The sequence below is a fragment of the Bombina bombina genome, chromosome 10 (assembly GCF_027579735.1).
Source record: "Bombina bombina isolate aBomBom1 chromosome 10, aBomBom1.pri, whole genome shotgun sequence".
Classification (NCBI taxonomy): domain Eukaryota; kingdom Metazoa; phylum Chordata; class Amphibia; order Anura; family Bombinatoridae; genus Bombina; species Bombina bombina.
In genome coordinates, this window is record NC_069508.1 from 45,557,436 (window position 1) to 45,629,524 (window position 72,089).

Sequence of the window (72,089 nt, forward strand, 5' to 3'; positions counted from 1 at the left end):
TCCTAATGGAACAGGATGAATCACTCCCATTTTTAACAGGTCTTCTACACAATGTAAGAATGCCTGTCTTTTTATGTGGTCTGAAGACAATTGAGACCTGTGGAACCTCCCCCTTGGGGGTAGCTCCTTGAATTCCAGAAGATAACCTTGGGAGACTATTTCTAGCGCCCAAGGATCCAGAACATCTCTTGCCCAAGCCTGAGCGAAGAGAGAAAGTCTGCCCCCCACCAGATCCGGTCCCGGATCGGGGGCCAACATCTCATGCTGTCTTGGTAGCAGTGGCAGGTTTCTTGGCCTGCTTACCTTTGTTCCAGCCTTGCATTGGCCTCCAGGCTGGCTTGGTTTGAGAAGTATTACCCTCTTGCTTAGAGGATGTAGAACTTGGGGCTGGTCCGTTTCTGCGAAAGGGACGAAAATTTGGTTTATTTTTAGCCTTAAAAGACCTATCCTGAGGAAGGGCGTAGCCCTTACCCCCAGTGATATCTGAAATAATCTCTTTCAAGTCAGGGCCAAACAGCGTTTTCCCCTTGAAAGGTATGTTAAGCAATTTGTTCTTGGAAGACGCATCCGCTGACCAAGATTTTAGCCAAAGCGCTCTGCGCGCCACAATAGCAAACCCTGAATTTTTCGCCGCTAATCTAGCCAATTGCAAAGTGGCGTCTAAAGTAAAAGAGTTAGCCAATTTAAGAGCGTGAACTCTGTCCATAATCTCCTCATAAGAAGAATCTTTATCGAGCGACTTTTCTAGTTCATCGAACCAGAAACACGCTGCTGTAGTGACAGGAACAATGCATGAAATTGGTTGTAGAAGGTAACCTTGCTGAACAAACATCTTTTTAAGCAAACCCTCTAATTTTTTATCCATAGGATCTTTGAAAGCACAACTATCTTCTATAGGGATAGTAGTGCGTTTGTTTAGAGTAGAAACCGCCCCCTCGACCTTGGGGACTGTCTGCCATAAGTCCTTTCTGGGGTCAACCATAGGAAACAATTTCTTAAATATAGGGGGAGGGACAAAAGGTATGCCGGGCCTTTCCCATTCTTGGTTTACAATGTCCGCCACCCGCTTGGGTATAGGAAAAGCTTCGGGGGGCCCCGGGACCTCTAGGAACTTGTCCATCTTACATAATTTCTCTGGAATGACCAAATTGTCACAATCATCCAGAGTAGATAACACCTCCTTAAGCAGAACGCGGAGATGTTCCAATTTAAATTTGAATGTAATCACATCAGGTTCAGCTTGTTGAGAAATTTTCCCTGAATCTGAAATTTCTCCCTCAGACAAAACCTCCCTGGCCCCCTCAGACTGGTGTAGGGGCATGTCAGAACCATTATCATCAGCGTCCTCATGCTCTTCAGTATTTTCTAAAACAGAGCAGTCACGCTTTCGCTGATAAGTGGGCATTTTGGCTAAAATGTTTTTGATAGAATTATCCATTACAGCCGTTAATTGTTGCATAGTAAGGAGTATTGGCGCACTAGATGTACTAGGGGCCTCCTGTGTGGGCAAGACTGGCGTAGACGAAGGAGGGGATGATGCAGTACCATGCTTACTCCCCTCACTTGAGGAATCATCTTGGGCATCATTTTCTCTAAATTGTTTGTCACATACATCACATCTATTTAAATGAGAAGGAACCTTGGCTTCCTCACATACAGAACATAGTCTATCTGATAGTTCAGACATGTTAAACAGGCATAAACTTGATAACAAAGTACAAAAAACGTTTTAAAATAAAACCGTTACTGTCACTTTAAATTTTAAACTGAACACACTTTATTACTGAATATGTGAAAAAGTATGAAGGAATTGTTCAAAATTCACCAAAATTTCACCACAGTGTCTTAAAGCCTTAAAAGTATTGCACACCAAATTTGAAAGCTTTAACTCTTAAAATAACGGAACCGGAGCCGTTTTTATATTTAACCCCTATACAGTCCCTGGTATCTGCTTTGCTGAGACCCAACCAAGCCCAGAGGGGAATACGATACCAAATGACGCCTTCAGTAAGCTTTTTCTATGTATCTGAGCTCCTCACACATGCATCTGCATGCCTTGCTTCCCAAAAACAACTGCGCATTAGTGGCGCGAAAATGAGGCTCTGCCTATGATTAGAGAAGGCCCCCAGTGAAAAAGGTGTCCAATACAGTGCCTGCCGTTTCTTTAACATAATTCCCAAGAATAAAATAACTCCTCAAAGCTATAAACTATTAAAAATGCTTATAAATCAATCGTTTTAGCCCAGAAAAATGTCTACCAGTCTTTAAAGCCCTTGTGAAGCCCTTTATTCTTATTTAATAAAAATGGCTTACCGGATCCCATAGGGAAAATGACAGCTTCCAGCATTACCAAGTCTTGTTAGAAATGTGTCATACCTCAAGCAGCAAAAGTCTGCTCACTGTTTCCCCCAACTGAAGTTAATTCCTCTCAACAGTCCTGTGTGGAAACAGCCATCGATTTTAGTAACGGTTGCTAAAATCATTTTCCTCTTACAAACAGAAATCTTCATCTCTTTTCTGTTTCAGAGTAAATAGTACATACCAGCACTATTTTAAAATAACAAACTCTTGATTGAAGAATAAAAACTACATTTAAACACCAAAAAACTCTAAGCCATCTCCGTGGAGATGTTGCCTGTGCAACGGCAAAGAGAATGACTGGGGAAGGCGGAGCCTAGGAGGGATCATGTGACCAGCTTTGCTGGGCTCTTTGCCATTTCCTGTTGGGGAAGAGAATATCCCACAAGTAAGGATGACGCCGTGGACCGGACACACCTATGTTGGAGAAATTAGACTTATTCTTGGCTTTGAAAGGCCTATCTTGTGGGAGGGCGTGGCCCTTACCCCCAGTGATGTCTGAGATAATCTCTTTCAATTCTGGCCCAAAAAGAGTTTTACCCTTGAAGGGGATATTAAGCAATTTTGTCTTGGAAGATACATCCACTGACCAAGACTTTAGCCAGAGCGCTCTGCGCGCCACAATTGCAAACCCAGAATTTTTCGCAGCTAATCTAGCTAACTGCAAAGCGGCATCTAAAATAAAGGAATTAACTAACTTAAGTGCGTGAACTCTGTCCATAACCTGCTCATACGGAGTCTCTCTACTGAGCGACTTTTCTAGTTCCTCGAACCAGAACCACGCTGCTGTAGTGACAGGAATAATGCACGAAATAGGTTGCAGGAGGTAACCTTGCTGTACAAAAATCTTTTTAAGCAAACCCTCCAATTTTTTATCCATAGGATCTTTGAAAGCACAATTATCCTCGATAGGAATAGTAGTGCGCTTGGCTAGTGTAGAAACTGCCCCCTCGACCTTAGGGACTGTCTGCCATAAGTCCTTTCTAGGGTCGACCATAGGAAATAATTTCTTAAATATAGGAGGGGGAACAAAAGGTATGCCGGGTTTCTCCCACTCCTTATTCACTATGTCCGCCACCCGCTTGGGTATAGGAAAAGCGTCGGGGTGCACCGGAACCTCTAGGTACTTGTCCATCTTGCACATTTTTTCTGGAATGACCAGGTTGTCACAATCATCCAGAGTAGGTAACACCTCCTTAAGCAGTGCGCGGAGATGCTCTAATTTAAATTTAAATGTCACAACATCAGGTTCTGCCTGTTGAGAAATTCTACCTGAATCTGAAATTTCCCCATCTGACAAAACCTCCCTCATGGCCCCTTCAGATTGGTGTGAGGGTATGACAGAGCAATTATCAGCGCCCTCCTGCTCTACAGTGTTTAAAACAGAGCAATCGCGCTCTCTGATATGCAGGCATTTTGGATAAAATATTTGCTATGGAGTTATCCATTACTGCAGTCAATTGTTGCATAGTAATAAGCATTGGCGCACTAGAAGTACTAGGGGTCTCCTGCGTGGGCAAAACTGGTGTAGACACAGAAGGAGATGTAGAACTATGTCTACACCCTTCATCTGATGAATCATCTTGGGCAACTTTACTATCTGTGGCAGTACTGTCCTTACTTTGGACGCTATGGCACAATTATCACACAATTTTGAAGGGGGAGACACATTGGCTTCCATACATACAGAACATAGTTTATCTGAAGGCACAGACATGTTAAACAGGCTTAAACTTGTAAATACAGTACAAAAAAACGTTTTTAAACAAAAACGTTACTGTCTCTTTAAATTTTAAACAGTGCACACTTTATTACTGAATATGAAAAACTATGAAGGAATTGTTCAAATTTAACCAAATTTTCACCACAGTGTCTTAAAGCATTCAAAGTATTGCACCCCAAATTTGAGACCTTTAACCCTTAAAATGAAGAAACCGGAGCCGGTTACAGTTTTAACCCCTCTACAGTCCCAGCTACAGCCTTTGCTGCGACTTTACCAAACCCAGGGGGGTATAAAAAACCAAATGAAGCCTTCTAGGAACCTTTTCAACAACTTTCAGACCCACACACATGCAGCTGCATGTCCTGCTCTCAAAAGTAACTGCGCAGTAATGGCACGACAATGAGGCTCAGCCTACTACAGGGAGGCCCTTCCTGACTGAAAAGGTGTCTAAACTAGTGCCTGACGTTAAAAAAACGTTCCCCAAAGTTTATAAGTGTGAATATCAATATCAAGCTTCATAAAATGCCCAAATAAAGCAATCGATCTTGCCCATAAAAGTGTCTACCAGTTTTATAGCCCATATTAAGCCCTTTATTCTGTTTGAGACTAAGAAAATGGCTTACCGGTCCCCATGAGGGGAAATGACAGCCTTCCAGCATTACACAGTCATGTTAGAAAAATGGCTAGTCATACCTTAAGCAGAAAAGTCTGCTAACTGTTTTCCCCAACTGAAGTTATTTCATCTCAACAGTCCTATGTGGAAACAGCAAACAATTTTAGTTACTGCTGCTAAAATCATATTCCTCTCAGAAACAGAACTCTTCATCTTTTTCTGTTTCAGAGTAAATAGTACATACCAGCACTATTTTAAAATAACAAACTCTTGATAGTAGAATAAAAAACTACAACTAAACACCACATACTCTTCACTATCTCCGTGGAGATGTTGCCTGTGGAACGGCAAAGAATGACTGGGGTAGGCGGAGCCTAGGAGGGACTATATGGACAGCTTTTGCTGTACTCTTTGCCATTTCCTGTTGGGGAAGAGATATTCCCACAAGTTATGGATGACGCCGTGGACCGGACACACCAATGTTGGAGAAATAGCAGGTCTAAGAAGATTACCTGAACATAAATAAGCTCTCCTTAGAAAGGATTCAAGTTTCCTATCTAAAGGATCCTTAAATGAAGTACTATCTGCCGTAGGAATAGTAGTACGTTTAGAAAGAGTAGAGATGGCCCCATCAACCTTAGATTAGAGTTTTGGGACAAAATCCCTATCAGATGGCACAGGGTACAGTTTCTTAAACCTTTGAGAAGGAGTAAATGAAGTACCCAGATTATTCCATTCCCTAGAAATTACTTCAGAAATAGCATCAGGGACAGGAAAAACTTCTGGAATAACTATATGAGGTTTGAAAACCGAATTTAAACGCTTAGTAGATTTAGTATCAAGAGGACTAGAATCCTCCATAGCTAATGCGATTAACACTTCTTTAAGTAAAGAACGAATAACTTCCATCTTAAATAAATATGAAATTTATCAGTGTCAATATCTGAGATAGATCCTCATCAGAAACAGACAAGTCAGAATGATGGCGGTCACTTAAAAATTCATCTGAAATATGAGAAGTTTTAAAAGACCTTTTACATTTACTGGGAGGAATAACAGACAGAGCCTTCCTAATAGATTTAGAAACAAATTCTTTTACATTAACAGGAACATCCTGAGCATTAGATGTTGAAGGAACAATAACAGGTAATGATTACTACTAATGGAAATACTCTCTGCATTAGCAAGCTTATCATGACATTCATCACAAACTACAGCCGGAGGAACAGTTACCACAAGTTTACAACAAATGCACTTAACTTTGGTAGAACCAGCATCAGGCAGCATCTTTCCAGAAGTAGATTCTGATCCAGGGTCCAGTTGAGACATCTTGCAATATGTAATAGAAAAAACAAAGCAAAATTATCAAATTCCTTAAATGACAGTTTCAAGAATGGGAAAAAATGCCAATGAGCAAGCCGCTAGCAACCAGAAGCAATGAAAAATGACTGAAATAATGTGAAAAAAGGTGGAGACAAGAATGACGCCCACATTTTTTGGCGCCAAAAATGACGCCCACATTATTGGCGCCAAGTACAACGCCCATAATTTTTTGGCGCCAAGTATGACGCCACATCCGGTGACGCCGACAAAAATGACTCCCACATTTTTGGCGCAAAAAAACGTCAAAAAAATGACGCAACCATGAACTTCCGGCGTCAAATAGGACGCCAGAAATTACAATTTTTGCGCCAAAAAAGTCCACGCCAAAAATGACGCAATAAATTGAAGCATTTTCAGCCCCCACGAGCCTAACAGCCCACAGGAAAAAAGTCAATTGAAAAAAAAATTTAAGGTAAGAAAAAATAATCCTTCATATGCATTATCCCAATAATGAATCAAGACAAATATAAGTTTAAACATATATTTAGAACTTTACATATAAAGTGCCCAACCATAGCTTAGAGTGTCATAAATAAAATAAGACTTACTTACCCTAAGACACTCATCTACATATAGTAGATAGCCAAACCAGTACTGAAACGAGAATCAGTAGAGGTAATGGTATATAAGTATATTATCGATCTGAAAAGGGAGGTAGGAGAAGAAATCTCTACGACCGATAACAGAGAACCTATGAAATAAATCCCCTAGAGGAAGACCATTGTATTCAAATACTCTCTTCACATCCCTGACATTCACTGCACTCAAGAGGAAAACCGGGCTCCAGCCTGCTGCTAAGCGCATAACGAAGAATCTAGCACAAACTTACTTCACCACCTCCACGGGAGGCAAAGTTTGTAAAACTGAATTGTGGGTGTGGTGAGGGGTGTATTTATAGGCATTTTGAGGTTTGGGAAACTTTGCCCCTCCTGGTAGGAATGTATATCCCATGTCACTAGCGCATGGACTCTTGCTAATTACATGAAAGAATAAAGTCCCAACATAAAGGTTTTTGCCATTAACCCCTTATGCTCCAGAGTGCTCTTTTTAAATATACCGAGTCTCCTTAGGTCCCAGAAAGGTAGAACTTACCTTAAAGGGACAGTATACACTCATTTTCATATAACTGCATGTAATACACTACTATAAAAAATAAGATGCAGATACCGATATAAAAATCCAGTATAAAACTATTTAAAAACTCTTAGAAGCGGTCAGTTTGGCTCTGTTGAAAAGGTAGATGGAAAGCCCACTGCAAGTGGCAAATAAGACACTCCCCCCCCCTCCCCCTTTTGCATATGAAAAGACCCTTTATACAAACAGTAGCAAGCTGGAGAAGGTAGCTGACCGTAGTCACATAAAACTGGGGCTTGGTTAGGAGTCTGAAAATCAGAGCAATGTTATTTAAAAATAAGAAAAACTATACATTTATTTTTAAAAATAAAAACTTTATGGGCTATATAAATAGATCTACAAAACATTTATGCAAAGAAAAAATGTGTATAATGTCCCTTTAAACACTGGCAGCAAGGCAGTTTGCAAAATTGAGAGGTCCTCTCCCTCACATTGGCCTGAGAAAGAAACAAATGCTCAGACTGAAGGATATAGGGTAGCACAAATATGGGAGGCGCGGTGAGAATTATGTCCCACAAGTTCCCATTCCTCTAAAGCCACCAGAGCTCTACTGTAGAGACTGATATAGACCAAGGCTACACCACCCTAGGACAAAGTAGCACATTCTGGCACTACTTTAAAAATAATAAACTCTTGATTGAAGAATCTAACACCTCACTACTAAAACTCTTCCTATCACTAACGTAGGCAAAGAGAATGACTAATGGGAGGGAAGGGAGGAGCTATTTAACAGCTCTGCTGCGGTGCTCTTTGCCTCCTGCTGACAAAGAGAATGACTAATGGGAGGGAAGGGAGGAGCTATTTAACAGCTCTGCTGCGGTGCTCTTTGCCTCCTGCTGACAAGGTGAATAACCCATTAGTAATTAAGATGATCAGTGGACTCATTGTGTCTTAAAAAATAGGTACCACTGCTCTACTGAAGAGACTAATGTTGACTATGGCTAAACCCCGAGGAAGACGGAGCAAACCTGCACTGCTTCAAAATAACTCTTGAAGAAAACATTCAGCCACCTAAACTTTACCACCTCCTTGCAATGCAGGTAATGAGAATGACTGGGGGTTGTGGGAAGGGAGTGATACTTTACAGCTTCGTTGTAGTGCTGTTTGCCTACTCCGGCTGGCCAGGAGTGATATTCCTAATAGTAATTCCTGATGATCCGTGGACTCACCATGTCATTAGAAAGTTCCTCATTGCAGTAGGCGATACAGGAATTTAAGGGTAAGAGAAGCATCTCTTTCCACCTTTGCTTTTTAGTGATCTTTACGTTAAACCAGAACTACAACCCACAGTACATATCTCCAGTAACAAATAGGACAAAAATATGAGAGATATTTACATTCACAAAAAGATCTTTATTTTTAATCAGACCAGCATTGTCTAAACGACAAGTGGAAACAAAAACATATCACAGCTTTTGTCAGAGTATGATAGAAATTAAAATGTACAAACACAGAAGCTTCAATTCAGGCAGAGGGTTCTGTATTTTCAGGTGTATTCTAGAAAACTTCACTGGAGCAACGGAACAAAAAAAAATTCAAATACCAAATTAAAAAAAATTATGATATTTTATGTACAGCAGAAAGACGTTAAATTGAATATATGCATTATAAACTGCGGGGGGGTACTATAAACTTAAAAATGGGATTAACATTGTTTTGATAACATTTTAATCATATTAGATGGTCACTGATGACCATAGGAAATATTTATGACTCCAATGGTTCAGCTGCTGCTTCTGCATCTACATCTTCAGTGTCTACACGCACATCATGCACATCCCCCTCTGCGCCAGTGTCCATATCAGCAGTCACATCATTTTCCTGACCCTCAAAGGGATTTTCACCCTAAGGGAGTAAAACAAAGGGTTAATGTACTTCTCAATATAGTGGTGTAAAGATACTCTAAGACTTGAAAATAAAAAAAAAAGGTAGATTAGACCATTAATACATTAGAATTTAACAAACAAATAAAAATGCAATAGCTTAATTTTAAAATGTGAGATATCTACTGCTTGTTTAAAAATCAACTTGCTGCCCTCACCTGTATTATGTGACAGCCATTAGCCAGTTAGACATGTAGTAGCTGGAACCTCAGGAAGTGTGCATGTAATGAGATTATACATCAAAATGTGTACAAATTTGAGTCTTAAAAAAGCGCGCTCTACATAATGTCAGTTTAACCCCTTATTAGCACAATGTACCATGTACATCGCTGCCTGTTGAGGGTTTTGTTTAAGGGGTTATTTTGAGCTTTAGTGTCCCTATGAAAGGCAGGTAAAACATGAATGTACAAACTGTTTCCTAAACCCAGTCTTCAGGAGCCTTACTCAAGCCAGATATTCATTATCTTAACTAGAGCACAGGTGAAACTATCAACTCACTCATCAGCTAATGTCACTTGCGCTCTAGTTAAGATAAATGAATATCTGGGCTGAGTAAGGCTCCTGAGGACTGGGTTTGGGTAGAAATGGTTTAATGGTCACACCAACCAGCTAATTTTAGCCAATATTAAATGGACACAAAACAAATTTTTTTGTGATTCAGAGAGCATGCAATTTTAAGCAACTTTCTAATTTACTATTCATTTTTCATTTCTTTATTTGAAAGGCATCTAAGCTAAGGAGCCAGACAATTTTTTGGTTTAGACCCTGGGCAGCGCTGGTTTATTGGTGGGTGAATTTATCCACCAATCAGCAAGAACCACCCAGGCTCTTCACCAAAAATGGGCCAGCATCTAAAAAACTTAAGATTCTTGCTTTTCAAATAGATAAAGAAAAAAAAAAAAAAAAAAAAAAAGTGTAAATTAGCAAATTGCATGCTCCCTGAAAAACAAGAGAAAATTTGGGTTCAGTGCCCCCCCCCTTTAAGCTAAAATGAGCTATTATTTTTTAATATATATATATATAAATAAAATCATTTTACTTTTAAATTATGCATTTTAAGCTTTGGATAGCATAAAATAGGAAGTATTATACTGTTCCAACCTGGCTAGTTTATGCCATCCGACTGGCACCATTCTGTGGAGAACACTAAAATTTACTTACTCTAGGAATACTTGGTGAAAAGAGGTTTAGGTTATGCAAGCATTTAATGAAATCTATAGTCTCACTCAATTTGTGCTGACATGGCAATATTAAACCTGAAAGCAAGATCTCCTTACCTTCAAGAACATTTCATATCGTGCCTTCACAACTGGATTTCTCAAGATACTAGTAGCCGTCGAAATGCTTGATTGCTTTATTTGTTCCCTGTATGTCTGTAAAAGAAAGTTTACATTTAGTTGTGTAGGTGCTTCATAGAAATGATTAAATTGCTATGATTAAAAAAAATGTAATCTTTATCAGGATGATAAATTTAACATTTTTCACATTTGCTAGAATTCAATTTAAAAATACAAGTTTAAAATGTGCTTCTAATATCAAATTATCTTAGTGTGCGCGTATCTGCAACAATGTTATACATTAGCAAGAGCACTAGAGATGGCAGCACTATTTCCTGTCATGTACTAATTTAGACATGTGCACACTACCTATCTAGGTATCTCTTCAACAAAATAAGCAAATTTGACAAAAGTAAACTGGAAATTTTGGGTTTCAGGTCCCTTTAATCAAATTCAAAGCTAAGCACTGCTGTGATGGATATTAAAGTTCAGTTTACCTACAGGTTAGGAACAGTTATATGGTCTTACCGCTTTGTTCTTTAAATGTTGAGAAGATTTCAGATGCAACTGTACAGAAATACGTAAACCAGGAACATAAATATTGCAGGCTTTGCAATGCGCCATCTCAACTCTGAGCATGTGATCCTCATTCGTAATACCTAAAAAGTAAAGAATGGGGACCATGAGTTTAACCAAGGAACTTTGATGCATGTGCCAAATATGGTATATTTTTACACTAAAGATTACCCTGTGCTAAATATTAAAGTTTGTTCTTGCATATCAATACAAGTGAGGGACTTGCCCGCGCAGTAGCCAGAGCAGCATGAAATACTGCAGTATAAATTGTGCATACACATCCATTTCAGACTCTTGCTTGCCAAAGGTTAATGTTAAACTGCTGCTTTAATACACTAACTTTCTCCCATGTCCTTTCAAAACAGTATATGGTTAGTATGCGACTCGTGCCAGTACCAGGTTTACATACCTTCTAACGCATCTTTTTCCACTTGGTTTGCAGAGCCACTCTGAGAAGCAGCTTTGATAGCTGCTATTTTCTTGTACTTATGTACAATATTTTCCTTTAAATAAAAAACGATAGTATGTACTATGTTAGTCAGTTGCCTGTTAAACCATCTGATACACACCAAAGTTCGGGTTAAATATTGCTATGGATTGTTTGGCCATAACAGCACACTGAAATAAAATCCTACTTACATGAAGAAAGTCAACAGCAGTCTGGTCAAACTTGGTTTGCTTCTGAATATGATTTAGCATTTCCTTGTGGTAATCACTATTTAAATGTTCTTCAATGCCTTTCTCATCAAAAGATCGAAATTTGCAAAACGAACATGTGAATGCCAACCTAAAGAGATTTTGAATTACAAACAAGGTCTTGCACAAAGACAACATATCAATATGCCAGAAGTTCCTTTGGACTACTTTGGTATCTTATTGATCAGGTCATCACCAGAGCCTCTGCTTTGTTTTAGTGATCCTAGGACAATTTAGGAATTTCCTTTACAAATCAAAGTATTAGTTAGAAATTCCAACAGTAAAATAAAGATATCTGTACAACAGATGAGCAATATATTTTACTACTTGGAGAAAGTCTCACTAACCGATTAGTCCCAATTGAGGTCAAACAAAGTATTGCACTACAATGTTCTCAACAGAACATCTTGCCAGCTGGTGGCATTAAGTAGAAGGGTGAAAACAGTGCAATACATTGAGTTCGGTTATTTAAGAAAAGCTATCCAAAGCAGCTTACATTTTTGGGCAACATTTGTTGAACAAAATTATTAAATCAACTTGTTTAATCGCGTTAGTGGATTATAGCTTAATATTGGCTTAAAGTGATGGTAAATCCTAGATATTCCAAAATCTAGGATTTACCATCACTAAAAATAAAGGCCACCTTCATCAGTTTAAAAATCTGGGCCCGGATTTCTTCTTGTGAAAGTGAAACACTAAGATCTGGATTTGCACACCAAAGAGTGTTGCAATTTCACAAATAACCAAATGCTGCTGGCTGCCACCATATTCAGCATAAGTTTGCTTCTGGATACTGAATTCACATGACTAATAAACCTATGAGTACCAATAAGTAACAAATCAGTTGGCAATTTGACCCACTTTATTTCAATTTTATAAACATAATATAGTTCAATGTTAATATTCAAATACACTGCAAGCAACTAGCAAAAAAAAAAACCCAAAAAAAAAACAATCCTTTTAAGTCATAAGTATAAGGCATTTTTACCAGTATCCATCTCCATATTTCTCAATTAACTTCTCCCTCCTCCGTCTGTGCTGCTCTTTCCGTGCTTCATTGCGGCGTTCTTCCTCGGCATCATCTTTCACTAGATCATAAAAATAAGTATTGATATACTGAAGTAAAGCTCTCATTTGAAAATAAACCGGCTCGGCAAACCCAGGGAGCCACTGGCTCCTAGAATTTTACCCCTGCCTCCTAACTTATCCTCCATACATCTATATACAAATTCCACTGTCTCCTAAAAGTATGTCTGGCCCCTACATTTTAAACAGATTTGTCGACCACTATGTTGAAAGGACAGTTATCTATTTGAAGAATCCAATTCGGACTTGACAAAGCTAGCAACTCATTAGCAAAACATTGTTTTGCAATTAGACAATGTGCTGTGGTCCTATTTGGAAGTACAAAAAGCAGTCTTCACAAGCCTAATTTGTAAACCCACAATTTTCAGACACAGAATGAGTACATTGCAGAGGTTTTGTATAAAAAATGAAAGCAAATTTAGGTTTTCAAGCAGCTGTAGGATACTTTTTCGTTAGAGGGCCTAAAGTATGACAGGTATTCGGTGCCTTTGCTTGATTCGTCTTAGACCAATGGTTTCAAACCTGTCCTCATGCCTCCCTAACAGACCAGATTTTCCGGATTGCCTTCGGTGATAAGGTTAAAAAAAAAAAAAAAAAACTTTAGATAACCTCAAAATCAGGCCTTAGGAATGGTTTGAAAACCAGGGTCCTTGATTAGGCACTATTTGTTAGGATTCAAACTTACAGTAACAGTCTGATATTCACCCGTTTCATTCGTCAATAGTACCAGTCAAGTTGCATGTATAAATAATTGCAAAATGCAAGTGTTGGCTTTTAGAGATTACTTCTGGGTATTGATGACCTAATTTGCAGGATTTTCAGTGCTAAACAAAATTTGTTTACCTGAAATTTTGACAGTGAGTCCACAGATCATCATCAATTACTGTTGGGATTATCACTGCTAGCCAGCAGGAGGCGGCAAAGAGCACCACAGCAAAGCTGTTAAGTATCACTTCCTGTCCCACAAACCCCAGGTGATTTGACAGACGAAAAAAAAAAAAAAGAGAAAAGGAAATAAGACAAGGTGCAGAGAATTAGATATAAAAAAAAATGTTTTAAGAAATAAGTTGGGCAAACTTATTTTCTTTAAGACAGTGAGTCCATGGATCAATTACAGTTGGGAATACCCAAGCTAGAGGACACATAAGGGAGGGACAAGACAGGTAACCTAAACAGAAGGCACCACCGCTTTAAGAACCTTTCTCCCAAAAGTAGTCTCAGCCGAATCCATCTGCCACTATAACTCCACCCTTAGATCGGTCCTTGATAACCTGGTCCCACCTACCATAGTTCATAGTGGCTATGCAGACGTTCCCGTACTGCTGAGCGACACTGGAGGAAATATCGGAGTGCTGACTTTCTTCACTGTAAATTCATCTTGAACTCTTACTATTCTGCCCTTAATCTATATAAGCAACATTACTTCTCTATTTTCTTCAAACCCAAAAGTCTGTTCTCCTCATTCAATACTCTTCTCCGCCCAAGATTTTGCCAGCTACTTCAACAAAATAGACTCCAGAACTGAAATCAGCCCAACATACTACCGGTCTCCCAGCCCATCGAAATCTTTTTGCCCCTGTTAGAGGATTAAGTAACTGCCCTTATACTATCCTCACCTCACTACCTGTCCCCTTGACCCCATCCCCTCACTACTTACCTCCCTCACTCCATGAGTATCCCTTGGATTCGCACCAAGATATTTACGCCATATCTTATGGTAAATCTTTCTAGTAACCAGCTTACGTGCCTGAATCAAGGTATCAATGACCGAATCAGAGAACCCTCGCTTAGATAAAATCAAGGGTTCAATCTCCAAGCAGTCAGTTGTAGAGAAATTTGATTCGGATGATGGAAGGGTCCCCTGAATGAGAAGGTCCTGCCTCAATGGAAGCTTCCACGGTGGCAGAGACATGTCCACCAGATCGGCATACCAAGTCCTGCGAGGCCACAGGAGCGATGAGAATCACTGAAGCCCTCTCCTGTTTGATCCAAGCAGTCACCCGGGGAAGGAGAGCAAACGGTGGAAACCCATAAGCTAGGTTGAAACGACCAAGGCACTGCCAAGGCATCAGTTCGGCCTGAGGATCCCTGGACCCGTATCTCAGGAGCTTGGCGTTCTGACGAGATGCCATAAGATCCAGCTCCGGTCTGCCCCATCTGAGAATCAGAGTGGCAAAGACCTACGGATGAGTTCCCATTCTCCCAGATGAAACGACTGTCTGCTCAAAAAATCCACTTCCCAATTGTCCACTCCTGGGATGTAGATTGCTGACAGATAAGCGTGAGCCTCTGCCCACCAAATTATCTTGGATACTTCTGTCATTGCCAAGTAACTCCTTGTTCCTCCCTTATTGATGTAAGCAACAGTTGTGATGTCCAACTGAAAACGGATGAATTTGGCCGAAGCCAACCGAGGCCAAGCCTAAAACTCATTGAATATTGCTCTCAATTCCAGAATAGGGATTGGAAGTAGAGACTCCGGTCAAGTCCACACAACCAAAGCCTTCAGGGAATTCCAGACTGCACCCCAACCTAGTAGACTGGCATCCGTTGTCACTATCACCCATGAGGGTCTGCGGAAGCACGTCCCTTAGGACAGATGAACCGGTGACAACCACCAAAGAAGAGTCTCGTCTCCTGATCCAGATAAGGAGACCAATTTGCATAATCTCCATTCCACTACCCGAGCATGCTCAGTTGTAGCAGCCTGAGATGAAAACGAGCAAACTCAATGACCATTGCTGCCACCATCAATCCAATTACCTCCATGCACTGAGGCACTGATGGCCGAGGATTGGACTGAAGGGCTCGGCATGTATTCAGAATCTAACTAAAAAATTTTATGGATATAGAATCTATTAAGAGTTCCCAGGAAAGGAACCCTTGTCTGTGGAACTAGTGAACTCTTTTCTAGATTAACCTTCCACCCCGTGAGTCCTTATACAGACATGGTTCTGTCCTTTCTGAGATTGTCAGTTGATGGACGCCTGGATCAGAATATCGTCCAGATAAGGCCCCACTGCAAGACCCTAGAACCTTTGTGAAGATCCTGGGAGCTGTGGCCAGCCCAAAAGGAAGAGCCACAAACTGAAAATGTTTGTCCAGGAAGGCAAACCATAGAAACTGGTGATGAACTTTGTGGATAGGAATGTGAAGATATGCATCCTTTAAGTCCACGTTAGTCATATATTGACCCTCCTGGATCAATGGAAGAATTGCCTTAATAGTCTCCATCTTGAAGGATGGAACTCTGAGAAACTTGTTTAGACTCTTGAGATCTAAAATGGGACAGAATGTTCCCTCCTTTTTGGGAACCACGAAAAGATTTGAGTAAAACCCCTGCATTGGAACGGGACGAATTACTCCCATAGTGGAGAAGTCTTTTACACAACGTAAGAACGCCTCTCTATCTGGTCTACAGAATTGTGAAAGAAACTTCCCCCTTGGGAGGGAACTTTTTAACTCCAGTTGATACCCTTGGGACACAATTTCCAGTGTCCAGGGATCCTGAACGTCTCTTATCCAAGCCTGGATAAAGAAAGAAAATCTGCCCCCTACTAAATCTGGTCCCGGATCAGGGGCCGCCCCCTTCATTTCCAGTGTCCAGGGATCCTGAACGTCTTATCCAAGCCTGGATAAAGAAAGAAAATCTGCCCCCTACTAAATCTGGTCCCGGATCAGGGGCCGCCCTCTTCATGCTGTTTTGGGAGCAGCAGTGGGCTTCTTGGGTTGTTTACCCTTGTTACAAGCCTGGTTAGGGCTCCAGGTGGACTTTGCTTGTGCAAAATTACCTTCCCGTTTAGCGGAAGAGGGGACCCTCTTGAAATTTCAAAAGGAACAAAAATTATTCTGTTTACCCCTTTGTTTAGCTGCTTTATCCTGAGGTAAGAGATAACCCTTACCTCCCGTAATGTCAGAAATTATTTCTATCAAGTCAGGCCCGAACGGGGTCTTTCCTTTGAAAGGAATAGCCAAAAGCTTTGATTTAGAGGACACATCTGCAGACCAAGATTTTAACTATAAAGCTCTATGCGCTAAAATGGCAAATGTTGCATTCTTAGCCGCCATCTTGGCGAACTGAAAGGCAGCATCCGTAATAAATTAGCCAGCTTAAGGGCCAAGCATTGCATTAATTGATAAAAATCAAGTTTCATTTATCGTTTTTAATAAATGTGGGTTTCAATCACGTTATAACCTTTATAAAGGCAATTTCTAAACCTCATACTCAACCCGTTATATATATTTTTCTACCTTTCGATCACGTTTGACAAAAAATTTTTTTGAAATTTAGGCTGTTGGGCGGCCGTCACTCTGCGTCATCCGCCCCTTCAAGCAACTGCGCCATTTCATTTCTCATTGTAAATGGCGTGCGTGTGTAACGCATGCGTGCTAATTACAGGTAGGAATCATCGGCATCTTGTAAAAGATAGACAAGCGCTTCACTTTTGATACTGGCCATTATAAGTAAGTATCGCATTATAAGTAATTGTTAAACTTATATTATTTCCACGCATGCGCAAAAACATTTCTCGGGAGCGAGCGGATAGCCGACATAGGAGCGGGTGGGACCACTCTAGTGTAAGTAGATATCGGAGCAGGAAGTGTCGATGCGAGGAGTGGTAAGGGAAAAAGTTTTAAACATTGCGATTTATTATTAACTATAATTTTCAAGCTTTGAAAACTTAGCCACTAAGCTTACAAAGTGACAAACTAGTTTGTGTACCTAAACTGATAAAATTTACCATCACTTAAATAGGTAAATATGGGAATGTCACATAATGCAAGTTATAAATATAATTAGTAAAATTATTTTAGTTCTAAAATGTTATACTATAAAGTGCAAGGAAGTCATTACCTTGTGGAGAATTTTTTTTGGTTGTTTGCGTCGGTCCAGATTTTACCACCTTTTGTTTCTTTACAGGATTTCCAGCAGGCTTGGAAGGCTGCACATTCTTCCTCTTTGCACCTCTTGCCACTCCAGATTTCATAGCATATCCTCCCCTTTGCTGTAATTAGAGCAAAATATGTTATAAAGGTGATATGGCTTTCTTTTATCTAATCCCTAAATAAACCAATATTTGGGAAAAGAAAAAATGTCAATATGACAACACTTCAAACGTTGCTGAACTTGTGTGAAATACTATTAAAGTGAAAGTCAATAGTAGCGCTTTACCATTTTTGGCTAAGAGGTGACATTTTCACCTCTTAGCCAATAGCCATGCGGTAAACAGCTCCCATGGGCACCAAGACAGATTTACTGCATGGCTATTGGCTAAGACGTGAAAAACTCACCTTTTCAGTCAAAATTTTTTTAGCCGTGGGCTGCAGTAGGAGCCAAGAGCGGCGATTGATTCAAACAAAGTAGCTTTCTACATGAAGTATCTAATACTTCATAAATGAAAGTCCCCTTTGTTTCAATAGTAAATCCTAGTGTTTATAAATTGCTAGGATTTACTTTCACTTTAAGAAATGAGATTTTAGCTTGATACCAATATGGACCAGCAATAAAAGCACTTTGCCTTCTACAGGGACTCTAGCCTCATGCTACAGTTAAATGTACCAGGGCACCGTCACATTGGTAGATTCTAAATTACACTCACCTGTCAAGATAATGACCCTCTATTCCATCAATACAGAATTAAAGCTTACAGGAGAATTTACTCTTACCTCTTAAAGGATCATAAAGTGACAATACAAAAGCAAATTTCAAATGATTACTTTTCCTGACAAATTTCAGTTAGTTAAATTGTCCTTCGCCTAAGTCATGTAGCAGAAATCAGCCAACCACAAAATACATAGACCAAATCACATGATTAGGAGCTGGTGAATCAGAAAGTATGCATATAAAAAGTGAACATTTTGATAATTGGAGAATTGGAAAGTAATTTTTAACTGCATGCTCTACCTAAAGTTTAATTTTGAATAGAGTGTTCATTTAAGTGGGGACAATGAAAATTGTTTCTACTTAGCAAACACAAAGTTAATAAAAAAATGGAAATTTATGCTTTCCCGATAAATTTATTTCTTTTACGATATGACTGGTCCACAGATTTCATCCTTATGGGATTACGCCTCATGGTCAGCAGGAAGTGGCAAAGAACACCACAGCAGAGCTAGATTTATATATTTATATAAATAAATAAAATAAAAGAAATAAATCAGGTAAGCATAAATTTCCTTTTCTTTTACAAGATATGACGAGTCCACGGATTTCATCCTTACTTAGAGCAATAGGACACTGATGAAAGGGAGGGACAAGACAGGAACCTAAACGGAAGGCACACTGCTTGAAGAACCTCTCCCAAAAACAGCCTCAGACGAGGCAAAAGTACCAAATTTGGAAAATTTGGAAATAGTGTGAAGAGATGACTAAGTTGCAGCCTTGCAAATCTGTTCCTCATGGGCATTTAAAAATGCTTATGTTGAAGCCAGAACCCTAGTAGAATGAGCCGTAATTCTTTCAGGAGACTGCTGTCCAGCAGTCTTATATGCAAAACGAATGATACTCTACAGCCAAAAAAATGGAGGTAGCCGTAGCTTTCTGGCCCCTACGTTTTCCGGAAAAAACAAATGATTGACGAAATTCTTTAGTCGCCTGCAAGTAAAACTTAAGGGAACGGACCATGCCCAAGTTATGTAAAAGACGCTCCTTAAGATTAGGACAATGAAGGAACAATAATTTCCTGATTAATATTTTTGTTAGAAACAACCTTAGGAAGAGTAAAGGTAAGGAGAATCACATTGTAAAGCCGAAAGCTCAAACTCTGCGAGCAGAAGAAATAGCAACTAAAAACAAAACTTTCCAAGATAACTTAATATCTATGGAATGCATAGGTTCTATCGGAAACCCTTGAAGAACTAAATTCAAACTCAGGAGCAATAGGTCTAAACACAGGCCTGATCCTAGTCAGCCTGACAAAAGTATTGCACATCCGGAATATCTGCCAGACTTGTGTAACAAAATAAAGCAGAAATCTGTCCCTTTAAGGAACTTGCCGATAACCCCTTCTCCAATCCTCCTTGGAGAGAGGACAAAATCCTAATCTTACTCCATGAGTAACCCTTGGATTCGCAACAATAAAAATATTTACGCCATATCTTATGGTAAATCTTTCTAGTAACCAGCTTACGTTCCTGAATCAAGATATCAATGACCGAATCAGAGAACCTTCGCTTAGATAAAATCAAGTGTTCAATCTCCAAGCAGTCAGTTGAACAGAAACTAGAGAAACAAGAGCAATGAGAATCACTGAAGCCCTCTCCTGTTTGATCTGAGCAATCACCAAGGGAAGGAGAGCAAACTGTGGAAACACAAGCTAGGTTGAACGACCATGGCACTGTCGATGCATTTATCAGTCTGGCCTGAGGATCCCTGGACCCGGATCCGTTTCTCGGGAGCTTGGCATTCTGACGAGACGCAATAAGATCCAGCTCCGGCCTGCCCCATCTGAGAATCAGGGTGGCACAGACCTCCGGATGGAAATCCCATTCCCCTGGATGAAACGTCTGACCGCTCAAAAAAATGCTTTCCAGTTGTCCTGGGATGTAGACTGCTGACAGATAACTTGTTCCTCCCTGATTGATGTAAGCCAGTCGTGATTGTCCGACTGAAATCTGATGAATTTGGCCAAAGCCAACTGAGGCCAAGCCTGAAGCGCATTAATTGCCATCAATTCCAGAATATTGATTGGAAGTAGAGACTTCGACCGAGTCCACACACCCTGAGACTTCAGGGAATTCCAGACTGCACCCCATCCTAGTAGACTGGCATCCGTTGTCACCATCACCCATGAGGGTCTGCGGAAGCACGTCCTTTGGACAGATGATCCTGCGACAATCACCAAAGAAGTCTCTTGTCTCCTGATCAAGATCTATCAGAGGAGACAAATTTGCATAATCTCCATTCCACTGTGAGCATGCTCAGCTGTAGAGGTCTGAGATGAACAAGCAAACTGAATGATGTCCATTGCCGCCACCATCAATCCAATTACCTCCATGCACTGAGCCACTGATGGCCGAGGATTGGACTGAAGGGATCGGCATGCATTCAGAATCTAACTTTCAGCTGATATGATGCCTGGATCAGATAAGGTGCCACTGCAATGCCCCGCGGCCTGAGAACCGCCAGCAGAGACCCTAGAACTTTTGTGAAGATCCTGAGTGCTGAGGCAAGCCCGAAAGGAAAGACCACGAACTGAAAATATTTGTCCAGAAAGGCAAACCTCAGGAACTGGTGATCTGTGGATAGGAATATGAAGATATGCATCCTTTAAGTCCACAGTAGTTAGGGCTGCAACAACTAATCGGTAAGTTTTGATCATAAAAATAGTTGTCAACAAATCTCATTATCAATTAGGCGGTCAGCGATTAGTTGGTCAGTTGCACAGCACCAGCTGCTTTAATCTGACGATCTACTGCAACTAAGATTGTGCAAAAAAATTTTAATTTATTTATTTTTTTTAATCTTTTTTCTATCCGATTAATCTGACAATAATTATCAGATTAATCGGATAGAAAAAAATAAATAAAAATGTTTGCACAATACCATGTGCAGGAGTTCATCGGATTGAAGCAGCTGGTGCTGTGCAATAACCAACTAATCGCTGACCACCTAATTGATAATGACATTCTTTGACAACTATTTTTATGATCAATCTTACCGATTAGTTGTTGCAGCCCTAGTAGTCATATTGACCCTCATGGATCAATGGAAGAATTGTCTGAATAGTCAATACCTCCCCGTAATGTCCGAAATTATTTCTTTCAAGTCAAGCCCGAATATTGTCTTTCCCTTGAAATTAATTGTCAAAAGCTTGGATTTAGATACATCCGTAGACCAAGATTTCAACCATAGGGCTCTCCGTGCTTAGATGGAGAACCCCGAACTCTTAGCCGTTAATTTGGTGACCTGAAAGGCAGCATCCATAATAAAAGAATTAGCCAGCTTAAGGGCCTTAATTCTATCTAGTATTTCCTCCAAGGAAGTCTCAGTCCTAAGACTCTTCTAGAGCTTCAAACCAAAAAGCAGCCGCAGTTGTGACTGTTACAATGCAGGCCACTGGTTGCAATAAAAACCCTTAAGACCCTCCAACTTCTTATCCATGGGGTCCTTTAAAGCGCAACTGTCCTTGATAGGAATAGTCGTACGCTTTGCAAGGATAGAACTAGCTCCCTCCACCTTAGGGACCGTCTGCCAAGAGTCCCGGACGGTGTCAGCTATAGGGTACATTTTCTTAATAGGGGAAGGAGAGAACGGGATACCCGGTCTTCCCATTCCCTTGCAAGAATTTCCAAAATTCTCTTTGGAACGTCGGAATAAGGGACCTCTAATTATATGTCCATCTTACACAATTTCTCTGGTGTGACCACAATAGAGTCAGTCATCAAAACCTCTCGCAGTAACAGACTGAGGTGTTCAAGTTTAAATCTGAAAGACATGACATCCGAATCTGGGGCATCGCACTTCCTGAGTCAGAAAGTTCCCCCTCAGACAGGGTCTCCCTACCCCCCCAATTCAGAGCCCTGGGAGGGTACATCGGAGATAGCTTCAGAAGTCGCAGGGACCACATGGGCCTCTGACCTGATGCGTTTGCGTTGTAACACTGGCAACTTAAATAAAACTTCTGTAAGAGTGGATGACATAACTGCAGCCATATACTGCAGAGTGAATGAAGTGGACGCAGTTGAGGAACACAGCGTCGCTTGGGTGGGCGTTAAAGGTTGTGGCATATCTCGATTCTCATCCTTAGCCATACTTGCATTAAAGAAAATTTGTTCTTTACATTGTAAAGCCCTCTCAGTATATGAGGGACAAGTAGTAATAGGGGGTTCCACATTGGCATCTAAACACATACTACAGGTACTTTCCTGAAGTTCAGCCATGATAAACTAATATTGGTCGGTTTCTCTAAAATCCCAAATTTAAAAAACGCAAATACTTTGGATAAAGTTGCTGAAAAAAAAAAAACGGGTGTACTGTCTCTTTAAATATTTGTCGCCTATGCGTTTGTTGTTACTGTAAGTATTAACGATTAAAACAATTTAGGTCTAAATTAGCCACTTGCACCTCGCCACAGATATGTGGCGCCTACCTGTCCAAAAACGAAACAATGAATAGTTGGACAGCGCTCCTAAACTCGCTTGTGAAGTATGCAAACAGGCGACTTAGGCCACACTGGAGCCTAGATACATGCTGCTCCAAGACAAGATCCAGATAGAAAATTTGCATCTGAGCGTGCGAAATTCAAGCTCCGCCCCTCGTGGGAGCAACTAAAGTTCCCGGTTACAGCAAGTACCGCATGGTAAATGAACATGTGGGTTCTATAACAGTACCTCGAATCACCAATGTGCCCCTTCACAAACACACTAGTCTAGTAATGTCAAAAATTACCAATACTTTGCTGCTCATGTCACATTAAAATGCTCATATAAAGCACTGCGCACTGTACTTATGCACATAATCCTGTAATGCAAAATGATAACCCTTTTCCCTGTACAGGGAATAAGTGCCAGTCTGTTGATACTTCAGTCTCCCCAGAAATAAATGACTGTACATACATCAACAGTATGAAGCTGTCCCACACAATGTTCCCTTTCCTCACCTCCAGCACGTCTGTGGGGACAAATAGGGTCTTAGGTAATATCTACTAAGACCATCAGCAGGGCAGCAATGAATATGGGAGCGTGTTTTGCAGAGTGAGAATCTCCCCGGTCCATTGCTTAAAAGCCAGAAACTCTAGCCCTGAGGAGAAAAAAAAAAATAGTAAACACTGGCACCATTTAAAAATAATAAACTGTTGATTGAAGAATCTAAACACCTCACTTTACCTCTTCCTATCACTAACACAGGCAAAGAGAAAGACTGGGGTGGGAGGGAAGGGAGGAGCTATATATGCAGCTCTGCTTTGGTGCTCTTTTCCTCCTGCTGACCAGGAGGAGATATCCCATAAGGATGAAATCCGTGAACTTGTCATATCTTGTAAAAGAAAAAAAAAAAAAAGATCTATACAGGTGAAACTTTATATCCAAACTGCTTTGAACTGGAAAAGTTTTGATATCGGGAATATCTGAATCTGTAAAATGGGACAGAACCAAATGTGAAGGTCTTCATTTATCCAATATTTACGTCAATACAGTTTATCCAAGCAACCTAAAGGCAGAGTAACATTAATACTTTTGTATAAATAGTACCATTAGAAAGCTAGTACAGTAATGTAATCAGAAAGGTAATAGTTTTTAAATAAGCCTATTTGCATTTAACACAGAAGACAAGACAGGCAGAGAAGATTGCGACTTCCAAGCAAGGAAAATAATTTTAACATTTAATTATAAAAAAAATAAGTGTATTGCAGAATTTGGGGGATTTGTATCTCTTAACTATCTTGTGGGGGCATTCATTACTCATACGGAGCAGTTTTTCACTACTTAATATGTCTATTGCATTTTAAGGCTAAACTTATGATTATAATCTCATGTTTGAGTTTATTTTTGACCTGTCTGTACCTTAAGTCTTTCCATTTTAACTGACAACTTTCCAATACACTTCCTTTATCTAAATTTAAACAATCTTTATTTACAGTTTGACACCAACTCCTACTGAGCATGTGAGAGACACATGATATACATAAGCATGTTGTGATTGGCTGACGACTGTCACATGATGAATTAGGAACGAAAACAATTTACATCTGAGAAAAAAAAAATGTAATACTCATTTGAAACAAACTAAATTGTTTTTGCATTGTTTTGGGCATTAACTGATGGCTTTTTGATCGTGTTTAGTGGTCCTTTATATTATAGGTTTAAGCTGAAGTTAAGATATTTTGTTAGGACTGTAGCCACCAATAAATTATAGTATGAAGTTTAGATGAAAGATTAACACTGAAAAAGTAAAAAATTTGAGCTGATCAAGTCTGAAAGGCAAATCAGAGGTAGTTTTGTAAAAAATGACTGAACTGTTTAGCTACCAAATGGGAATTGGAGCATGAGGAAACTGCCACTGCTGAGGTGTCAAGTAATCAAAGCTAGAATCAGTTAAATATTTTATAGATGTCTAGACTTGACAGATGTTAAGTTTAGCATAGTTTAAACTTAGGACTATGATAAACATTTTCTAAAAAGGAAACTTGTTCAGAATAAAAAAGGAATGTAAAATAAACCCAATAAAGGTGCAATGAATTAAAATAAATCATAGTAGACCAAGTGTTAGAAACTACCAAGTTCAATTTCATACAATTGACAATTTCCAAACCTTTAAAAATTAGTCATCTCACACTTGCAAGTACGTGATTGTGAAGGAAAATTATATATCCTTTAGCGCAGTGTCGCCCTTCTTTCATAAAAGAAAGAATTTCCATTACGCAAACAAGTTTTTAGCTATTTAAACCAAGGGTAAACTATGGTTTACAAAAATGTTTAAAATGGCATATACTGTCCCTGCTGTAGTAGAAACTACTAAAGTACTGGTCTTTTAATGGACAAAGTGACTTATCAAAAGAAATCGGAAAGATTCTGTACTTACTCCTCTGCCACGACCTCTGCCTCGTGATGGTCCTCCAAAAGCAGCAAAGCTGCTGCCAAATGCACTGCCAGAAAAACCAGGCATTCCTCTCCCCAGAGAGCCTACAGCTGCAAGGCTATTCCGGTAGTTTTCATAGCGATCACCAAAACTATCTCCGAAGCTGTTGCGTTTGAGATCACTATTACCATAGCCAGATCTGTACAGATCTTGCCCAACCAGAGAAGACCTCAAGTCATAAGACTCATAAGGTTCAAACCTGGAAAATTTGCTGTGAGGAGAAAAATAATGTGTATGAGCATAATGCAAAGGCATAGTATAAGCATTAGTTGACATTTATCAACTTCAAAGATTTGGCATTTTGTAAGATATTTTTCTTGACTGCTTACATAAGCAAACAAAATAGTTGAAGGCATAACCTAACCAGTCTGAAATAATATTGTGCTTCAAGTATGCAAACACTTCTGTCAGCCACTAAGGCACTGAACAAGTTAATTAGGAGGCAAAGATCTACTGGGTTACCAAGATTCACTTCTAGTATCTTAATGATACGTTTTAGAATTCCCAACAGCTTTATCTGGATCAATCCAATTATAAAACTAACATACCACATGAATTGAAGATTGTGATATGCAATTAAAAAAAAAGGGACATTAAAGATTTGAAGCTGTATAAAAATAGCATCACAAACCAGAAACATTTTGCAACATACTGTGCAGCTTTTCTTTTCTAAAAAAGGTATTTATGCTTTTGAGTGCCATTTTTCCCATAGCTTCAACACCCTTTTCTGACCAACCAAGGATACAAATGGACACCGTATTTGTAGTCTTGACCAAGTACAGTAAATTAGTGCATAACGGAGCACTCATAAGCTTGTGTTCATACAGAACGCAATTTCTTCACTAAGGTTTACATTGATTCTGCATTTATAAAAGTCAATAAAAAAAATTACCTTTCGTTTAATAACCAGTTTAATGTCCCTTTAAAGAAAACAAAAAAATTACATGTCTGGGAGACCTGTATGCACATTTTGTACTTTGTGAACTTTAGCATTAAAAGCCACTTATCAAGTGCATTTGTGGACAACAGGAAAATTCAGTTTCATGCTGATGGTTCAAAATCATCAAGCAGTTTATGTAGCTAATAGATGTCCTAATTTAATCAGATTTAGGATTATGAAAAGGTTAGTTATTAGAGTTAACATGACGGATAAAGCAAAAAAGGAAATTTATGCTTACATGATAAATGTATTTTTACAATATGACGAGTCGAGTCCACGGATTTCATCCTTACACCTCCTGGTCAGCAGGAGGAGGCAAAGAGCACCACAGCAGAGCTCTATATATAGCTCCTCCCTTCCCTCCCACTCCAGTCATTCGACCAAAGTTAGGAAGAGAAAGGAAAAGCCAAGGTGCAGAGGTGACTGAAGTTTAAAATAAAAGACCTATCTTAGAAAATTGACAGGGTGGGCTGTGGACTCGTCATATCGTAAAAGAAATTTCAGGCAAGCATAAATTGTCCTTTTCTTTTACAAGATATGACTAGTCCACGGATTTCATCCTTACTTATGGGATACAATACCAAAGCAATAGGACACGGATGAAAGGGAGGGACAAGACATGAACCTAAACGGAAGGTACCACTGCTTGAAGAACCTTTCTCCCAAAAACAGCCTCAGACAAGGCAAAAGTATAAAATTTGGAAAAAGTATGTAGAGAAGACCAAGTTGCAGCCTTGCAAATCTGTTCAACAGAAGCATCATTTTTAAATGCCCATGAGGAAGCCACAGCCCTAGTAGAATGAGCCGTAATTCTTTCAGGATGCTGCTGTCCAGAAGTCTCATTTGCCAAACTGATAATACTCTTTAGCCAAAAAGAAAGGTAGCTGTAGCTGTCTGGCCCCTACGTTTTCCAGAAAAAACAAATACTGATTAATATTCTTATTAGAAACAACCATAGGAAGAAAACCAGGTTTGGTACGCAAGACCACCTTATCAGAATGGAAAATAAGATAAGGAGAATCACATTGTAAAGCTGAAAGCTCAAAATCTTCGAGCGGAAGAAATAGCAACCAAAAATAACAACTTTCCAAGATAATAACTTATTATCTATGGAATGCATAGGTTCAAACAGAACCCCTTGAAGAACATTAACTAAATTCTATATATCTATATATCCAGACTTACTGCAAGGAGGAGCTAGATGGAGCACTCGACAGCAGTGTGCTACCTGAAGGAGCTCCCCTGAGATCTTAACGGTCGCAGTCCGTTGTTGGGGTATCGATTTCCCACTCCCTAGGACCAAGCCCTGTTGCTATCAGAGACACCCCCCCCCCCCGACACAGACACCCCACCCCCAGAGAGACACCCCCCCCCCCAGAGAGACACACACACACCACTAAGTGCAAATAATCCGCCCCATCTTGTGCGCTGCTTTTCTTTTACTTTGCGCAACAAGTATACAGCCCCCCCAACAGGGGAAGAAAAAGGCGCGCCATTGTTAACCGCCCATCGTGGGCGTGATCAATATCATTAAAAATATTACGCAATAGTTACTCGTAACAGTGCGATATGAGGCCTTAAAACAATATGCCCTTTGAACGGACAGAATATAAAACTGGTCGGCTCGAGTATAAAACGCTGCAGGGAGAACATGCCCCATGTTTGATTAAAAACAAGGTCATAACATAAGTCACACATTTAGGACAAGCATTCACTGTGCAACAGGCACAATACAGCAAACTCCCGGTCGGCTTTGTCTTAGTATAAATAACCGCCGGGAGAACATGTCCCATGTTGAAATAAAATGACACCAAACCTTAACAGTCGCTGCAATCAGACAAAATATAGCAAACTCCCGGTAGTTTTGTTTACAGTTGTTGCTGTATAAATAACCGCTGGGAGAACATGTCCCATATTTGCTTACAACACAAATTAGTTGCCATGCAAGAGGGTTGTCAAATATATATATGCTGTCTGTATACTCTAAGCTAAACAAGAGGCTGCATACCTGCAAAGAGCCCATATAATATGCAAAGATCTGCTCAATCATAACATGATGCCAAATCCTTCTGAGGCCTTTTGTTTTCTAATCCCAGAAACAAAAATGGCACTTACCTCACAAGCTGCTGACAGCAAAGGCATCACTCAGGCATGTGAAATCAAACTGCTCACATGGACCTGAAGAATAGAAGAAAAATACTGAGCAAAAGACTAAGATTTTTTTCCTCGAAAAGGGCAGCAACAGTATATGGGAGGCACAGTGAGAATTATGTCCCACAAGTTCCCATTGCTTTGAAGCCACCAAATGCTTCTCTTTTTGCACTGAAGAGACTGATTTGGTCTAGGCTAAACCCCAGAACAAAGCACACTTTGGCACCACTTTAAAAAATAATAAACACTTGATTGAAGAATCTATAACTAACACCTCACTGCCTCTTTCTATCACTAACACAGGCAAAGAGAATGACTGGAGTGGGAGGTAAGGGAGGAGCTAAATATACAGCTCTGCTGCAGTGCTCTTTGCCTCCTCCTGCTGACCAGGAGGCATAATCACAAAAGGATGAAATCCACAGACTCGTCATATTTTGTAAAAGAAAAAAAAAAAAAAGTGTTTAAAAGGTTGTATGCATACAAGTTTATGGGGCAAATGTTATTTTGAAGTGGCCCATAAAAAAATGCAATACATATATGAAAGGGACAAAGGGGGAGAGCCGTGATTGGAGGATGACCTATCCATTTCTGACATCAGAAATGGCTTGCGTTGACTAGAAGCTGGAGCTGCTGTCAAGTTTAAAAGGTAAGTATTTTTACACAACACGAGTAAAGTGTAAATTTTGATAAATGTAAGCGTTTTTTTTAAAAACCAGGTACTTTAGCATCAAAATTTACATTCTGTTTAAGAACCAGCCATTCAATTTGTTAAAGGGACACTCAATCAAAATTAAACTTTAATTATTCAGATAGAGCATGCAATTTTAAACAAATTTCCAATTTACTTCCATTAACAAAATGTGCAGTCTTTATATTTAAATTTTGAGTCACCAGCTCCTATTGAGCATGTGCAAGAATAAGTGTGTATGCATTTGTGAATGGCTGATTGCTGTCACATGGTACATGTATGCATTTGTGATTGGCTGATGGCTGTCACATGGTACAGGGGGAGTGGAAAGACAACTTAAAATTGTCAGAAAAAAAATCTACTACTCATTTGAGGTTCAGACTAAGTGCTATTGCATTAACTTGTTATCTTGCATTTGTTGATATGCATATCTACAGTGTTGACTGGTCCTTTAAGACACTGGGTTATGCTTGCTTATTGGTTTGCTAAATGTAGCCACCAATAAGGACTATCCAGGGTGCTGAACATAAAATGGACTGGCTTCAAAGCTTTAAATTCCAGCTTTTTAAATGAAGATAGAAAGTGGAAAAAAATTGATAGGAGTAAATTTAAAAGTTGCTGCTCTATCTGAATCATGAAAAAAAAATGGCCCTTTAAATGGACAGTCTAGTATTAATTAACTTTCATTATTCAGATAGGACTTTTTACTTCCAATTTACTTTATCAAATTTGCTTTATTCTCTTGGTATTCTTAGTTTAAACTAAACATAGGTAGGCTCATATGCTAATTTCTAAGCCTTTGAGGGCTGCCTCTTATCACAGGCTTTTTAAATCTCTTTTCAACACAGAGACAGAAAGTACACGCGAGTCATATAGATAACACTGTTCCGGCACAGGGGGATATTTAAAGGACCAGTCAACACTGTAGATTTGCATAATCAACAAAGGCAAGATAACAAGACAATGCAATAGCACTTAGTCTGAACTACAAATGAGTAGTAGATTTTTTTTATGACAATTTTAAAAGTTATGTTTTTTTCCACTGCCCCCGGTACCATGTGACAGCCATCAGCCATTCACAAATGCATACATGTACCATGTGACAGCCATCAGCCATTCACAAATGCATACACTTATTCTTGCACATGCTCAGTAGGAGCTGGTGACGCAAAAAGTTTAAATATTAAAAGACTGCACATTTTGTTAATGGAAGTAAATTAGAAAGTGGTTTAAAATTGCATGCTCTATCTGAATAATGAAAGTTTAATTTTGATTGAGTGTCCATTTAAGATCTGTTAAATTTAAGACAATAGATAAACAGTCAGTCATGTGATCAGGGGGCTGGAAGAAGGTTCCTAGATACAAGGTAATCAGAGGTAAAAAGTATAATATAACTTTATGCAAAACTGAGGAATGGGTAATAAAGGGATTATCTATCTTTTTAAAAAAAATAACAATTCTAATGTAGACTGTCCCTTTAAGTAAACAGGACCTGTTTTAATGTTCATTTTTCTTTGTGCATGGTTTCTTATTAGCTATACAGTGCTTGAAATTTAGACAAGCTGTGGACATGAATCACATCTACTTATGAGAAATAAATGTGATACAAATTAAACCTTTGCTGTACATGTTAAAGTAAACAGAAGACATGCTCTTATGTTAAAACGTCATACAAAAGATAAAGGAACACTGAACCCAAATTTTCTTTCGCAATTCAAATAGAGAAAGTAAAACTTAATTATGAAGGTAAACTTTGGTGAATTAAAGCCTTTTTTTAAAAAAATTATAAACAGGGGCACTTTCATTCAAAGCTTACAAAGCAGTCATTTTGTTAACCCCTTAATGACCACAGCACTTTTCCATTTTCTGTCCGTTTGGGACCAAGGCTATTTTTACATTTTTGAGGTGTTTGTGTTTAGCATTAATTTTCCTCTTACTCATTTACTGTACCCACACATATTATATACCGTTTTTCTCGCCATTAAATGGACTTTCTAAAGATACCATTATTTTCATCATATCTTATCATTTACTATAAAAAAAATTATAAAATGAGGAAAAAACGGAAAAAAACACACTTTCTAACTTTGACCCCCAAAATCTGTTACACATCTACAACCACCAAAAAACACCCATGCTAAATAGTTTCTAAATTTTGTCCTGATTTTAGAAATGCCCAATGTTTACATGTTCTTTGCTTTTTTGTAAACTATAGGGCCATAAATACAAGTAGAACTTTGCTATTTCCAAACCATTTCTTTTCAAAATTAGTGACAGTTACATTAGAACACGGATATCTTTCAGGAATCTGAATATCCATTGACAAGTATATATTTTTTTTTAGTAGACAACCCAAAGTATTGATCTAGGCCCATTTTGGTATATTTCATGCCACCATTTCATCGCCAAATGCAATCAAATACAAAAAATCGTTCACTTTTCACAAATGTTTTCACAAACTTTTGGTTTCTAACTTAAATTATTTACAAACAGCTTGTGCAATTATGGCATAAATGGTTGTAAATTCTTCTCTGGGATCCCCTTTGTTCAGAAATAGCAGACATATATGGCTTTGGTGTTGCTTTTTGGTAATTATAAGGCAGTTAAATGCCACTGTGCATCACACATGTATTATGCCCAGTAGTGAAGGGGTTAATTAGGGAGCATGTAGGGAGCTTTTTGGGGTAGTTTTAGCTTTAGTGTAGTAGACAACACCAAGTATTGATCTAGGCCAATTTTGGTATATTTCATGCCACCATTTCACCGCCAAATGCGATCAAATAAAAAAAAAACACGTTCATTTTTCTCAATTTTAGGTTTCTCACTGAAATTTACAAACAGTTTGTGCAATTATGGCACAAATGGTTGTAAATGCTTCTCTGGGATCCCCTTTGTTCAGAAATAGACATATATGGCTTTGGCATTGCTTTTTGGTAATTAGAAGGCCTCTAAATGATGCTGCGCATCACACGTGTATTATGGCTAGCAGTGAAGGGGTTAATTATGTAGCTTGTGGGGAGCTTGCAGGGTTAATTTTAGCTTTAGTGTAGAGCTCAGCCTCCCACCTGAAACATCAGACCCCCTGATCCCTCCCAAACAGCTCTCTTCGCTCCCCCACCCCACAATTGTCCCCGCCATCTTAAGTACTGGCAGAAACTCTGCCAGTACTAAAATAAAAGGTATTTGGCCCTTTAAAAAAAAAAAAAAGCATATTTACATATGCTGATGTGTAGGATCCCCCCCTTAGACCCCAACCTCACTGATCCCCCACCAAACAGCTCTCTAACCCTTCCCTCTGCCTTAATGGGCGCCATCTTGGGTACTGGCAGCAATGACTAATACGGCTGCCTCCAATCAAAGCTTTCTCCCCAGGGTAGTCATTACCTAAAGCCATGCTGTGATTGGAGGAAGCCGGATTAGTCATTGCGGACATGTGAATAGAGAATCTCTAGGTGGGGGAAGCTGCTGTAGTAGTTAAGAGGGAAAAAAAAGGGTAATTGTTTACCAAAACGGCTGCTTTGTAAACTTTGATGAATGAAAGTGCCCCTGTTTTTAATAGTATTTTAAAAACGGGCTTGCATTCACCAAAGTTTACCATCACTTAAAAGCTGCCATGTACTGTGGAGCAAATATGCTATTACAACATGCAAAAAGCTTATGTCCCTTTAACTTCAAAAGCACACTGCCCCTAAAGGTATGACAAGCAGAAAGAATAAACTATGTTCAATGATAATGTTTGAAAGATTAGGTACGGTCTCAATGATAACTATGCCAAAAACGTCAGCATTTTAGTTTACCTATTTTCTGCAAAAAAGCAGATATGGAAAGTGAGATTGAGAAGGTTGAAATACAATTTAATAATGAGGAAAATCGTGTGGCAGCAAACCACACACTTAAATGGTACAACAGCCTGGTCACTGATCGGTGAAACAAAAAGCACAGAAAACCCAAGGAAATATTTATATCAAACCTTTAGCAATTATATTTCAAATGGAGACTGATTTTACAAAACATGCAAATTTGGTAGTTTGCCTATTCCTAGATACTGTAGTAAAAGATAACAGGGATATTTAGAAACATTCATTGGCTCCATGGCACTAGATGTTTGTCTAGCCGTGAAAGAAACGTATAGGCGAACTCAACCCTGAGCCATACCACATCAAGAAATAAGGGGTAACATTTTAGATGATTGTCAACCCCTAATAAAGCAGGTTCCTCTATAGTCTGCATTACCTTTCCCTTGCGTAGGATGGGCCACCGAAGAAGTCTAGTTCTCTTGAAGCATTTTTATAATCTAAAATAGCTGAAAAGAGAAGAAAGTTACATTTTACAAGTATTTTTTGTATCTTGTATAAAAATAAAAAGGCAAACTGCATTAATCTTCAAAGCAACCAATCTAAACGTGTTACAGAAGTACACCGAGTTGGCCTTGGCTACTTTGCTTTCCTAAGCTCCATTGTCCATTCGGATTAATTGCAGGAAAGCGGGCAAAATAAGTGTACTACAAAGTTATATAAAGATATTTAGGATTACAATCTCTAAAAGTGTTTAAGACCCCTTTAAAACGGAGCTGGAATTCTATTCACTCGAATAGAAGGCGGGGACTGATCTCAGGCCTACAACTGCAGAGAACCTCATCGGCCCCTATTATACGATTATATGATGTTGTGGGGGGGGGGGGGAGTGTGTAATATATATATGTAGAGTTTTAAAAAGCCAGAGTAGCATGCCTGACAATTGCCTCAGGCCCTGTGCTTTGTCTGGTCATGGCCTCGCTAGCTTTGTGCGACCATATTTCATAACACTCAAAACTACCTCACAATTGAATATAAAATAGTTTAATAAAAAGTTATTGTAAGAATAAATTGTACCGTCATTTAAGCGAGCACGGGCTTCCACAGCGCGCAATCTGGACATAGAGGACGCCATTACTGCAAACTCAGGGCCTGGTTTTCACCTCACAAATTGTACACAGCAGAGAGTGGAGTCGACCGGAGCCTTCCAAAAACCGTATAGAGGCGGTAGTCTAGAGTAGTAGACGAAAGAGACCTACGGTATAACGGTCAGCCGCACTCACTACTTCACCAGGGAGGAAGCGCCAGCTACTGACACACAGCCCGCGAACTTAAGGACAAAAAGGCGCGAGCTGTAGCGTCAAGTTAAATGAACTCGTACGCGATTGGCTGGCTAGGCTGATCCCTGTCACGTGATATAAGAGGGTTGCGTATTATTACGTTAATGACATGCCCTTGTGGCACGTGACGGGAAACCGAGACGGCTTCGTCACGGCTAATAATTTACCTGTTACAGCCAGGCTACAATTGCTAACAGTGGTTTATAAAACTGTTATGTAACCAGGATTGTTATATTTCGAATAGTTTCAGGAATAGATTTTAACAATGAGTTAGTTACAACAAATATATATAATACTAGTTATCTACACTAAAGCTAAAATTAACCCTACAAGCTCCCTAATGAATCCCTTCAGTGCTGGGCATAATACACGTGTGGTGCGCATAGGGTTTCCATCTCCGCCATCTTTTCCTGGACACTTAGAGTTACACATGCTGCAGGGTGTGCAGGGAGGAACATGAATAGTGCTGTCCAGGGTCACTATTTTTGTGCTGTCCAGCAGCATGTTTCCCTCTGCACACCCTGCAGCATGTGTGACTCATAAAGTGTCCATGAAAACATGGCTGAGGTGGCAACCCTAGGTGCGCAGCAGCATTTAGCGGCCTTCTAATTACCAAAAAGCAATCCAAAGCCATATATGTCTGCTATTTCTGAACAAAGGGAATCCCAGAAAAGCATTTACAACCATGTGTGCCATAATTGCACAAGCTGTTTGTAAATAATTTCAGAGTGGAAACTAAAGTTTGTGAAAAAAGTTAAAATAAAAGTTTTATTTGATCGCATTTGGCGGTGAAATGGGCCTAAACCCTAGATCAATACTTTGGGTTGTCTACTACACTACACTAAAGCTAAAATTAACCCTACAAGCTCCCTAATTAACCGCTTCACTGCTGGGCATAATACACATGTGGTGCGCAGCATTTAGCGGCCTTCTAATTACCAAAAAACAACGCCAAAGCCATATATGTCTGCTATTTCTGAACAAAGGGGATCCCAGAGAAGCATTTACAACCATTTCTGCCATAATTGCACAAGCTGTTAGTAAATAATTTCACTGCTGGGCATAATACACATGTGGTGCGCAGCATTTAGTGGCCTTCTAATTACCAAAAAACAACGCCAAAGCCATATATGTCTGCTATTTCTGAACAAAGGGGATCCCAGAGAAGCATTTACAACCATTTCTGCCATAATTGCTCAAGCTGTTTGTAAATAAGTGAGAAACCTAAAGTTTGTGAAAAAGTGAACACTTTTTTTATTTTATCGCATTTGGTGGTGAAATGGTGGCATGAAATATACCAAAATGGGCCTAGATCAATACTTTGGGTTGTCTACTAAAAAACAATATATACATGTCAAGGGATATTCAAGGATTGCTGACAGATATCAGTGTTACAATGTAACTATTGCTAATTTTGAAAAAAAAAATGGTTTGGAAATAGCAAAGTGCTACTTGTACTTATTGCCCTATAACTTGCAAAAAAAGCAAAGAACATGTAAACATTGGGTAATTCTAAACTCAGGACAAAATTTAGAAACTATTTAGCATGATTGTTTTTTGGTGGTTGTAGATGTGTAACAGATTTTGGGGGTCAAAGTTCGAAAAAGTGTGTTTTTTTCATTTTTTTCATCATATTTTATAAATGTTTATACAGTAAATTATAAGATATGATGAAAATAATGGTATATTTAGAAAGTCTAATGGCGAGAAAAACGGTATATAATATGTGTACGTCGTCAGGGGTTTCAAGTAGTGGAAGCGATCCTGATCGCTTCCAGCTGCTTTCATGTTATTGCAGTGATGCCTCTGTATATGATTTTATAGAAGACAAATAGGGCTTTCTTTTGACATCAAATATTTATATATATTAAGTATAATTTATAATTGATAACTACATTATTTTTAACCTTCATATCTGAGAATAATTTTCACCTCTTAGCCAACAGCCGTGCAGGAAATCTGGCTCCCATGGGCGCCAAACCGGCTTTACCGCACGGCTATTGGCTAAGAGGTGAAAACGTCACCTCTTAGCAAAAAAAAATAATCTTGCCCATGGGCTACCATAGCAGCTAAGAACGGCGACCGGTTGAAACCAATAAAGGCACTTTCTGCATGAAGTATCTTATACTTCATGAATGAAAGTGCCCTTTATTTGTTTCAACAGTCAACCCTAGCGTTTCAAAAACGCTATGGTTGACTTTCACTTTAAGTGAAAAAAACTATGTTTACTGTACTGTCCCTTTATCGTTTCAGTTAGGTCAGTGGGGTGTTTTTCTTAAAGGGCCATCATACCCAAATGTTTAAACACTTGAAAGTGATGCAGCATAGCTGTGAAAAGCTGATTAGAAAATATCACCTGAACATCTCTATGTAAAAAAGAAAGATATTTTACCTCAAAAGTTCCTCAGTAGCCACCTCCCATTGTAAAGGATTTCTAAGCAGCATATTAGTATGTCTGTTCCGGGACAACTGAAAGGATGAGCTTCGTGCACTCTCATATTATTTCACCAATCAGGTAAAGGAAGCTTACTATGAAATCTCATGAGAGTTAAGTCAAATCTCATGAGATCACAGTAAGAGTTCATGACCTCAGCACTGCTGATGCTGATTGGCTGCTGTTCATTTCTTCATTTTTTTAATTTTTTTACCTGCAGCTGGGAGCAGCTGAGTATAACTTTTTACACAGAACTTACTCTGGTGAGCTGAGGAAATTGTGAGGTAAAATATCTTCCTTTTTTACATAGAGATGCTCAGGTGATATTTTCCTGGCAGCTTTTTACAGTTATACTGCATCAGTTTCAAGTGATTTAGCATATGAGGATTATGTCCCTTTAATGTGATGTGAACTTGGATTAGCCGACAGATACTGGTTGGCAAATAAATTTGTTTGAGTAGCTATGTTCTCAGACATGTTGCCAGTTAGATTATTTATGTATATGAATTAGCTGGTATTGTACTTTTAACCCTTTCATGACCGGGTTATCAAGTCTACATTGGAACAATGTTCTGAAGTAGACAATTTGAAATCACGCAATCGCAAGATTTCAATGATGGGATCGGGTCTGGGGGGCGTCCCTATGACGCTAGGAATGCCCTACAGACTGCAATCAAATCCTGCAAGCGCAGTAGGCTTCAGGACAGCCATTGGCTATGACGTTGTATTCCATCATAACGGCTTTAAAGCTCAGCGCCGTTGTGACGGAATACAACGGCATAACGGCGGTAAAAGGTTAAACCACAGCCTTTTGAAATGGGTTGAGCTTGCTGGTAATATCAGATCTTGTTATATCACTATTATGTACACACACCTGCTTCTTTATCTTATATCTGTTTGTAAAACAAAGCTTAAAGGGACAGTGTACACCAATTTTTATATAACTGCACGTAATAGACAATACTATAAAAAGTAAAATATGCAGATACTGATCTAAAAATCCAGTATAAAACCTTTTATAAACTTCCAGTTTAGCACAGCTGATGAGGTTAGGCTGGGTAACCTAGTGAAAGGGGTTGAGGAAGCTGGAAATCTGTAAAAATACAGATTACACAAACAACAGCAGCAATAATCTGTAGACCTGGGTATAAATCTGATACTTTGGGGCTTAGTTAGAAGACTGAAAATCAGCACAATGTTATTAAAAAATAAGCAAAACTCTACATTGTTATAAAAACACCACCAGATCGTCTGTATAATTGTATCATCTACAAACTATTTATGCAAAGAAAAATCTAGTGTACAATGTCCTTTTAATACTAACATAGAGAAAACTGGAATATTAACATTTTATTACTTAAAAGGACATGAAATCCAATTTTTTTCTTTCATGACTTAGAAAGAGCATGCAATTTTAAACAACTTTCCAATTTACTTCTATTAATTTTCTTTATTCTCTTGATATTCTTTGTTGAAAAGCTAATCTAGATAGACTCAGTAGCTGCTGATTGGTGGCTGCACATAGATGCCTCGTGTGATTGGCTCACCCATGTGAATTGCTATTTCTTCAATAAAGGATAGCTAAAGAATGAAGCAAATTTAGATAATTGAAGTAAATTGGAATGTTGTTTAAAATTGTATTCTTTATCTGAATCATTAAATATATTTGGGGGGTTTCATGTCCCTTTAACTATTCTGCACCCCACTGGGAGTTTAATTCCTGCTGCTGGGTGTTTATATAGGGTTGTCAATAGCCTCAACTCCCATATAGAAACTCTCAGTGTAGGTTGGGATTCCACAGGCTAAATCAGCTATTTAAAATCCTTAAATAAGGGTAAACAATCTACTGGTAAACAATTAAATACATTCCAGTAGGTAAAATACATCATTGGGAACAATTTAAAGGGGAGACAAATTTGGGGTAAACTGTCCCTTTAAATGTCACAACCAGCAAATCAGTTATTTCTGTCCCTAATATCTTTTACAATTCTATTAGCACTTTTATCTGGTCCAAAGGCTTTCCCACTAGGCATCTTTTAAAAACTTTTTCTACGTCTTCCTTTACAATTACTCTATTTAAATCTAATAAATCGTATGATACCCAGGAGATCTAATTTTTTTCCAAAAAGTTTTATTTTAGCCTCTTCATCTATTTTTTTGAGAAATATAGACTGCCTTATAAAATTCTAAAAAGGCTTCTGCTAATTCTGCAGTTTTTTTTTCTTTTAATTGAGATTTTTGCACAAACAAAAAAAATATACACATCTTGTTATTACAAAGTCTACGTCTCCATCTTTCTGTAAGGACACAGTAGAAAGTCATAAAGGGTTCAAAAAGGAATAATCATCAGCCAATAGGATAACATCAAATAAACACTTGTGAGTATCATTTGTCATCTCATAAATATTAACACATCCTTATAGAGAAAAAAAACCTTAAAGGGACACTAAACCCAAGTTTTTTATTTCATGACTCAGATAGAGCAGCAATTTTAAGCAACTTTCTGATGTACTCCTTTTATCAACTTTCCTTTGTTCTTCTGCTATCTTTATTTGAAAAGCAGGAATGCAAAGCTTAGGAGCTGGCCCATTTTTGGTTCAGAACCTGAGTAGCGCTTGCTGATTGGTGGTTAAATGTAGCCACCAATAAGCAAGAGCTATCCATGGTGCTGAACCTAAATTGGGCCGGCTCCTAAGCTTTTCATTCCTGATTTTCAAACAAAGATGGCAAGAAAATGAAGAAAAAAATATAATAGGTGTAAATTAGACATAAATAACCTAATTTTCTTCTTTTTCTTATTTCTTCAGTTTTCTTAAAAGAACATGGAACCCAAAATTGTTATTTAATTTTTCAGATAGAGAATACATGTCTCTAACTACTTCTATTATCAAATTGTCTTCGTTCTCATATTATTCTTTGCTGAAGAGATACCTAGGTAGGTAGTGTGCACATGCCTTAAAGTGGTGCCATAAAACATGTTGAGATCTGTGCATATCCTAAATGGGCTAATTAAAGGGACATTAAACCCAAAAAATTATTTCATGATTCAGATAAAGAATACAATTTTAAACAACATTCCAATTTACTTTTATTATCTAATTTGCTTAATTCTTTAGATATCCTTTGTTGAAGAAATAGTAATGCACATGGGTGAGACAATCATACAAGGCATATTTGTGCAGCCACCAATCAGCAGCTACTGAACCTATCAAGATATTCTTTTCAGCAAAGGATATCAAGAGAATGAAGCAAATTAGATAATTGAAGTAAATTAGAAAGTTGTTTAAAATTGCATGCTCTTTCTAAATAAAAAAACGGGATTATGTCAATCTCCCCATGTTATCAATTATTAATCTCTAACAAGGGAGAGATGAATTTAGGAAACGTATCAGCTGCATGGAACCTTATGATACCTCAGCACTCGACAAATGCAAATAAAATACAGGTTTCTATTGTAAAAGCATCACAAGTTACCTTGTCGGCTACATGGAGAGAGTCCCACATTAAGCTATTATATAGGACCTACTATACTCCAAAGAAGGGGCTTAGATGTGGGAATACTAATTTCTGTATATATCCAAAATGTTCACTACCTTCGGCAGACCTTATTCATATGATCTGGGAATGTCCTAGGATTACAAATTTTTGGTCCAAGATAGAATACTGGATTAATCATGTATTAAAAATCTCTCCCCTGAGGTTAGACGTAGCTTCCATAATTTTATGGGAAGCAACACAAGATCTTCGGAATCATTATAAAATAGTTAATATGATTATCTTAGCGGCAAGATATTTAATTTTTAAAAAATGGAAAGGAAGGGCAAGCCCCAGCATAAACGAGCTTAAAACTTGTCTAAAGAAACAATATATGCTAGAGCAGAGAGATACCAATATGGAAGAAGAGAGTGATATTGAAGGCTTTTTTTTAAAAATGGTCAGTGTTTATTAAAATCTTTCTATTGAATGAGATAGAGCACATGATCTATCCATTTAGGAATTCAGAGTTAGTACTCCTGGAGATATGGTAGTCCCATTTGCTCATCTCCCAGGCTCCTCTTTTTTTTTTTTTTTTTTTGTTTTGTTCGTCCTTGTTTTGGCTCCGTGTTTTAAGTCTTGCTTTGCTCCCACTTGATTCAGGACATAGGAAGGGGGAAGATGAAGGAGGGAGGGTAGAAGAAAAGAAAGGAAAAAGACATGCTCACCTTCAGGTTATTACTTAGAAGATAAGATATATTACGATAGAATAGTACAAGTCATAGTATAAAGTGGTACAATTTTTCTCTTGGAATATGTATGAACTAAAAAACTGTATGAAATATATGATATTGTTTTGTTGAGAGAGAAAAAAAAAAGGGAAAAGAGGAAAGAAGGGGAAAGAGAAAGGAAGGGAAGGAAAAGGGAAATAAAAGGAAAAAAAAAAGAGAAAAAAAAACAGAGGTTTATAAAAGCCTGCCTTGTATTTTGCAATGTTACATTTCATTTTTGTTTTGTTTATTTTGCAAGTGAAAAATACTGCATTTATTATTGATGTTATAAGGCATTTATTGTGACCTCAATAAAATATATATATATAAACAAAATGCATGCTCTTTCTAAATCACAAATTAAAAAAATGAGTTTATGTCCCTTTAAGTAAAAATAGTTTGCTTAAATTTTTTTTAAAAATTGCTGGCAACTATTTTAAAATTACTTTAACAAATAAGCAAAATGACTTACATAGCCATGCTGTCTGGAGTAGTCTGATCCACCCGCACCCTTTTTTAGTGTTTAGCTTCAGAAACACAGGCATTGTATTTCAACTGAGTTCACAGCTGCTAATTTGCTTCTAGGCATGCTCCAGCAGGTCATGAGCGTGCACAAGTCACAGCCACATGCACAGTTTGATCCTGGGAGTTGAGAAACATCTTTTGCTTGCATTCACCCCTAGGGCCTAGGCTAACAGGCATAGGAGGTGACAATTCATGGTGCAGGGTGGAGTGCACAAGAAACTGCAAAACAATGTGCAGTCTGCAAAGGTGTCATTTGTAAAGTAAGGCATTATAACAGCTATGCATTCTAATTTAATTGCTAATGAATCCCATTACATAGTTCTAATACATTTCTTATTCTTATTTTAGGAGACACACCCATATTAATATATATATAAAAATATGAATACAAGGGAGTGTTTTGTTTTGGTCTTTGTGTCTTAAAAAGCAAGTACACACACACACACACACACACACACATATATACATATATATATATATATATATATATATATATATATATATATATATATATATATATATATATATATACAAACATACTCAGCACTCCTAACAGGTTGCAATCAAATTATTTAATACTAATGAAATAATAATTCAATTTCAACAGTATAATACATTGGAAAACTAATGTCAAAAAGACATATCAAAAAAGGGTACCTAACCTATCCTCACACAGAGGAGCATACAGCATACACAGGCATACATAACACTCCCCCTTAGGCGTCCCTAAGGAGAAGAAAAGAGGCGTATTTACAAAAATTAAACAGTTCAATGGTGTGAACCAAAAAGCCCAAAATCATGTGTTGATATGTTGTAATCCATATATGTAATGTAATAATGTATTAGGCTTGCTTGAAGCTCACTACAAACTTTATGTGAGTGGTAATTCTTGTAATCCACATGTAATGTCACAAACTGTCAAGCTTGATTGTAGTTCAATACACACAGTTCACTACCAATATGTCAACCACCATATATATAATGACCACCTGTTATTCTGGGTCTTAAACCCTTTCGAACTGAGGTCTATCAGATCAGCTTGTCGTATATCCAAGAAAGCTTAAATCAACAGCTTAGTCACTGATTCAGTTCAAAATCTTCTGATAAGAATGCGTAAGGTGCAAAACTTGCTATAATAAGTCTCACTGAGAACACACAGTGAAGAGTGTCACACAGAATATAGAAATGAAGATGTATAATATAACACTTTGCAATACAATAGACACCGAGTATACTTGATGAAATTCTGTACGGCTTCCTGTCGGATAGCGCTCTATGAGCGCGTCGCCTCTCGGCTCTTGTAAAGGCTCTGTCAGACTTTGTGTAACGCTCAGTGAGCGTGATGACTTGCACCAAAGTATCGCATATATCAGTAGTTAGACTGACTACTGATGTATGCAATACTTTGGTGCAAGTCATCACGCTCGCTGAGCGTTACACAAACATTAACTGGATTGTCCTCTTGCATTTAAACCCTAGAAGACAGTGGTTGCCAAATATTCTTGATACTATATATATATATATATATATATATATATATATATATATATATAAATATATATTTCTTTCATGTAATTGGCAAGAGTCCATGAGCTAGTGACGTATGGGATATACAATCCTACCAGGAGGGGCAAAGTTTCCCAAACCTCAAAATGCCTATAAATACACCCCTCATCACACCCACAATTCAGTTTTACAAACTTTGCCTCCTATGGAGGTGGTGAATTAAGTTTGTGCTAAGATTTCTACTTCTCAGCATTTTGAAGCCCGATTCAGAGTACAGCGAATGTCAGAGGGATGTGAAGGGAGTATCACCTATTGAATTCAATGGTTTTCCTCACCGGACATCTATTTCATAGGTTCTCTGTTATCAGTCGTAGAGATTCATCTCCTACCTCCCTTTTCAGATCGACGATATACTCTCATATACCATTACCTCTACTGATAACTGTTTCAGTACTGGTTTGGCTATCTGCTATATGTGGATGGGTGTCTTTTTGGTAAGTATGTTTTTTATTACTTAAGACACCCCAGCTATGGTTTGGCACTTTATGCATTTATATAAAGTTCTAAATATATGTATTGTACATATATTTGCCATGAGTCAGGTTCATGCATTTCCATGTGCAGACTATCAGTTTCATATTTGGGGAAAATAAACATATTAAGAAATATTTTTTCTTACCTGGGGTTTAGTCTTTTTTTCAAATTGACTAAATCTTTCTTGCAAATTGCGGGCAGTATTAGGCCCGCGGGTGTGCCTAATGCTAGACTTTATTGCGTCATTCTTGGCGCGAGTATTTTTCGGCAAGAAAGTACGTCCGTTGACGCATTTTCGTAATTTCCGACGTCGTAGTTGACGCCGAATCCTTACACAGGGTTGTGTCGTTAGTGATGCGAGTGTGTCATTTCCGGATGTTGTTGGCGCAACAGTTACGTTGTGCGTCATACTTGGCGCCAAAATTATTTTTTTATTAATTTATTACCCCATTGCTATTTGCCTCTTGCCTTTTTCTATGTCAGAGGGCTATGCTATTTGCATTGTTTCCCATTCCTGAAACTGTTATATACGGAAATTGATAATTTTGCTTTATATGTTGTTTTTTTTCTTTTACATTTTGCAAGATGTCTCAATCTGATCCTGTCTCAGAAGTATCTGTTGGAACTTTTCTGCCTGACATCGGTTCTACCAAAGCTAAGTGCATTTGTTGTAAGATTGTGGAAATTATCTCTCCGAATGTCATTTGTAATAGTTGTCATAATAAACTTTTACATGCAGATAATGTGTCCATCAGTAATAGTACATTGCCGGTTGCAGTTCCTTCAACTTCTAATGTACATGATATACCTATGAATTTTAAAGAATTTGTTACTGATTCTATTCAGAAGGCTTTGTCTGCATTTCCGCCTTCTAATAAACGTAAAAGGTCTTTTAAAACTTCTCATAAAGTTGATGAAATTTCAAATGACCAACAACATAATGATTTATCCTCCTCAGATATTGACACTGACAAATCTACTTATTTATTTAAAATGGAGTATATTCGTTCTTTATTAAAAGAAGTGTTAATTACTTTGGATATTGAGGAAGCCAGTCCTCTTGACGTTAAGACTAGTAAACGTTTAAACGCTGTTTTTAAACCTCCTGTGATTACTCTAGAGGTTTTTCCTATTCCTGATGCTATTTCTGATATGATTTAAAAGGAATGGAATAAGCCGGGTACGTCTTTTATTCCTTCTTCAAGGTTTAAAAAATTGTATCCTTTACCAGCAATTTCAATAGAGTTTTGGGAAAAGATCCCCAAAGTTGATGGGGCTATTTCTACTCTTGCTAAACGTACCACTATTTCTATGGAAGATAGTACTTCTTTTAAAGATCCTTTAGATAGGAAACTTGCATCTTATCTAAGGAAAGCCTATTTATATTCAGGTCATCTTCTCAGGCCTGCAATTTCTTTGGCTGATGTTGCAGCTGCATCAACTTTTTGGTTGGAGAATTTAGCGCAATAAGAATTGGATTCTGATGTATCTAGCATTGTTCGCTTACTGCAACATGCTAATCATTTTATTTGTGATGCCATTTTTTATATGATCAAAATTGATGTTAGATCCATGGCTTTGGCTATTTTAGCTAGAAGAGCTTTGTGGCTTAAATCTTGGAATGCTGATATGACATCTAAGTCTAGATTGCTATCTCTCTCTTTCCAAGGTAATAATTTATTTGGTTCTCAGTTGGATTATATTATTTCAATTGTTACTGGGGGGAAGGGAGTTTTCTTGCCTCAGGATAAAAACCCTAAGGGTAAATCTAAGGCTTCTAACCGTTTTCCTTCCTTTCGTCAAAATAAGGAACAAAAACCTAATCCTTCCCCCAAGGAATCTGTTTCCAATTGGAAGCCTTCCTCAAATTGGAATAAATCCAAGCCATTTAAGAAACCAAAGTCAGCCCCTAAATCCGCATGAAGGTGCGGCCCTCATTCCAGCTCAGCTGGTAGGGGGCAGATTAAGGTTTCTCTTGTAAGGTGTATCCAGTCCACGGATTCATCCTTTACTTGTGGGATATTGTCCATCCCAACAGGAAGTGGCAAAGAGAGCACACAGCAGAGCTGTCCATATAGCTCCCCCTCTAGCTCCACCCCCCAGTCATTCTCTTTGCCGGCTCTAAGCAATGGAAGTGTAAAGTGAATGTGGTGTTAGAATTTGAAATGTAGTTTTTATTTTCTACAAGCAAAAGTTTGTTATTTTAAATGGTGTCGGTGTGTACTATTTACTCTCTAGCAGAAAGGAGATGAAGATTTCTGCAGGGAGGAAGATGATTTTAGCATGTTGTAACTAAAATCCACTGCTGTTCCCACACAGGACTGAGGAGTACAAGAAAACTTCAGTTGGGGGGAACGGTTTGCAGGTTAGGCTGCAAAAAAAGGTATGTTCAGTCATTTATTTCTAGACAAGACTGTGATAATGCTAGAAAAGACTGATAATATCCCCATGAGGGAAGGGTAAGCTGTATTCAGAGACTAAGTATGGAATTGCAGGCTTACATAACAGGGCTAGTTTATGCTGGTTGACACTATTTAATGGCAAACGTTTTTTTATTGAAAAATTTCGTTTTTGAGACACTTTGAAGGTTCCTTTGGGTTTCTTTCAGGGGGTGTTACCCACATGGCTATTATTAAAACACTTAGGAGTGTTTCTTTAGGCCTCACAACACCGGAGTAAGGTGGGAGGGGCCTAATTTTGCGCCTCAGATGCGCAGTTATATTTGACTAGAAGTCCTGGCTTTTCACATGGAGGGTCCTGCTGCAGTTTGAGGGCCTATAATAAGCTTTTTCCCCACAAATCTGGTTCCTAAGGGCAGGTAGGGCCACAGCAGAGCTGTGGCAAGTTGCTGATGTTGTTTTAACCGGTCTGTTAGCTTACTGTCGATCCGGTTTGGGCATTAAGGGGTTAATGGTTTTGATTGCTAGTGGTGCAATCTTACTAATGCTTTAGGTACATACTGTAAAAAATTCGAAAAGTTTGCTGCATTTTCACTGTTTTGCAAAATTGTGTGCCTTTTTTATCTCTTAAAGGCACATTAATGTTTTTTTCAAAGTGTGTTTTTACTTGATTAAAGGGATTTCTAAGCCTGTTTGCCTTACTACTAGTCTGTTAAACATGTCTGACACCAAGGAAAATCCTTGTTCAATGTGTTTAGAAGCCATGGTGGAACCCCCTCTCAGAATGTGTCCCACTTGTGCTGATATGTCTATACATTTTAAAGAACATATTGTTGCACTTAAAAATGTGGCCCAAGATGATTCTCATGCAGAAGGTAATGAGGTTAGCCCGTTAACCTCTCCCCAAGTGTCACAACCAGTTACGCCCGCTCAAGCGACGCCTAGCACCTCTAGTGCGTCTAACTCTTTTACCTTGCAAGACGTGGCGGCAGTTATGGATAATACCCTCTCAGTGTTTTTATCTAAACTGCCCGTGTTACCTGCAAAGCGTGATAGCTCTGTTTTAAGAACAGATTCTGAGCATTCTGACACTTTTAGTAGCCGTATCCGATATACACTCACAACGCTCTGAAATGGGGGCGAGGGATGTGCTGTCTGAGGGGAAAAATTTCCGATTCGGGAAAGGTTGCTCCTCAGACAGACTCAGATACGTTGGCTTTTAAATTTAAACTAGAACACCTCCGCTTTTTGCTCAGGGAGGTATTAGTTACTCTGGATGACTGCAACCCTTTGGTGGTTCCAGAGAAATTGTGTAAAATGGACAAGTACCTAGAAGTTCCCGTTTAAACTGATGTGTTCCCGGTCCATAAGAGGATTGCGGATATCGTTACTAGGGAGTGGGATAGACCAGGTATTCCGTTTTAAGAAAATGTTCCCCATATCTGACCCCATGCGGGACTCGTGGCAGATGGTCCCTAAGGTGGAGGGGGCTGTTTCTTCACTTGCTAAACGCACAACCATACCAATTGAAGACAGTTGTGCTTTTAAAGACCCTATGGATAACAAATTAGAGGGTTCAACAAGGTTTTCTTCTCCAACCTATTGCGTGCATTGTTTCTGTAACTACTGCAGCTGCTTTCTGGTTCGAGGCTCTGGAAGATGCGCTCCAGACGGAGACCTCATATGAGGACATTATGGACAGAATTAAGGCTCTTAAGCTGGCTAATTCTTTTATCACAGATGCCGCTTTCCAAATAGCTAAGTTAGCGGCAAAGAATTCAGGTTTCGCCATTTTAGCGCGCAGGGTGCTATGGCTAAAGTCCTGGTCGGCCGATGTGTCGTCAAAATCCAAACTCTTGAACATCCCTTTCAAAGGAAAGACGCTCTTCGGGCCTGAATTGAAAGAGATTATTTCAGAAATCACTGGGGGAAAAGGCCATGCTCTCCCTCAGGACAAGTCCTTTAAGACAAAGAACAAACAAAATAATTTTCGTTCCTTTCGGAATTTCAGGAGCAGACTCGCTTTATCCTCCCCTACTACAAAGCAAGAGGGTAACGCTTCACAACCCAGGCCAGCCTGGAAACCTTACCAGGGCTGGAACAAGGGTAAACAGGCCAAGAAGCCTGCAGCTGCTTCCAAGACAGCATGATGGGGTAGCCCCAGATCCGGGACCGGATCTAGTAGGGGGCAGACTCTCTCTCTTCGCTCAGGCCTGGGCAAGAGACGTACACGATCCCTGGGCCTTAGAGATTGTATCCCAGGGATATCTTCTAGAATTCAAGGACTCCCCTCCAAGGGGAAGGTTCCACATTTCTCATTTGTCTACAGACCAGACAAAGAAAGAGGCGTTCTTACGCTGTGTAGAAGACCTACTTACAATGGGAGTAATCCACCCAGTTCCAATTGCGGAACAGGGGCTGGGTTTTTACTCAAACCTGTTTGTGGTTCCCAAGAAAGAAGGAACTTTCAGACCAATCCTGGATCTCAAAATTATAATCAAATTCCTCAGAGTCCCATCATTCAAGATGGAGACCATTCGGACAATCTTACCAATGATCCAGGAGGGTCAATTTATGACTACCGTGAATCTAAAGGATGCGTATCTGCACATTCCTATCCACAAAGATCATCACCAGTTTCTCAGGTTCGCCTTTCTGGGCAAGCATTATCAATTTGTGGCTCTTCCTTTCGGGTTGGCCACTGCTCCCAGAATTTTCACAAAGGTGCTAGGGTCCCTCCTGGCGGTACTAAGACCGCGGGGCATAGCAGTGGCGCCTTATCTAGACGACATCTTAATTCAGGCGTCGACTTTCCAAAGAGCCAAGTCTCACACAGAAATTGTAGTGGCCTTTCTGAGGTCTCACGGGTGGAAGGTGAACATCAAAAAGAGTTCTCTCTCCCCTCTCACAAGAGTTCCCTTCCTAGGAACCCTAATAGACTCAGTAGAAATGAAAATATTTCTGACGGAGGTCAAAAAGTTAAAACTCTTAACTACTTGCTGAGCTCTTCATTCCATTCCTCGGCCATCTGTAGCTCAGTGCATGGAGACAATCGGACTAATGGTAGCGGCAATGGACATAGTCCCTTTTGCACGGATACACCTCAGACCACTGCAATTATGCATGCTCAAACAGTGGAATGGGGATTATGCAGATTTGTCTCCTCAAATAAAGTTGGACCAGGGGACCAGAGATTCTCTTCTCTGGTGGTTGTCTCAGGATCACCTGTCTCAGGGAATATGTTTCCGCAGACCAGAGTGGATCATCGTAACGACCGACGCCAGTCTGTTGGGCTGGGGTGCAGTCTGGGACTCCCTGAAAGCTCAGGGCTTATGGTCTTGGGAAGAAGCTCTTCTCCCGATAAACATTCTGGAACTGAGGGCGATATTCAACGCGCTTCAGGCATAGCCTCAGCTAGCTGCGGCCAAATTCATCAGATTTCAGTCAGACAACATCACGACTGTAGCTTACGTCAATCATCAAGGCGGAACAAGGAGTTCTCTAGCAATGATGGAAGTAACCAAAATAATCAGATGGGCAGAGGATCACTATTGCCATTTCTCAGCAATTCACATCCCAGGAGTAGACAACTGGGAGGCGGATTTTCTAAGTCGTCAGACTTTTCACCCGGGGGAGTGGGAACTCCACCCGGAGGTATTTGCCCAGCTGACTCAGCTATGGGGCACTCCAGAATTGGATCTGATGGCGTCCCGTCAGAACACCAAGCTTCCTCTTTACGGGTCCAGGTCCCAGGATCCCAAGGCGGTGCTGATAGATGCTCTAGCAGCGCCTTGGTCCTTCAATCTGGCCTATGTTTTTCCACCGTTTCCTCTCCTCCCTCGTCTGGTTGCCAGAATCAAGCAGGAGAGGGCTTCAGTGATTCTAATAGCGCCTGCGTGGCCACGCAGGACCTGGTATGCAGACCTAGTGGACATGTCATCTGTGCCACCATGGACACTACCAATGAGGCATCTGTGCCACCATGGACACTACCAATGAGGCAGGACCTTCTAATACAAGGTCCTTTCAAACATCCAAATCTAATTTCTCTGCGTCTGACTGCTTGGAGATTGAACGCCTAATTCTATCAAAGCGTGGTTTCTCTGAGTCGGTTATTGATACCCTGATTCAGGCTAGAAAGCCTGTCACCAGGAAAATCTACCATAAGATTTGGCGAAAATATCTTTTTTGGTGCGAATCCAAGGGTTACTCATGGAGTAAGGTTAGGATTCCCAGACTTTTGTCCTTTCTCCAAGACGGATTGGATAAAGGATTATCAGCTAGTTCCTTAAAGGGACAGATATCTGCTTTGTCTATTCTTTTTCACAAACGTCCGGCAGAGGTACCAGACGTACAAACGTTTAGCCAGGCTTTAGTCAGAATCAAGCCTGTTTATAGATCTGTGGCTCCGCCATGGAGTCTGAATTTAGTTCTTTCAGTTCTGCAGGGGGTTCCGTTTGAACCCTTACATTCCATAGATATTAAGCTTTTATCTTGGAAAGTTTTGTTTTTGGTAGCTATCTCTTCTGCTTGAAGAGTTTCAGAGTTATCTGCTCTACAGTGTGATTCACCTTACCTGGTGTTCCATGCAGATAAGGTAGTTTTGCGTACCAAACCCGGTTTTCTTCCTAAGGTTGTGTCTGATAAGAATATTAATCAGGAAATTGTTGTTCCTTCTCTGTGTCCTAATCCTTTGTCGAAGAAGGAACGTCTGTTACACAATCTTGATGTGGTTTGTGCTTTAAAGTTTTATTTACAAGCAACTAAGGATTTCAGACAAACAACTTCTTTGTTTGTTATCTATTCTGGTAAGAGGAGAGGTCAGAAGGCGACCGCTACCTCTCTTTCCTTTTGGCTGAAAAGCATCATCCGTTTGGCCTATGAGACTGCTGGCCAGCAGCCTCCTGAAACAATTCGTGTTCATTCTACCAGAGCAGTGGCTTCCACATGGGCTTTTAAAAATGAGGCTTCTGTTGAACAGATTTGTAAGGCAGCGACTTGGTCTTTGCTGCATACTTTTTCCAAATTTTACAAATTCTATACTTTTGCTTATTCGGAGGCTATTTTTGGGAGAAAGGTTTTACAAGCAGTGGTGCCTTCCGTTTAAGGTACCTGTCTTGTTCCCTCCCTTCATCCGTGTCTTAAAGCTTTGGTATTGGTATCCCACAACTAAAGGATGAATCCGTGGACTGGATACACCTTTCAAGAGAAAACAGAATTTATGCTTACCTGATAAATTTATTTCTCTTGTGGTGTATCCAGTCCACGGCCCGCCCTGTCATTTTAAGACAGGTGGTTTTTATTTTTAAACTACAGTTACCACTGCACCCTATGGTTTCTCCTTTTTCTTCCTAACCTTCGGTTGAATGACTGGAAGGTGGATCTAGAGGGGGAGCTATATGGACAGCTCTGCTGTGTGCTCTCTTTGCCACTTCCTGTTGGGAAGGAGAATATCCCACAAGTAAAGGATGAATCCGTGGACTGGATACACCACAAGAGAAATACATTTATCAGGTAAGCATAAATTCTGTTTTTTCAAGGATGTTTGGATAAATTCTGTCCAAAATCATTGGCTTCAGAGCATTGTCTCTCAGGGGTATCGAATAGGATTCAGAGTAAGACCTCCTGTGAGAAGATCTTTTCTCTCACGTATCCCAGCAAATCCAGTAAAAGCTCAGGCTTTCCTGAAGTGTGTTTCAGACCTGGAGTTATCAGGGGTAATCATGCCAGTTCCTTTTCAGGAACAGGGTCTGGGGTTTTATCCAAATCTATTCATTGTCCCAAAGAAGGAAAATTAATTCAGATCAGTTCTGGATCTGAACATTTTGAATAGTTATATAAGAGTACCAACTTTCAAGATGGTAACTATAAGGACTATTCTGACTTTTGTTCAGCAAGGACATTATATGTCCACAATAGACTTGCAGGATGCATATCTTCATATTCCGATTCACCCAGATCATTATCAGTTCCTGAGATTCTCTTTTCTAGACAAGCATTACCAATTTGTTGCTCTTCCGTTTGGCCTAGCAACAGCTCCAAGAATATTTTCAAAGGTTCTCGGTGCCCTGCTCTCTGTAACCAGAGAGCAGGGTATTGCAGTGTTTCCTTATTTGGACGATATCTTGGTATTAGCTCAGTCTTTACGTTCTGCAGAATCTCACATGAATCAACTAGTGTTGTTTCTTCGGAAACATGGTTGGAGGATCAATTTACCAAAAAGTTTCTTGATTCCTCAGACAAGGGTCACATTTTTAGGCTTCCAGATAGATTCAGTGTCCATAACTCTGTCTCTAACAGACAAGAGACATTTAAAATTGGTTGCAGCCTGTCAGCACCCTGTCAGCACCTTCAGTCTCAGTCATTCCCTTCAGTGGCTATGTGCATGGAAGTTTTAGGCCTCATGACTGCAGCATCGGACGCGATTCATTTTGCTCGTTTTCACATGAGACCTCTCCAGCTTTGTATGCTGAATCAATGGTGCAGGGATTATCCTTAAATCACAATGTTCGACACTCTCTGATGCGGTGGTTAAATCACCAGCGTTTAGTTCAAGGTGCTTCTTTTGTTCAGCCAACCTGGACTGTGATCACTACAGATGCAAGTTGTTCAGGTTGGGGAGCTGTTTGGGGATCTCTGACAGCACAAGGGGTTTGGAAATTTCAAGAGGCGAGATTACCAATCAATATTTTAGAACTCTGTGCAATTCTCAGAGCTCTTCAGTTTTGGCCTCTGTTGAAGAGAGAACCGTTCATTTGTTTGCAGACAGACAATATCACAACTGTGTCATATGTCAATCATCAGGGTGGGACTCACAGTCCCCAAGCTATGAAAGAAGTATCTCAGATACTTTCTTTGACGGAATCCAGCTCCTGTCTAATCTCTGCGGTGCATATCCCAGGTGTAGACAATTGGGAGGCGTATTATCTCAGCCATCAGACTTTACATCCGGGGGAGTGGTCCCTCCATCCAGATGTGTTTTCTCAGATTGTTCAGATGTGGGGTCTTCCAGAGATAGATCTGATGGCCTCTCATCTAAACAAGAAACTTCCCAGATACCTGTCCAGGTCCAGGGATGTTCAGGCGGAAGCAGTGGATGCGCTGACACTTCCTTGGTGTTATCAACCTGCTTATATTTTCCCGCCTCTAGTTCTTCTTCCAAGAGTGATCTCCAAAATCATCATGGAACAATCATTTGTGTTGCTGGTGGCTCCAGCATGGCTTCACAGGTTTTTGTATGCGGATCTTGTTTGAATGTCCAGTTCCCAACCTTGGCCACTTCCGTTAAGGCCGGATCTACTGTCTCAAGGTCCGTTTTTCCATCAGGATCTCAAATCATTAAATTTGAAGGTATGGAAATTGAACGCTTAGTGCTAAGTCATAGAGGTTTCTCTGACTCAGTGACTCAGTGATTAATACTATGTTACAAGCTCGTAAATCTGTCTCTAGAAAGATTTATTATTGAGTTTGGAAGACTTACATTTCATGGTGTTCTTCTCATAAATTCTCATAAATTCTCTTGGCATTCTTTTAAAATTCTTACAATTTAACAGTTTCTTCAGGTTGGTTTGGATAAGGTTTTGTATGCAAGTTTCTTGAAGGGACAAATCTCTGCTCTTTGTTTTATTTCACAGAAAGATTGCTAAACTTCCTGATATTCACTGTTTTGTACAGGCTTTAGTTCATATTAAGCCTTTCATTAAATCAGTTTCTCCTCCTTGGAGTCTTACGCCTAGATTTAGAGTTCTGCGTTAGCCGTCAAAACCAGCGTATAGGGCTTCTAACGCTTGTTCCCGAACGCAGAAATCTCTACCGACAGCTCAAACCCAGGAGTTAACATCTACCGGCAAAATAAACATCCACGAATCACAAAACAAATATTACACAAAGTACACTTACACTCATACAAACACTACACTATATTTATTTTTCAGATGTAATATTTTTTCATCAAAATAGAAAGGATCAAAGTTGCGAGATCTCGGGTGTTAGAAAAAAAAACAACACAAATCCATTTTGCCATTGACTTACATTGACAGACGGGAAAAGACACTCATATAGCTACATCTTACTAATAATATTATAACAAACATACACTCATCGATGCATACAAACAATATACACCACATTACATACACAAAGAAGTTATTTATTACGAAATGTACACGATTTAGCTACTTTTTCACACAAGACCATGACGTCACTCACTTTACGCTCAAAACCAGTCTTGGATTTTATTTACACACAAATTTTGAGCCTCCATTGACTTCTATGGGGAAGACGTGCTCGTGCACGAGACAGACAGATTTCCCTAACGCACGCAAAAAGCGTAGACAAAAAAACTCTAAATACCAGCGCTAGATTTCGGAAAATAACTCATGCTTTTCTGCGTTAGACCCAGCTATGACAAATAGATCAAGAAATGGCTATTTCCCTATGGTGGACTTATGGAGTTTACTTATGGGAAATTCACAACAACATTAAATTGTATGATACTTTTACATTACATCAACTACAAATCACCATCACTAGTAACAAACATTTCCAACAATGACATCATATTTAAACGGACACAAAAATAATTGGAACATTTCAGGATTCACAAACAGTAGACAATGGGAAACACCTCTCATTTACCTTTATTATTGCATTTCATTTATTCAACTCATATGCTTGCAGCGACAGCATATCTACATAGGCTTAACACATGATCATTCATGGATGCACATACTTTACTTTTATCATTCACTCATACATGTGCATTCATATGATGGGGGAAAAACTCATTACATTCTCTAGGAATCAGGAAACAGAAAATAGGGATTTTACTGTACCTTTAACATCATGATTCACTCACAATATACCATTAGGAATTACGTACAATAAGAACATCATTACAACAGATTACAGCTGTCTGTCACTTTATGGGAAGGAACAACAATGCGAGACCGCTTTAGAGAAGTCAGCATATGTGGGGCACAATCACAATATATACGTATATGTACATAACACGCATCACGCATCACGCAAACACAAAGCACACATTTATATTTTAATCAGCACACAATAACAATGTAGTCAAATACAACGACACAATGAGGATTTCATAACTACACAGGCAGGTTAATAATATGATGACGTCATTAGAAGATTCAACCATACACATTACAGCTTTCCGACTGTACCGCCCCTTTCAGAACTTTAGCACTCAATACTACAATACAACTTATACGTAAACAACAGTTTGGAACATCATTATTATGGCGATTTTAATGGGACGCGTAATAAATATTGTCAGCTCGCAAATCACTTATATACAATACTACAGATGACAGCCAAAAGTTCAGAATTATTATGGCGATTTTAATGGGACGCGTATTAAATATTGTCAGCTCGAAAATCACTTATATATACAATACTACAGATGACAGCCGGAAGTTCAGAATTATTATGGCGATTTTAATGGGACGCATACAATATTGACATCTCGGCAATCACTTATATATACAATACTACAGATGACAGACGGAAGTTCGGAATTATTATGCCGATTTTAATGGGACGCGTACAATATTGACATCTCACCAATCACGTATATATACAATACTACAGATGACAGCCGGAAGTTCAGAATTATTATGGCGATTTTAAAGGGACGCGTACAATATTTACATCTCGCCAATCACTTATATATACAATACTACAGATGACAGCCGGAAGTTCTTCAGTATTAGTGCAATTTTAAAGGGACACGTACAATATTTACATCTCGCAAATCACTTATATATACAATACTACAGATGTCAGCTGTTACTTTATCGTTTACAAACAATATTGCAGCAACATTGATCGATCACATTCTATGCACATTATACACAACTATGCACTTTCATTCATGTTAGCCTGGACGTGTGCTTTTTACTATAACATCGCGTTTAATAAATATTTATTACGCATATGAACAAACATTACAAACATGCACTGTATGTGTGATATTTTACACTTTCCCATTGAGATTCATTGGGGGAAAACAACATTTCACCAAACACCTAAAAAAAATGCCCACTTTGAAAGCATTCGTGCCGTTCACATACAAACAAGTGAATACAATCAGCAATCATTACAAACTCACTACGACTGGACTAATTGCACTATAAATCCCCCAAACAACATGGCCAAAGCGTCCATGGTGATCGACATTGTATCAATTCGCTTCTGTGTTTTTGCATACCTTGTTACTCCTTGCGCTGTGTTTGCTCTGCTGTTTGGCTTCGTGCTGCTAAGCTTGGCAAATATGGATGACGATGATCTGGTAGACGCTGCTGGTGGTGCTGTTGCCCGAGTAGCGGTTGATAGAATCAGGCAGCCTCGGTGGCTCCGAGTGAGACAAAGGGCTCGTCTGGTTCGAGGTCCTCGTGTATACAGGGTAAGACCCACCTTGGAAAACATGAGCGACTTCGAGGTTTATGACAAGTATCGGCTCAATCGCGAACAGCTCATTGGCCTTTACGATGTTCTTAGACCTCATCTGGAGCCACGTATAAGAATAAGGACTGCTGCCCCTGGCATCACTAAGATGCTAAGTTGTCTATACGTCCTGGCCTCCGGGAGTTTTCAATCAGGAGAGATGTACATGCATGGCCTGTCTCAAGGTACATTCTCGGTGGTGTTTGATCACTTTCTGGACGCCATGGTACGTGTCAGTAAGCGTTACATAGGATTCCCTCAGAATGATGGTGAATGGAGGCGCCTGAAGAGGGAATTCTTTGCTATTGATGAATTGCCCAATGTCTTGGGAGCGACTGATTGTACCCACATTGCGCTGCGTGCTCCAGCTGATGACTTGACTTTCCGAAATCGCAAACATTTTCATAGCCTCAACGTGCAGCATGTTTGTGATGCACGTATGAGGATTATGCAGGTGTGTGTGAATTTCGGCGGGGCTTGTCATGATGCCCGCATCCTCTCTCTGTCGTCCCTGTGGCGGCCAATGGAGGAAAGACAATTTCCCCCTGGGTATCTCGTTGGTGAGTATTTGTGCACAACATGGTTAATTAGTTAGATAATTGCCACTGTAGTCTTAAACTGTTAGTGTAATGTGTAGCTATAGGATGCAATTTAACCATTTATTTATCTTTCCTCAAATGTCTAGTTTTAGCTCAAAGCAGATATGTAGCATGTCTTACCTTAAATGGGAAGATAGCAAATGCAATTTAACCATATCATTGTCTCTTTAGCAAATGTCTAGTTTTAGCTCAAAGCAGATATGTAGCATGTCTTAGCTTAAATGGGCAGATTGAAAATGCAATTTAACCATTTAGTTTGTATTTTATCAAAGGTCTGGTTTATGCGAAATACGAATATGTAGCATATCTTAGCTGAAATGGGAAGATAGCAAAAGCAATTTAACCATGTCATTGTCTCTTTACGCAAATGTCTAGTTTTAGCTCAAAGCAGATATGTAGCATGTCTTAGCTGAAATGGGCAGATAGAGAATAAGATTTAACTAGATTATTATTTTAAAATTTAAACATTTGTTATTGGATTATCGTGTACACAAATAAATTTGTTTAATATAATTACATTTTTGTGGATTCAATTTTAATTTTGTTCTGTTCATAATTTATAGGTGATTCTGGTTACATGAGCCGGCCTTGGCTCATTACACCATTACGTAACCCTACTGATGAGGCTCAGGAGCGCTACAATAGGGCGCACAAGAGAACTAGGGCTGTGGTCGAGAGGATGTTTGGGCTCCTCAAAATGAGATTCAGATGCCTTGACAGGTCGGGAGGAGCCCTCCAGTACAGCCCTCAGAAGGTGGCTAAGATCGTTATAGCCTGTAGCGTCCTGCATAATATTGCACAGCGGGCTGGGATGCTGCAGGCCGTCCAGGCGCCCCGAAACCTCCTCAGAGATGAGGAGGACGATCCTGTTCTAGAGGGGCCATTCCGGGACGAGGGGCTCAATGTCAGAGCAGACATCATCAACCGCCACTTCAGACGGTAAATAATAGAAGTTAGATTGGAGTATTGTCAATAGATGTGAACTCTAGGGAAATGACAAGTAGAGAATTGTGCAAACATGTTAGGATTGTTCATCAAATGATAACAATTTTTTATTTTTTTTTATTTTATTTATAACCAACACATGGTACAATGATAAGTTACAGATCCAAGACACCGCGCAGGGTGCGATAAAGTAGCATAGAATTGATGATACAGCATGGTTTAACAACATAATCCATTGAATGCATTAGAATGTAACGTTCAAGATTATATTTAGGTTTGTAAAGGACTTGTATGGACTAGAGAACTTTCTAACAGAAGTGCTCATTTGTACCACAATGCTGGGGTTTTGTTTTTTATAAACTAACACAATCTAACTAAACATATAATAAACTAACAAGACTAAACTAAACCTCCTTAGACAGAGACAAAAATTACAAAGGGGCAAAAAGATATTATATCTCAAAATGAGAAGGCCAATACATATAGTATTGTGGATAAGCCCACGAGTGCAACTGTCAAATGCAGCGAATATATCAAGTGGGGGGGGGAGAGGGCCCACAATTTTCATGAGTAAGATAATATATACACTGTATTTCAGTTTAATAAACTAACAAGACTAAACTAAACCTCCTTAAACAAAGAAAATTGACTAATAAATTATATAGCCCGGCAGATATCATCTAATAGACATTGACTGTGAAAAATGTGGCTGCCGTATTATTACATGTATTCATTTACTCCATAGCTTCTTGGTATATATGAGTGGGATATGCATTTACAGAGGCTATTTAGAATGGTTAATTATGTCTGGCTATAGTTCAAAGAAGGAGCTTGTATGTACGTTGAGACATTAGTTTGCAGAAGCGATCTAGTTCTCACAATGAGATCTAATCCCAAGAGTGCATATCGCAGGTTATAGAACAAGTATCAGGCAGTGTAGCATATAAACACTGATCAGCCAAACTGTGGAGTTACAGTGGAGATGTGTCCCTTATAAGAAGGCAGCGTGACCAAAATTTTTAACATATTATGAGAATTATAACATATTACAAGTCTCAGCAAACAGCATTATGATTGTGCAGCAGTTCAGAAGTTCAGTTTTATATGTAAGGAGGTGGGATGTCCCAAATTTAGGTAGCTGATCTGGGTTATGATGACACAGCTGAGAAACTATACCTAATTGCTTTTAATTAAGTTATTATCTGTCTTACACCAACCCCCTTGAAACCAATATAGAATGTGGAAGAAACAATGCAAGCATAAAAGGAAAAAACAATAAACAATCAAATCAGAGTAGAAAAAGAAAAATCAAGCAGATACATAGAGAATGTTAAAACATACCTGTTTCTATACAGGTGTCAGGTTGAGCAGAATCTTACAATAAATTGCCATTAGATGATCGTAACTCAGAGCTAAAGGAAGTGTGCTGCAATACCAAAGTAGCCACTAGAGGCCCTCAGAGAACAACAATCCACTCATTTTACAAAGAGTTAGAATATAGAAAATAATACAAAACTTCCAGCACGGATATGTGAGAGTGATAAAATGTGATTCTATTTCTGAGATCTGTAGTGCACTAAATACCAGGGTCAATGTGAGCATTAAGGGGCATTCATGTGGCAGCTATACAGCAAATTCCAAACGCTGGTTGGGATATTTGACAAAGTGTGAGAGGGAGGCTTACGTTAGTGAGAGAATATAGAAGTACTCGTGCAGATTTTTATGAAGATATGTACAAGTTAGGTGTGGGGAGATTACACTAAACTGCCATAGCAAACGTTACAAACAATAGACTTACGAGAGCATCATAAATACTCAGTAGTGTCCAGCAGTGAGCCGGTGTTGAATGAGAGTATTTGACAGCATGCGTAATCTCCAGTCGGGCAGTGGAAATCTGGAAAGTGGGTCAAAAACAAAAACACACACTAAGAACAACCAGAGAACACAATAACAAGCAAATAATTGTGAAGGGCATGATCAGTTTGTTGTAAATAGTTCTGAATCCACTTCCCTCAACTGCAATCAACCAGGAACACAGAAAAGCTGCCGCTCAACAACAAATGAACAAGGTTGAGTTATTAGATTATCCGATTCCAACACGAGTTAAAATTAGGTAGCCATAGTTCAGAATAGAGCATCTTTTGTGCGAGGGGTGACTACCGCCATGTTGTGTTCTGTGCAGGTGAGCCATGCGCCTAGTAAAAGGCCGGTCCATGTCAGATTTGTTAGTACACCATGCAGGCATGTCGGGGGCTCTATGAGTAGAGTTACTATATCGGCTCAGTCCACACTCTAGGTACAACTCCGGGTGCAGCAGAGACGATGTCTGTGGTCCCACCTCCAGTACTGTATTCGGCCACATGTTCAAGTTGCAGATGCTCGGTTTGGGTTTCGCTGCCACTGTCATCCCTCTCCCCTGTGAAGGCTCTGAGGCCACGCCGTAAGCATCTGGTGTCGGATGCTGTATGGGAACAGCTTGTGTCGTCTGAGAGACAAAGTTGCAAGAGGGCATCTTTTGCCGGTAAGGTTGTTTCTGCACTCTAACTACCGCGCACAAATACAGGCAGGAAAGTAGCAAGCGATCTAGTTTGGGTAGGAGTATAGCTTTCAGCTCAGTCAGAATAGGGGAGTCAGTGCTGCAGTCTGTATAGATAGGGAGTTCCATCCTTGTCTTTTTTTTTTTGCTAAAGTCAGGAGTAGATATGAAAAAAGTGGCGGTGATGTTCCCACCAATGGGCCAAACGGCTTACTTTTTCCCTTCTCGGCGGCCAAGGGGTGGTATGCCTTGATCCCAGTAAGTTCCCGGACACTTTTATTGTCAAGGGAGAAGAGGATGGCAATATCTATAGCCACTTTAACTCCAAGCTGAACGGAGCTTCAGAAGCTTGTGGCCATCTTGGATTGCCGCCCACCGGAAGTCACCAAATGATAACAATTTTTACATTTATTAATATAGGTGATGCTCTGGTCATTGGGTCCTGTAACGAGTCTTTGCCACCTGGTTTTTAAAGACAACATCAGCTGGTAAGTATAAATGTATGGACTGTGGCTGGCAGGAATTTTAAACAAAAATACATCATATGGCATACATTTTCTAAACTAGTATTTAGTTTACACATTACTTAAAATTTAAATACTCTGAAAGGGATCCTCTAGCATGACTATCCTCTAGCATGACTATGGTTCCAAGTCAGATTCAAAGTCACACATTAGAGGTTCGTTCTGCTCAATATAAGTCATCTTCACACTTGATTGATAGAACATAACACAAGATGCTACACACGCTTAGTAAGCTAGTGACAGAAATTTATTCAGAAATGGGGGGTGGGAGAGGAGTACAGAACTGATTCACACACTTGTATTAATATTTGTATTCACACTTTTTCTGCCATTAGGGAGATGACTTCATCTAAAGACTGAAAGTGAAGAATTTGAAGACTGAAAGTGAAGAATTCCCAGACTGTACGTGAAGAATCCAAGATTGAAAATGAAGAATACCAATGGGATCATGTCTGGCATTGTCTTTCAAATGTGCTGACCTTGAAAACCATACAAAGACATGTTCACATGGTAAGTGGCAACTATTTGATGGATTAAGGCTGTGGAGGCATCCTTTTGGAGACACTTAGATTATTTTTTTATTTTTAGATGGTATTTCATTCCTCTATTTTGGAAATGATGAATAAGACACCTATTGAAGATAAACTGTTTTCTAGAGAATTGACTTTCAAAGACCATGCATAATCCAGGTTGGTTTGCCCAATGCATGCTAGTTAAGAATCATAGAAAGAAGAATGCAAAATATTTTGAAAAGATACATGTCCTATATTAGATTATTTGTATTTTACATACATTACCCCTACTTTGTGATACAGAAGAATCCAATTATGAACAATCAGACAAAGGAATACATATTATAGTTGATATAGAGGTATTTGAATGGATATGAAATATTACATTTATGTTCAGCATACATATATGTATTTTTAATTACTTAAATGTTATATGCATTATTTGGTATAATTGGAAATGCTGATATTTAAATGTAATATTGATTACACAATATAATGGTATTTTAAATGATGGATAGGTATAGATTTTATGTTTGTTTTTTAGATTCCAAAATATCTTTATAAAATTTTGCACAAAGTTAGAGCATAGACACAAGATGATTTAAAATTTATTTTATTTAATGAATATTTTACAACATGTGTATATTAAATAACTAATGTTTTTTTATTTCAGATTTTCATCTGTGATGAATTACACTTGTTCTATTATTTTAAAAAAAAATAAAAAATAAAATAAAATTTTATTAAAAATTTAGAATAATAAACCTTTTATTTTTATTAAAGACCATCTTTTTAACATATTATAATAAATATCCATATAATCTGTCAATAAAAAATTATTTGACTCCCATGACTGGTAGTTGTCTATTTGACAACTATTTGCATAATATCAAATTAGGCATCATGCATTGCATTAATTTTTGAAAATCCACTTATTCAGAGAATGTTAAAGTCAAGTAGCTTTTATCAATTAATTTTGGAGTGAAATCCATCAATGCTTTTATTGTGTAATTTATAGATGTTAAAATTTTAATTTTTTTTAGGATATGTAGTCATAATTCGACATAACAACTTTGTTATTTTCACTTTTAAGAAGGGAAAGTGGTTCACTTACATTAAAGTGACAGTGTGGTTGAATTTTAAATTTGTTTTATAAGATGTTGTATCTTCCTTAGGTATACAAAAACATTATTTTCATAAATCTAGCTTTAAAAATAATGAAAATGGTCAGTTAACTTCATATTTCACACAAGCTAGTTATTGGATGCCATATTGATTGATTTTCTGTTCTAGTGGAGTCATTTGAAAGGTCATTTAACTATAGCTAGTTTGTAATATAATGTCACATAATTATTTATCTTACCTCTTGGTTAGATATCACATATCTATATGTATTTTCATTCCCCTTTAGTTTATTTATACAATGTTAAATCAACATATTCCTAATGGTTTGGTCCTTAAAGGGACATTCCAGAAATATATTGTGTATTGAATTTTAAACAATACAAAATAATTTATTAAATATTTTGAATGTACTATTTAATTACATTCAGTCTTTAAATATACTTTGAAAAAGATATATCAATGCACATGTCTTAGACAATGACATAAAGCATCTATGTGCAACCAACAATCAGCATCAAAATAGCTATGTTTTTAATCCAAGAATATATATACTTAAAAGCTAATGAGAGAAAAAAACTAAAAATGAAGTTGTTTTAATATTCTATTATCCATCAAAATGCGTAAAGAACATATAGCTTAATGTCCTTCTAAGCTGAAGACGGCGAAATACAGCCATTAGAATATATATTTCATTCACAGTGGTGAAAACAATCCAGAAGGTAATCTAAATATGCTTTAGTCACATGTTATACTAAGTTTGAGAAAGGAAGGTGCATAGGTTTATGATCTTTCAAGCATTATTGGGAAATGTCTCCTTAAAGGGACATGAACTAAAAATATCCTTAAAGGGAGACTGACCAAATTTTTTTTTTATTGTAATTCTGAAAGAGCATGCAATTTTAAGCAACTTTCTAATTTACTCCTATTATAAATTTTTCTTCGTTCTCTTGCTATCATTATTTGAAAAAGAAGGCATCTAATTATTAAGGTATTTGTTTCAGTACTCTGGACAGCACTTTTTTATTGGTGGATTAATTTATACAACAATCAGCAAGGACAACCCAGGTTGTTCACCAAAAATGGTCCAGAATCTAAAATTACATTCTTGCATTTAAAATAAAGATACAAAGAGAATGAATTAAATTTTAGAATAGGATTAAATTAGAAAGTTGCTTAAAATTTCATGCTCAATCTGAATCACAAACGAAATATTTTGGGTACAGTGTCCCTTTAAGAGATTTAAAGAGTGCCTTTTACTTCTCTTATCTCATTATCTTGACATACTTTGCTTGAAAAGCATATCGAGATAGGCTCAGTAGATGAAGATTGGTGGATGCACAGAGATGTGATTGGCTCAACCATGTGCATTGACATTTCTGCTGTTAAGGATATCTAAATCAAAAGATAAATTGAGTTACATTTTAAAGTCTAAACATTTTTGATCTCTACAGATCATTTGATACAATTGTTTGGTTGTAATGTCTCTTTAAATATAAAGACGCCATTGCACAATAACATATATGAGCAGTTCAGACAAATACAAGCTTGAGGTTTATTTACTAATAGCAAACAAACCTGTAGTTTAACATTTATAAACAGATTATACAAGTTACGAACATTACGAACATTATAAATACATTTAATAGAGCAATGTCAATACTTCACAATAAGTCACGAAATTGATTTTATGAACAATAAATACATACAATATTAAATGTGTATTAATCTAATGTATTTGTATTAAAGAAACAGAACGATATTAAACAGGGAAATGTCTACAACATTTAATAATGTGACAGTATTAGATTTTAACGAGAATTTAAACATTAATATTTTACAGATCACGTATATTAAATCTGTGTCACACATATCCGCATGACAGGCCCATGAGTTACAAATAAGTCTACATGAAAAAAATGAAGTAACAGCACCACCAGGAGGTATGTGTATGGAAGTTACTAAGATATGAAACATTAATGAACGGCCAATCAGAGTTCATCACACAAACACAGCTTGAGTCAGGATGGTCTCACAGACATTCTAACAATATTTCAAAGTTTTATCCAATCAGATGTACAGATAAGATGTCCGATGGTGCATCTCATGTTTACTTCACCATATAAAAGTCCATTACACGTTGCCATCTTTGTCAGTTCTCTAATGCCTGCAGGCAGTATAAATTATTTTGAAAAATATATTCTACAACCCAGCAGGCATGACACCTCCCAGGTTTACCAAGCAGGAGAGTGCTGCACTGGTCCACGCCATCCAGGACTTTTATCCCCAGCTGTTTGGGAACAAGAGGAGGTTGACAGATGTGAAGGTTAAGAAGGCCCTCTGGGAGTCTATCACCAATGCGGTTCAATTGGTGTTGGGCGTCCAGAGGAGCCAGGATCAGATCATGCGGAGATTCGGAGATATGAGGTTGCGATTGTCCAAAAATGTCGACCTCATAAGGGAGTGGGTACAAGCCTGTAAAAGAGGGGGCAAAAAAAATAAGCCCACGCGGAAACTCTACCTACTCCCTTATGAGGTGACTTTATATGAGCTCCTCAGTCTCCGGGTCCCCAAAAGATTTAGATCCTCTCCATCCTCGGCCTCCTCTTCTTACCTCCCAGCTGCTGGATCTGAAAGTCCTGACCCGGGGGCCAGTGCAGCTGCTTCTCCGTCCGGTGTCCTGGGAGGAGCGGACCGAGAATCTGAACCAGGTAACTATCCAACTTCATATAATATATTAATATTTGATTAGACTTTTAAGAAATGTGTATATAGTCAGATATTAAACCTATATAGATCTCACAACATACGCTACATATGATGTTTAGATATCCGAATTTAGATTAGTCACACATGAAATAGGAATGATGTTTCTTGAGCTCTACAGAATATGCGTCACAGAGCGAAAATGGAATTGCGCACACATGTGAACATGTGTTTGCTGTAAATGGCATTGCTTTACACATGTTGTTCAAATCATGGATGCGTAATTCCGCTTGGAATCACTGCGCAATGATCACGAAAAATAGAATTGCGCACACAAGTGAACATGTGTTTGCTGTAAATGGCATCGCTTTACACATGTTGTTCAAATCACGGATGCGTAATTCCGCTTGGAATCATAGCGCAATGATCACGAAAAATAGAATTGCGCACACACGTGAACATGTGTTTGCTGTAAATGGCATCGCTTTACAGATGTTGTTCAAATCACGGATGCGTAATTCCGCTTGTAATCATAGCGCAATGATCACGAAAAATAGAATTGCGCACACACGTGAACATGTGTTTGCTGTAAATGGCATCGCTTTACACATGTTGTTCAAATCACGGATGCGTAATTCCGCTTAGAATCATTGCGCAATGATCACGAAAAATAGAATTGCGCACACACGTGAACATGTGTTTGCTGTAAATGGCATCGCTTTACACATGTTGGTCAAATGCAAATGTTAATTATTATATATGTGAAGAATACAGTATTCTTATTTTCCATCTTATACATTATAAAAAATATACTAGCAAAATCAAAATAAACAATGAACTATGTCCATCAATTGATGAGAATGAAATAACACAACAAATTAATTAAAGCTATAGTCAACAACATAACAGATTGAAAATAAGAGTACAGGATATATTTATGATGACATTAATTGAGGAAACAATTAACTCATGGGACTAAAAATAGATTATTAGTTTGTCAGTGATTTTGTAAAAAATAAAAGTTTTTCAACATGGCCTGATTTGTATTAATGATATCCAATCCTCATTTAATATTTTACAGATCTGGATGTTGGTGCTGGAACCTCAAGCCAGGGCTTGTCACAGTATGCTGTCTCATTTTAATTGACATTTGTCTTAGAAACATAGACAGAACATTACATAATACATCCACATTGATCGATATTTATATGGATCCTCAAATTCTATTTTTACAATATTTAAAAATAAGAATCAAAAAAAGATTCTTTGAATGACCAATTTATATTCTTCCCCTGTGTATTTCTTGATATTATTGGGATGCATTTTGACCACATTCACACATTTTTGCATTTGTTTCGAATTTTAAAATATACATTAGATATTTTTTAATTTTTCGAGTCATTTAAGGGACATGCCAACTAAATATTCCTTAGAATGATTTAGACATATGATTTTCTGGATTTTTATAAACATTTGATTAGCTAAATTGGTTCAGTCTATTGTTTTCGTTATTCTAAAAACATATCTAGGTCGGTTTAGGTTAAGCAATGCATTACTGGGATTAACCAGCTGTTTTTTATGCTGAAATTGGCCTATTTTCATGTGTTCTAATCATGTGTTCAGATAACAGTAGTACATAGTTGCAAAAAGTATACAATTACACATTTTGAGCTTCATGTCCCTTTAAGAGAGGATAATTAAAGATTCTTGAGGATATCCTTAACTAACATATTAGATTGTAATTGCATGCTCCATCCCATTCATTACATCAACATATAGACTAGAGAATTCATTAACAGCGACATTGTCAAATCAATATATTTTTCTATTAAAGGGACACTGATCAAAAATTATTACTGTTGTCATTCAGATAGAGCATGCAATATTAATCAAATTTATAATTTACTACTATAATCATATTTTCAATATTCTCTTGATAAATGTATTTTAAAATCAAGAATGTAAGTTTATCTGCAGCTCCATTTTTGTTGACCAACCTGGGTTGTTCTTGATGATTGGTGGATACCTTCAACAAACAATATTTATTGATAAAAAAAATGGCTTATCTGCCTTTAAGATTAAAATGTTGCAAAATAAATATTATAATAGGAGTCAATGTAAAATAATTTTTAACAGTTTGAAAAGTGAAAAACCCCCCTTAAATAAACCTAACACTAAGTCCCTGAAGATCTCCCTACCTTGTCTTCACCACACCAGGTTCACCGATCGATCCAGAAGAGCCTCCGATGTCTTCATCCAAGCCCAAGCGGGGGCTGAAGAGTGACGTCCATCCTCCGGCTGAAGTCTTGATCCAAGCGGCAAATGAAGAAGTCCATCTTCGGGCAGAAATCTTCATCCTATCCGGGCAGAAGAGGACATCCGGACCGGCAAACATCTTCATCCAGGCGGCATCTTCTATGTTGTTCCATCCGATGACGAGTGGCTGATCTTGAAGACCTCCGGCGCGGATCCATCCTCTTCGTTCGACGTCCAACTGAAGAATGAAGGTTCCTTTAAGGGACGTCATCCAAGATGGCGTCCCTCGAATTCCGATTGGCTGATAGGATTCTATCAGCCAATCGGAATTAAGGTAGGAAAATTCTGATTGGCTGATGGAATCAGCCAATCAGATTCAAGTTCAATCCGATTGGCTGATTGGCTCAGCCAATCAGATTGAGCTTGCATTCTATTGGCTGTTCCGAACAGTCATGGATTAACCAGAGTCCAATTCTGGGGCTGGTACCAGCATGCAATGCAAAGAATGGATGCAAAGATAGTTCAGCAACTTTTACTGCAGTATGGTGGTTAAAACAAGCTTGACAAAAGGTCTTTTAGCTTCATTTTTTCTCTTAAAACGGTTTACTTGCATTCAATCTTCAATCTTTGGAAGAGTGCACTTACGGAATTTTATCTGTACAGATTTTACTTAAATATGGAAACTCAAAAATAATTCCGTTAGGGGGGGCGTGTCCGACCAGCGACTAAGATGGCTGCCTTTTGAATTCCCTGAAACATTGGAGCTGATAAATCTGCTATTTATCCCTCCCTAGACCAGAACATTTTATTTCTATTTATGTGATAGGAGGCAAGAAATACTCATGGAAAGGATTTATGTGTTTTTCTCATACTAACGAGGACAGGCAGACCTGTTTAGAGGAGGTGCATAGCAGAGGCCTAGCAACGGCCTGGACCTTTCTCTACCCTGTCAGTACATTTATGAAAATCTTAGTAGTGCTCTCCAAATAATATATCAGCTTATGGCAGGGTTATAACACAATACAAATAATAATTATCCTTAAAATTAGAAACCCTTAACCAACATGCATCTACTAGAAACCATACAATTAATATAAATATCTGAATTCTTTTATTTAGTTAATATCCATGAACATTTTGAAATATATTTGTAATAAAAGGAATATGACATAAATGATAAAGTTAAAACCAACTATTAAGCTATGCTATCCTTCTTACAAAACCCAGAAAAATGTATCTTTAAAACCAACCTTTCATTCAGAGCTGCATTTAAAATATTTACAATGAGACTTAAACCTTTAACATCCAAGCAATACAATTCTAAACAGTGCTTATAAACAATAGGATAATATATATATTATGCTATTTAACTGCAATTTATCCTAATACAATATTGATTTAAAATACAAGAACTTTCACAGATAAATCACTTACGGCTAGATTTGGAGTTTGGCGGTAAAAGGGCTGTTAACGCTCCGCGGGTTTTTTTCTGGCCGCACCATAAATTTAACTCTGGTATCGAGAGTTCAAACAAATTCTGCGTTAGGCTCCAAAAAAGGAGCGTAGAGCATTTTTACCGCAAATACAACTCTCGATACCAGAGTTGCTTACGGACGCGGCCGGCCTCAAAAACGTGCTCGTGCACGATTCTCCCATAGGAAACAATGGGGCTGTTTGAGCTGAAAAAAAACCTAACACCTGCAAAAAAGCAGCGTTCAGCTCCTAACGCAGCCCCATTGTTTCCTATGGGGAAACACTTCCTACGTCTGCACCTAACACTCTAACATGTACCCCGAGTCTAAACACCCCTAGCCTTACACTTATTAACCCCTAATCTGCCGCCCCCGCTATCGCTGACCCCTGCATTACACTTTTAACCCCTAATCTGCCGCTCCGTAAACCGCCGCCACCTACGTTATCCCTATGTACCCCTAATCTGCTGCCCTAACATCGCCGACCCCTATGTTATATTTATTAACCCCTAATCTGCCCCCCACAACGTCGCCGACACCTACCTACACTTATTAACCCCTAATCTGCCGACCGGACCTGAGCGCTACTATAATAAAGTTATTAACCCCTAATCCGCCTCACTAACCCTATCATAAATAGTATTAACCCCTAATCTGCCCTCCCTAACATCGCCGACACCTACCTTCAATTATTAACCCCTAATCTGCCGACCGGAGCTCACCGCTATTCTAATAAATGTATTAACCCCTAAAGCTAAGTCTAACCCTAACACTAACACCCCCCTAAGTTAAATATAATTTTTATCTAACGAAATAAATTAACTCTTATTAAATAAATGATTCCTATTTAAAGCTAAATACTTACCTGTAAAATAAATCCTAATATAGCTACAATATAAATTACATTTATATTATAGCTATTTTAGGATTAATATTTATTTTACAGGTAACTTTGTATTTATTTTAACCAGGTACAATAGCTATTAAATAGTTAAGAACTATTTAATAGTTACCTAGTTAAAATAATTACAAATTTACCTGTAAAATAAATCCTAACCTAAGTTATAATTAAACCTAACACTACCCTATCAATAAAATAATTAAATAAACTACCTACAATTACCTACAATTAACCTAACACTACACTATCAATAAATTAATTAAACACAATTGCTACAAATAAATACAATTAAATAAACTATCTAAAGTACAAAAAATAAAAAAGAACTAAGTTACAGAAAATAAAAAAATATTTACAAACATAAGAAAAATATTACAACAATTTTAAACTAATTACACCTACTCTAAGCCCCCTAATAAAATAACAAAGACCCCCAAAATAAAAAATTCCCTACCCTATTCTAAAATACAAAAATTACAAGCTCTTTTACCTTACCAGCCCTGAACAGGGCCCTTTGCGGGGCATGCCCCAAGAATTTCAGCTCTTTTGCCTGTAAAAAAAAACATACAATACCCCCCCCCCAACATTACAACCCACCACCCACATACCCCTAATCTAACCCAAACCCCCTTAAATAAACCTAACACTAATCCCCTGAAGATCTTCCTACCTTGTCTTCACCATCCAGGTATCACCGATCCGTCCTGGCTCCAAGATCTTCATCCAACCCAAGCGGGGGTTGGCGATCCATAATCCGGTGCTCCAAAGTCTTCCTCCTATCCGGCAAGAAGAGGACATCCGGACCGGCAAACATCTTCTCCAAGCGGCATCTTCTATGTTCTTCCATCCGATGACGACCGGCTCCATCTTGAAGACCTCCAGCGCGGATCCATCCTCTTCTTCCGACGACTAGACGACGAATGACGGTTCCTTTAAGGGACGTCATCCAAGATGGCGTCCCTCGAATTCCGATTGGATGATAGGATTCTATCAGCCAATCGGAATTAAGGTAGGAATTTTCTGATTGGCTGATGGAATCAGCCAATCAGAATCAAGTTCAATCCGATTGGCTGATCCAATCAGCCAATCAGATTGAGCTCGCATTCTATTGGCTGATCGGAACAGCCAATAGAATGCGAGCTCAATCTGATTGGCTGATTGGATCAGCCAATCGGATTGAACTTGATTCTGATTGGCTGATTCCATCAGCCAATCAGAAAATTCCTACCTTAATTCCGATTGGCTGATAGAATCCTATCATCCAATCGGAATTCGAGGGACGCCATCTTGGATGACGTCCCTTAAAGGAACCGTCATTCGTCGTCTAGTCGTCGGAAGAAGAGGATGGATCCGCGCTGGAGGTCTTCAAGATGGAGCCGGTCGTCATCGGATGGAAGAACATAGAAGATGCCGCTTGGAGAAGATGTTTGCCGGTCCGGATGTCCTCTTCTTGCCGGATAGGAGGAAGACTTTGGAGCACCGGATTATGGATCGCCAACCCCCGCTTGGGTTGGATGAAGATCTTGGAGCCAGGACGGATCGGTGATACCTGGATGGTGAAGACAAGGTAGGAAGATCTTCAGGGGATTAGTGTTAGGTTTATTTAAGGGGGTTTGGGTTAGATTAGGGGTATGTGGGTGGTGGGTTGTAATGTTGGGGGGGGGTATTGTATGTTTTTTTTTACAGGCAAAAGAGCTGAAATTCTTGGGGCATGCCCCGCAAAGGGCCCTGTTCAGGGCTGGTAAGGTAAAAGAGCTTGTAATTTTTGTATTTTAGAATAGGGTAGGGAATTTTTTATTTTGGGGGTCTTTGTTATTTTATTAGGGGGCTTAGAGTAGGTGTAATTAGTTTAAAATTGTTGTAATATTTTTCTTATGTTTGTAAATATTTTTTTATTTTCTGTAACTTAGTTCTTTTTTATTTTTTGTACTTTAGATAGTTTATTTAATTGTATTTATTTGTAGCAATTGTGTTTAATTAATTTATTGATAGTGTAGTGTTAGGTTAATTGTAGGTAATTGTAGGTAGTTTATTTAATTATTTTATTGATAGGGTAGTGTTAGGTTTAATTATATCTTAGGTTAGGATTTATTTTACAGGTAAATTTGTAATTATTTTAACTAGGTAACTATTAAATAGTTCTTAACTATTTAATAGCTATTGTACCTGGTTAAAATAATTACAAAGT

The 72,089-nt window shown here is 38.6% G+C and overlaps 1 protein-coding gene across 1 annotated transcript; it reads right to left on the reverse strand.

The window, feature by feature from the left end:
* Positions 1 to 8,543: 8,543 nt before the first annotated feature.
* LOC128641397 (DBIRD complex subunit ZNF326) lies at positions 8,544 to 34,224 on the reverse strand. The gene is made up of 10 exons (XM_053694022.1): positions 33,957 to 34,224; positions 33,319 to 33,388; positions 25,250 to 25,517; positions 17,585 to 17,735; positions 12,632 to 12,731; positions 11,587 to 11,734; positions 11,357 to 11,450; positions 10,900 to 11,030; positions 10,372 to 10,467; positions 8,544 to 9,056 (listed from the first exon to the last, which is right to left on the reverse strand). Exons 1-10 carry the CDS (start codon positions 34,012 to 34,014, stop codon positions 8,919 to 8,921), a joined length of 1,254 nt encoding a protein of 417 aa, XP_053549997.1. The 5' UTR covers positions 34,015 to 34,224; the 3' UTR covers positions 8,544 to 8,918.
* Between the last annotated feature and the right edge of the window lie 37,865 nt (positions 34,225 to 72,089).

What these genes read in the sequence shown, in the direction of transcription:
- LOC128641397 (XM_053694022.1), bottom strand. Translation starts at nt 34,014, where the DNA reads ATGGCGTCCTCTATGTCCAGATTGCGCGCTGTGGAAGCCCGTGCTCGC. An exon ending in AACATTTAAAGAACAAAGCG is followed by an intron (nt 10,468 to 10,899) that starts GTAAGACCATAT and finishes TTTCTTTTACAG; the next exon opens with ACATACAGGGAACAAATAAA. An exon ending in GATATGAAATGTTCTTGAAG is followed by an intron (nt 9,057 to 10,371) that starts GTAAGGAGATCT and finishes TTACTCCCTTAG; the next exon opens with GGTGAAAATCCCTTTGAGGG.